At 54.9% G+C, this 68495-nt stretch overlaps 4 protein-coding genes across 10 annotated transcripts; 2 read left to right on the top strand and 2 right to left on the bottom strand.

The window, feature by feature from the left end:
* The first annotated feature begins 12261 nt into the window (after positions 1 to 12261).
* On the top strand, positions 12262 to 30351 carry TTYH1 (tweety family member 1). Of its 4 annotated transcripts, XM_066374360.1 has the most exons (14): positions 12262 to 12460; positions 15136 to 15314; positions 17172 to 17283; positions 18055 to 18275; positions 21959 to 22054; positions 23712 to 23784; positions 24484 to 24559; positions 25057 to 25112; positions 25281 to 25373; positions 25587 to 25679; positions 28809 to 28951; positions 29064 to 29109; positions 29812 to 29892; positions 30009 to 30122. In XM_066374360.1, the coding sequence occupies exons 1-13, from the start codon at positions 12335 to 12337 to the stop codon at positions 29848 to 29850; spliced, it is 1353 nt and encodes a 450-aa protein (XP_066230457.1). In that variant the 5' UTR covers positions 12262 to 12334; the 3' UTR covers positions 29851 to 29892; positions 30009 to 30122. The 4 variants fall into 4 exon arrangements, with proteins under 4 accessions (XP_066230457.1, XP_066230455.1, XP_066230458.1 ...); XM_066374358.1 differs by lacking the exon at positions 29812 to 29892 and having other exon boundaries at positions 30009 to 30351; XM_066374361.1 differs by lacking the exon at positions 29064 to 29109 and having other exon boundaries at positions 30009 to 30173.
* Positions 30352 to 35806: 5455 nt separating this feature from the next.
* On the top strand, positions 35807 to 46285 carry LENG8 (leukocyte receptor cluster member 8). Of its 4 annotated transcripts, XM_066374363.1 has the most exons (16): positions 35807 to 36264; positions 37803 to 37895; positions 38401 to 38575; positions 38896 to 38997; positions 39128 to 39238; positions 39937 to 40189; positions 40382 to 40523; positions 40729 to 40917; positions 41155 to 41430; positions 41515 to 41649; positions 41775 to 42060; positions 42372 to 42473; positions 42551 to 42619; positions 42723 to 42852; positions 42929 to 43136; positions 45045 to 46285. In XM_066374363.1, the coding sequence occupies exons 1-16, from the start codon at positions 35918 to 35920 to the stop codon at positions 45205 to 45207; spliced, it is 2781 nt and encodes a 926-aa protein (XP_066230460.1). In that variant the 5' UTR covers positions 35807 to 35917; the 3' UTR covers positions 45208 to 46285. The 4 variants fall into 4 exon arrangements, with proteins under 4 accessions (XP_066230460.1, XP_066230459.1, XP_066230461.1 ...); XM_066374362.1 differs by lacking the exon at positions 45045 to 46285 and having other exon boundaries at positions 42929 to 43541; XM_066374364.1 differs by lacking the exon at positions 45045 to 46285 and having other exon boundaries at positions 36164 to 36264; positions 37807 to 37895; positions 42929 to 43541.
* On the bottom strand, positions 46204 to 48510 carry LENG9 (leukocyte receptor cluster member 9). The gene has a single exon (XM_066374366.1). The coding sequence runs from the start codon at positions 47866 to 47868 to the stop codon at positions 46375 to 46377; it is 1494 nt and encodes a 497-aa protein (XP_066230463.1). The 5' UTR covers positions 47869 to 48510; the 3' UTR covers positions 46204 to 46374.
* Positions 48511 to 48580: 70 nt separating this feature from the next.
* CDC42EP5 (CDC42 effector protein 5) lies at positions 48581 to 54530 on the bottom strand. Its single transcript, XM_066374368.1, has 3 exons — positions 53984 to 54530; positions 53631 to 53769; positions 48581 to 49103 (listed from the first exon to the last, which is right to left on the bottom strand). The coding sequence occupies exon 3, from the start codon at positions 49101 to 49103 to the stop codon at positions 48648 to 48650; it is 456 nt and encodes a 151-aa protein (XP_066230465.1). The 5' UTR covers positions 53631 to 53769; positions 53984 to 54530; the 3' UTR covers positions 48581 to 48647.
* Between the last annotated feature and the right edge of the window lie 13965 nt (positions 54531 to 68495).

Genomic DNA, 68495 nt, shown 5'->3' on the forward strand with positions numbered 1-68495 from the left:
TATTAAGCAATTTCCAGGTCAGTGCTAGGTTCGTGACATGTTTAATTTTAAGTGTTCAGAATCACCTGGTATGACCAGAAATGGTTATTGTCCAGCTTGGAGGAAGAAATGGGGGCCCAGAGGGGAACTATCACCTGGACAAGGTCAAGGTCACACCTCCATTTATGAATCGCGATAAGAAGAGTAACGGAAACCCCAGAGACGTCCACTTCGTAAGTCCCAGGGCTTGTGAATAGGTCACATTAAAAGGAAAGGAGAATTAAGGTTGCAGATGGAATTCAAGCTGTTAACCAGGTGATCTGGAGATGCCGAGAGGACCGTGGATTAACCAGGTAGGTTCAATGTCATCACAAAGGTCCCTACAAGTGAAAGAGGGAGGAAGGAGGGTCAGACACCAATCCAAATGAAGAGGGAGGATGGGGTCACGAGCCAAGGAACACAGGCCACTCTAGACGCTGAAAAAAGCAAGGAATGGACCCTGCTCTAGGGCCTTCAAGAAGGAACGCAGCCCTGCCCACACCTTGATTTCAGCCGGGCGAGATCCATGTCAGACTTTTGGCCTCTAGCCCTGTCAGACAATAAATTTGTGCCATTTTACACCACTATGCCTGAGGTCATTTGTTACAGTAGACATAGGAAATTAACACAGGTCTTCAAAGTAATTTCATGGAGGTCACCAAAATTGACCGTGATTGGGACAGTCTGGGGCACAGAGGGCAGCAACATATTGATGATCTAAGCATGGTTCTTATGCCGGAAGGAGCTTGGTGACAGTGCATTAGAGCAGTGGTCCCCAACCCCCGGGCCGTGGACCGGTACCGGTCAGTGGGCCATTTGGTACTGGTCCGCAGAGAAAGAATAAATAACTTACATTATTTCCGTTTTATTTATATTTAAGTCTGAATGATGTTTTATTTTTTAAAAAATTACCAGATCCCCTCTGTTACATCTGTCTAAGACTCACTCTTGACTCTTGTCTCGTAAGTTTGACAATTATATTTAAAAATACCACAGTTTTTACACTGGTCGCATAATTTTATTTTGTGCATTTATCCGTCCCACCCTAAAAGCCAGTCCATGAAAATATTGTCTGACATTAAACCAGTCCATGGCCCATAAAAGGTTGGGGACCACTGCATTAGAGGAGAGGATAATCGGAGAGTCAGGGACAGTGATGTGAGCTCAGAGGCTCCCTCACGGGTCACAGCCCCGAAAAAGAAGCTGAAAACAGAGACAGTATCTGTGTTGGTTGACCTTTGATCTTTAGGATGTGCCAGATCACAGAGGTCCACAGACTAGGGTGGGGGAGGGGGCTTCAACCACAGACGTGTCTCCCAGTCCTGGAGGCTAGATGTCTGAGGTCAAGGTGTCGGCAGGGCTGGTTCCTCCTAAGACCTCTCTCCTTACCTCGCCGACAGCCTGTGTCTTTGCAGGGTCATCCCTCCCTGCCCATGCACAGAGACGGCTGCCGTCTCTCCCTCCTCCTGTAAGGACACCAGTCCTGTCAGATCAGGCTCCCTTCCTTGTGACCTTGTGGAACCCTTCTCCTCCTTATCTCTGGCTCTTCTTAATTTTAACAAAGCTCAGGTTACTCCTTCTACATTCATTGCTATCCAGACACAATTGAACGGCCACATGCTGACCTTTGTGAGCACGACTCCCTTTCTGGGAACAGGGAAGTCTATAGTCAGTCAGTTTTTCTAAAGCACATGACTGCATTGTGACAGCGTTCATATTTCTTATTTTTTTGCAGTGTACCAATGATGCATCATAGAATTGTGCACTTGAAACCTTATTTTATTAATCATTGTCATCCCAATATATAAAAAAATAGAATAAAGAAATGAAATTTTTTTCTTTTTTTTCTTCTTTTTTTTTTTATTCAGTGAAAGGAGGAGAGACAGAGAGACAGACTCCCGCATGTGCCTGGACCGGGATCCACCCAGCAAGTCCACTAGGCCATCTGGGGCATTGCTTTGTTGCTCAGCAACAGAGCTCTTCTTAGCACCTGAGGTGGAGACCATGGAGCCATCCTCAGCTCTGGTGTCCAACTTGCTCCAATCAAGCCATGACTGCAGGAGGGAAAGAGAAAGAGAGAGAAAGAAGGGAGAGGGGGAGGGGTGGAGAAGCAGAAGGGCACTTCTCCTGTGTGCCCCGATTGGCTATTGAACCCAGGACATCCACACACTGGGCCGATGCTCTACCACTGAGCCAACCGGCCAGGACTGAAAACTTTTTTCTTATTTTGTTATTATATTAGGGTGTCTGAGCTTCTTGTGCTAGCCTAATGGCTTTTAGTTTGTTTCGTGTAATTTTATATTTTATGTATTTTTAAAAGAGATTTCTTGAGGTATAATAACATTAGTTTTTTAAACCCTGAACATGTTTAATGTGAAAGATGTAATGAGTTTCGACCCTTTGTAAATCACCTTCGCGTGCGTGCATTGTCCACTTTCTTCTTCACCTCAGTCCATTTCAGGTATTGTCATCTCCACGCTACAGGTGGGGAGGTAGAGGATCACCGAGAAGAACGTTTGTGGTCACCCACGGTCACCTGACCTCTGTCCTGGACACTCACCTGGGGGCTACAAAATATTACCATGTATCCTGCACGCCCTCTAGTGGCCTCCATGGAGAGAGTCTCTCCTAAATTGAAGGGAAAAGAATGCTTTTTCACCTGACAAATTCATTTTAGCATTCCATAACTGTTTACTGACCTACTCTGGGCCAGACACGGCTCGAACCTCTTGAGATCCATCCGCAAACCAGACAGACAAGAAGATCTCTTCCCTCGAGGAGCTTATATTTTTGCAGAGATGAATAGGATGCTATCAACATAATCCATTTGTCTCCACTAGAAAGCCTAGAAAGCTGGGACCTTTTCCCCAGCAGGGGTGGCGTCATCCCGTCAGCTTTCGAACATCTCCGGCCATTCTCTCCCTTCTTTGAAAGAAGACTACCCCAGACCTGTACCTGCCTGACCCCTCGGTGCCTGGCCTGGAGGTCTCACAAGGCTCCCCACACTCAAAGTTTCCGGGGGGTTGGGGGAGCTCTGTTGGAAATGGAGCTTGCGGGAAGGTGACCCCAGCACTGCTTCGGTGCACAACCTCCACAGCTGGATGTGGAGACCCTGACGTGCTCCCTCTGGGCTCCCACCATGGTCTGCACTGGCTACGTCGTTTCTCTGGGTGATAAATGTCCTAACTTCTCTCCTCTTTACTCAACAGCTTGTGCGCTTTTTGAGTGCAAGATGGAATCAGGATTCCATCCCTGTCCCTGGTGCCCAGAAAAGGGTCTGAAATACTGGAGGCCCTCCTCCAGTATTTCAGTGGCGCCCTCCTTAATAAATAAAACAAACCAATCAGGTAATTATGAATGGATTTCTATCAAAGTCCAGATCATTATGTCGGGATGGCAGGAGTGGGGCTAGGAATTAGCCTGGGATTATGCAGTCACGGGAGGATGTGAAGTCCCTGGAACCAGCTAAGGGACCGTGGAATAGTGTTAGGAACCAGATGGAAAATTGCAGCAGGAGCTTGCAGAACAAGCTGGGTAATTACAGCAGAGTTCCTGGAATCTGAAGGCTAATTGCCGTGGAGTCACACAATCAGTGGGAATAATAGAGGGGTCCCAAATACGGCCATCAGGGAATGTCTGGAGGCCCTTCTGATTATCTCTCTCTCTCTCTCTCTCTCTCTCTCTCTCTCTCGTATATGTGGTCCACTGCCAGCCAAGAAGAGAGGGCACTCCCACCTGAATCATTTATGAGTATAACAAACCACTTCCTTCCTGACTGGTCGGCTTTGCTGTCCCTAGATAATAATAAAACCTATATTTTAAATCAGCTTGGTGCCTCCAGAGCGCTGAGCTGAAGCTATGAGAGAAAAAGAAGTGGGTCCCTAGACTTTGAGGGTACAGATCGGAAGGAGGGACAGAAAGCTGAGCACCTGTCACAGCAAGCACATGGCAGAAGCAGGTCTGACACTTCAGGAGCTACCTGGATATGAGAAACCCTGGAAGGCTGCCTGGAGGAGAGGGTCCCAGGGTATATCATGGGGCACGGGAGCAAGGAGGGTCACAGCAGGACAGCGACAGAGAGCATGTGAGGGACATGGTGGCCCTGAAATGGAAAACTCTCACTTCAAAGGTTTGTCACCAAGTTTCTATCCCTCATGTCAGGCCGGCTGCAGGGGCGCCTGGGCGAGTGGGTTGTCCACGGCCATTCAGGATGCTAATGCGATGGCCAGAGGGATGGGCCAAGCCTGGGAGCTGTGCCTATCACCTCTGCCAATGTCACAGCAGCCAGAAGCAGCAGTCAGGGGGGCCCGAGAGGGAAGGAGAAGAGGAAACACATGCTGTACCTGGTGGCCAGGTGGCTTCCAGCAGGAAAGAAGAAGAGGACAGCAGATGTGCAGAAAAGGCATGACACAACCATTCCAGGGTGTTCCTGGTGGACGTGAATCATCTCACGGAGCATCCCCGTCACTATGCGGGACACAGACAGCGAACGTCCCCCGTCTCGCTCTAGGGGGCCTGCTGCGTCCTTGCCTAGTACAGCGTTCAGTCTGCCCTCCGGAGGTAAGATTTCTCGAGCTACCCAGTCCCTGAATCATCTCTGTTTCCTGGTGACGCCCAAGTGCAGACAAGCTCTTTTCCTTGACCTTGTTCAAAAGGACCAAAGAAAATGCAAATCCTGTGCTGGCTTCTAACAAACACCCCACCCCCACCCCAATCAGCCTGCTTAGGCTTTTGTAACCAGGTATCGCCAAGTGGGCACACAAATGTATTTCTCACGATTCTGATCTGGAAGGTGAAAGTTTGAGGTGAAGGTGTAGGCAGGGCCAGTTTCATCCAAGGCCTCTCTCTCTCCTTGCCTTGGAGACAGCTGTCTCCCCACTGTGTCCTCACATGGTCTTCTCTCTGTGTGTGTCTGTGTCCTAACATCCTCTTCTATGGACACTAGTTGTATTAGACTACAGCCTACCTTAGTGACTTTATTTTAACTTAATTACATCTTTAAATCCCTTATTTCCAAGAATACAGTCACTTTTATGGTCCCAGGAGTTAGGACAGTGGTTCTCAAAGTGTGTGCCAGGGTATACTGGTGCGCCCTAGAAGATTTCCAGGTGCACCTTATGGTATTCCAGAGAAATATGTGCCTGTTGGGGATCAAAAAAACCAACAGGGTTTTTGGAGTTTAGATTTTGGGGGACAAAGGTGTGGGAAATTTCCTGTAAGCTGACAGTCTGCCCAACACCCCCCCTCCCCCCCGCCACCTCACTTGCCTGATTAGGTTGCAAAAGGCTGTTAAGCTGTGGTGCTGGATTGTTTACACTACCCTCCATGTTCCCTGGAGAGACTGGAGGTAAGTTTCTTCTATCCTTTGTTTAGTGTAAAGTTAAGATGATATGTATGGTGGGTGTGTTCTGCAGTCAAAACAATTAAGAGTAAAAAGAGAGGAATTCTTCAATGTATTGATGAGGAAATGAGAATTTGCCTTTCAAATATATGCCCAAACATTGAAGAAATCGCTAGGACACATCAGTCTCATGTATCTCATAAACACAAGAATGAAAAACTACATTTGCGCCGGGACCTGACAAATTTACTAAATCTTACTAAGAATGTATCTATATATATAAAAAGGTAACATTTTGTCATTTTTAACCCCTCTTTTTTACAAATTCTAAAAAGCATAACTCAAAAAATATAACATAAAAATGTTTTTTAATTTAATTTTGTCATATTTATTTCATTTAATTACCATAAAAGCATGCTTAGACTTTTTATTTTTTTCTTTAATATTTGACTTAATTATTATAACATATTTCTCAGAAATTTGTATAAATATATAGGATTTTATAAATGCACCCCGACTTCAAAAAATTTGAGAACCGGCCTGACCTGTGGTGGCGCAGTGGATAAAGCGTCGACCTGGAAATGCTGAGGTCGCCGGTTCAAAACCCTGGGCTTGCTTGGTCAAGGCACATATGGGAGTTGATGCTTCCAGCTCCTTCCCTCCTTCTCTTTCTCTGTCTCTCCTCTCTGTCTCTCTCTCTCTCTGTCTCTCTCTCTCTCTCTCTTTCTCTCCCTCTCCTCTCTAAAAATGAATAAATAAATAAAAATTTTTAAAAAATAGATGTTAGATTATGTTAAAAACAAATTTGAGAACCACTGAGTTAGGACTTCAGCATATAATGTAAGAGGAATACAGTGCAGCCCACAGCTCCCACTTACTTGACATATTACCTCTCTCCCCAGGAGATGCACTCTCTCTCTCTCTCTCTGTGATGAGTAATAAATCCAACTTGCACAACTACAGGTATGTTCCTGGGGCCTTTGGCTGAAGATCCAAAGAAGAAGAAGGAAAGCAGGAATTCTTGGCAGCCTGAGGGAGAGGGGAGGGGACGTCCAGGGATTCTCATGACTTAAAGAGATACCAGCAGCACACCTGGATGAGCGGTGCCCGCAATGCCACACAGTGCCAGGGACATGCGTCTCCATCTCCATTCCCTTTGCCCTCAGAGAAGGGGCAAAGTGGGCCTAGCAACTGTGTGCCGTGCTCTATTCTCTCCTGGTCTGTGGGGGTCTCAGCTCAAGCCCACCAACCCCCAGGAGGAAGGGAGTGACTTGGATCTGGAACTCCAGATGGATGCTTGGATATAAAGTCAGGCTGGACTCCGGGCCCTCTGAAATCAACACAGTTGGAAAACCTCCAAGTGGCGAGGGAATCTGGAAGCTCCGCTCCTAATATAGCCGAGGGGAGGGCAGAGGGGGTTCAGACAGATGGAGTGAGATGGAAGAGAGCGGCTTCCTGCTCCCACCAGTGAGCTCAGACCTTTTTTTATTCTATCATTTTAAAAAAATTATTTTTCTTAAGTTTCTTTTTTTAGGTCAAAATTTTTATTTTAGAATAGTTTCAAATTTATAGAAAAGTTGTAGGGATACGACAGCATCTCCCCTGCTGCCCACGTCTTACGTGACCATGGTGCATCGGCCGCAACTCATGAAGCGGTGTGTGGGTGCGTTTGTGTTAACTGAAGTCCACGTTTTATTTGAGTCTCCTTGTTTTTGTTTGTGTGTTTTTTGTGACAGAAACAGAGAGGGACAGATAGGGACAGACAGGAAGGGAGAGAGATGAGAAGCTTCAATTCTTCATTGTGGCACCTTAGTTGTTCACTGATTGCCTTCTTTTATGTGCCTTGCCCGGGGGGCTTTAGCAGAGCGAGTGACCCCCTGCTCAAGCCAGCGACCTTGGGCTTAAGCTGTTGAGCCTTGCTCAAACCAGACGAGCCCGCACTCAAGCCAATGACCTCGGGGTTTCAAACCTGGGTCCTCCGCCTCCCAGTCCGACGCCCCATCCCCTGCACCACCACCTGGTGAGGCTCCTTGGTTTTTTGCCTAATGTCCTTTTGTTCCAGGAGACCACGTTGTGTGAAAGTCGACTTGTCTGACCACTGTGCATGCTAACCTGGAGCCCCTGGCTGAGGAAGCCTTTTAGGTTTCTCAATTGTGCAGTCCCTCCCTGCTGACCCCACCCCCACTGTCATGCTGTCTCCTTTTAGAAGGACATCATTATACAGTGTGTCTGTAAAGTCATGGTGCACTTTTGACAGGCCATAGGAAAGCAACAAAAGATGACAGAAAAGTGAAATCTGCACCAAATAAAAAGAAAACCCTCCCACTTTCTGTAGGATGATGTGGCAGCATGTACGCAATGTGCAGATGATGACGTAGCACCATGTATACAGCAGAGCAGCCCACGGCCATGCCAGTCAAGATGTGGACGGTACAGAGGAAAGTTCAGTGTGTTCTGTGGCTCGCTAAATTCAAATCCGTGACCAATGTGCAATGTGAATATCGGCACGTTTATAACGAAGTGCCACCACATAGGAATAACATTACTCAGTGAGATAAGCAGTTGAAGGAAACCGGCAGTTTGGTGGAGAAACCCTGTTCTGGTAGGCCATCAGTCAGTGACAAGTCTGTAGAGGCTATACGGGATAGCTACCTAAGGAGCCCTAAAAAATCTGTGTGTGAGCCCACATCGTACTGCACTGAATAAGTATGAAACTGGGAGAGTTTTCCTTTTATTTGGTGCAGATTTCACATTTCTATCATCTTTTGTTGCTTTCCTGTGACCGGTCAAAAGTGCATCGTGACTTTACGGACACACTGTACTCAGCCCTAGCCTGAGGTAACAGGGAGTTGTTCTCCATGTCCTTGAGGACAGAAGAGCCACAAAAATTATTTGGAATTCTTCTGCAGGGGAGCTTTGTCTGTTCTCTTCCGTTGATCACTTCAGCCAATCAAGTCTTTGAGTCATTTTGGGCCCATGGATACGTCTTTCATATTTGGCTTCTACTCCAATGCTGCTTTATTGGACTACTCTACATATTTTGTCTCTCTAATTATACCCTGCCCCTTTTTCCTCAACATTTTATTGTGAAAAATTTTAAATATACAAAAACATTAAAAGACAATTACAGTGGAAAAAAAAACCCCAAATAATCTAATTATAAAATGAGCAGAGGACCTGAATAGACACTTCTCCAAAGACATACAGATGGCCAACAGACATACGAAAAGGTGTTCAGTGTTACTAATCATTAGAGAAATGCAAATTAGAACTACAGTGGGATGCTACCTCACACCTGTCAGAATGGCTCTCATCCATAAATCAACATTGACATGTTTTGCTGAGACTGTGGAGAAAATGGAACCCTCGTGCACTATTGGTGGGAATGCAGATTGGCGCAGTCACTGTGGAAAACAGTATGGAAGTTCATTAAAAAATTTAAAATGAAAAAAAAATTTTAATGAAATTTAGATATACCTGTATGTAACACTGTGGAACTGCCTAGGACCCAGCAATACCACCTCTAGGGATTTACCCAAATGAATTAAAATCATTATCCCAAAGAGATATCAACACCCCATGTTCATTGCAGCAGAATTTGCAATCGCCAAAGTATGAAAACAATCTAAGTGTCCATTGATGGGTGAATAGATAAAAAATGAGATGCGCACAATATGAAATATTACTCAGCTATAAAAAGAAGGAAATCTTGCTATTTGTGGCAATATGGATGGACCAGGAGGGTGCTACAGTAAGTGAAATGTTTGACAGAGAAAGACAAATATTGTATATGGTCTCATATGTGACATCTAAAACAGACAAACTTCTAGAAACAGAGGACAAATTGATGGTTACCAGGGGTGGGGGCGGGGAACTGAATGGGTGAAGGTGGTCGAAAGGGTACAAGCTCCCGGTTATTAAATGGATAAGTTCTGGGGGGCTGTTACATCAGCACGGTGACTAGTGTTACCAATACTGTGTTTCGTACTTGAAAGTTGCTAAGGGAATAGATTTTGATAGTTCTCACCACACACAAAAGGTAACCATGCGAGGTGAAGTACATGGTAACTAATCTTTTTTGTGACGATTATTTTTCAACTTATACACGTATCAGATCATCACATTGTACCCCTTAAACTGACACAGTGTTACATACAGATATATCTCAATAAAGCTGGGGGAAAATAAAGAACATTACAGTGAATACCTAGGGACCCAACACCTAGATTCTACCATTGATATTTTCCTTTATTACATAAGCATCCTTCTGTCAATCCATCTTCTTTTATTTGTTGGCTCATTGCCAAGGAAACCACAGACACCACTACACTTCCCGCCAATACTTAAGCATGAGTATCATTAACTAGGGTTCTTATTTTTCTTTTGAGATACAATTTGCCATGAAGTGCACAGACCTTAAGTGGACAATAAAGGCAGACCACTGTATGACCAAACACCTCATCAAGGTACAGAAAAGCCCCCTTAACCCGTAAGCACTATTCTGAATATTTTGCCACTACAGGTTACCTTTGTATGTCCTAGAATATGATCAAAATGTACTTATAACATATGCACTCATACCAGATTTTTTGTCATGATAATCCATGCTGAGCCCTTGAGCCAAGACCTGCCCCTGTCTTCCATCAAGAGAAACTGGTCAGGGTGCCTTCCTGAAGGAGGTGGGATTGCTGCCTCTCTGGCTCCCCTCCCACCTCCCTGGCTGCTCCTTCTCAGCCTCTTTGGGGGCTCCTCTTCCTCTGTTCACCCCTTCTGTGCAATGCTGCTCAGCGTCTGGCTGGACCAGAGCTTACAAACCAGCTAGCTCCAACCCACAGACAGGTTTTATTTGGCCCACACGATATTTTTTTTAATTTGAATTAATTTTAACATTTAAAAGCTGAGGGATTTTGCTTTTAAAAATATCCAGTTTTTGTCTTCTCTTGGAAACTTGGAACATCTGGCACTACTGTGTCCCTCTTCCCATATGGCAAGCATTGGCTGGAATTAAATAGCTCTGAGCCATCCTGCACTGAGGTTGGAGGGAGGTTGTCAGATACCCGAGTCTCAAATGACAATAGAATTTGAAATGCTATTGGAATGTTATTCAGCCAAAAATCCTAGAAATAAGGGCTTGGAGACCACCCTGGAATAACCACCTGTCTTCCCCAGGAGTAACAGGCCCGGGGAACTAGATCAGGAGAAGGCCAAGCCAGCAAATCTCTGCCGGACAGCATGTCAGGTCTCCTGTATATGAGGATGAATATCTTGGGCGATTCTCTGAAGATACCAGAACACAGGCATGGGATGCAAACCTTGTGTGAGAGACAGAGAGCTGGACATGAGAGAAGGAGCCAGAATGAAACAAGAAAAAGGGAGATTCATTTTCCTGAGAGAATTGAAGGTGTGTGTGTGTGTGTGTGTGTGTGTGCGCGCGCGCGTGCACGCAGCTATCCTCACTCTCCCTTATCTCCATCATCACCATCACCATCATCATCTCATCATCAGCATAATTACTATCATCACCATCACCATCATCCTCACCATCATCATCACCATCAACACCACCATCACCATCATAATCACCATCATCACCATCACCATCCTCATCACCATCATCACCATAATCTTCACCATAATAATCATCATCACCATAATCATCACCATAATCATCACCATCATCACCATAATCCTCACCATAATCCTTACCATATCATCACCATCATCATCATTACCATAATCCTCGCCATCATCACCATCACTATCATTATCATTATCATTACCACCATCACCATCACCATCATCATCCCCTCCCCATCACCATTCTCATTATCATCATTATCATGACCATAAACACCACCACCACCACCTCCACCACGATTTTTCTCTGTAGTAATGGCATAAGCAACGACCCCCAATCCTTCCTCATGCATCTAGAACAAAATATTGGGATGAGCTAGGTGGAGAACTAACCTCCCCTTCTTCCTGACGCCCATGTAGTCCGCCCCCACAAGAATCGCCTAGTGTGGAGACCCCAAGTGGCAAAACCTAGCCCTGCTCCACAGGGTGGGGGACCCCTGGGCCAGATTCTGGGGCACCTTAGTTTTAGCTCAAACTCTAAGTGCCTAGGTGGTGGCGTCAAAGTTGCAGAGTCCTCCCCTCAAGCGTCTCCACTTGCCGGTATGTCAGTGTGGCCTGGTGGGCTCCTGTGTGACTCAACGCAGGTGGAGGCTGTGAGCGGCCAAGGGAACAGGGAGGGGCAGGGGACCCTTAGGCACACAGAGGGGCTCCTCCGGGGCGGTTCTTCAGCACCTGGAGGAACGCGTGGGTTCTGCGGTGGGAGGGGTCGCACGCAGTTGTGAGGGGTCCTCATCCGGGAATGCTGGTATGAGTGGTCTATACACTCAGAGGAGAGTTGGCGTTTGGAAGCTGTGCCCTTATACAGGTTTCTGTAGTTGTTTTTAAGCGGGAGAGGAGGCTGTTATCCAGATGGAGGCGTCCTTTACAGGTAAGAGCGCGTTGACATAGGCAAGGGAGGATTTTTTACTGATGCAACTGCCATTATTTGTAAGAGGCTGTGCAGGTACTAGCCACCTCTGCCCGGACGTGAGGGTTCTTCCTCGAGATAAAGGGATCGTTGTGTTGTAAGGTGACATAGTACGAGCGGCCTCACAGGGACGAGGATGTCGCGGTACCTGCGCGGGTGGCAGGTAGGAGCCGTGACCGGCGCGGGAGGAACGCCCGGGGCCCTCCGAGGCGCCGCAGTGCCCCCCGCGGCCGCCAGGGGCAGCACCGCGCCCGTGCCCTCCCCGCTCGCGCCTCCTCCCTGCTCCCCCCAATCTCCGCCCCCGCCCCCGCCCCCCCCCCCCCGCGCTCCTCTCCCCTGAGCCCCGCCAGACCCCGCTCCGCCTGCGCCCCGCTTCGCCACTGAGGCTCCCGCAGGCCCGGCGCCGGCCCCGCACGCCCTCCCCGGGGGCCATGGGGGCGCCCCCGGGCTACCGACCCTCTGCCTGGGTGCATCTTCTCCACCAGCTGCCCCGCGCCGACTTCCAGCTCCGCCCGGTGCCCAGCGGGTTCGCGCCCCAGGAGCAGGAATACCAGCAGGTGGGACCCGGCGCGGGGTCTGGGGGCGGGAGCTGGGGGCCCACGGGAGACGGGGGGCTGGGTGAGAGACCCTGCGTTCTCCGGCGGGGGGCCGGATTCCGACTTCGGGGTGTCTGAGGGCAGAGCGCGCGGGGCTCCCATACTTGGAGGCTCCTCTGGGACGGGGGCTGGGGGACCGGACCCCTTGCTGCTTAAATAAAGGAGAGCTAGGAGCCTGGACCCCTGAGTCCCCGAGGAGGCTCGGGACCGGGGATCCTTGTACTCCGGGTCCCTGAGAGCTGCCTGGGAGGCCAGGGTCCAGGGTCACCAGGGGGCTAAATGTCCTAAGAGATGACCCGTCTCTGACGGGATAGACAGTCAGTGAAGGTGGGACCCAGGAGAGAGGAACTGGATATGGTGGAGAAGAGGGAGGCTGGGGCGCCCCGGTTCTGGTTCTGGGACAGGACTGAGACCTGAAATGGAGAAGCGGGTGAGGGGGCCAGGGCCAGGGCCGGGGACATCAGGTGGAGGTGTTGGAAGAGAAGGCTGGGAGCCCGTCTCAGGACTGAAGGGGCGGTCAGGGCGCTGGAGGGGAGGAGGAGGGAGAGGGTTCGGTTCCGTTTGGGGAATGGAGGACAGAAACGGTTCCGGGGGGTGGGAAGCTTACAGAACCCGGGTCCCTGGGGAAGGGGACCCATCCTGGGTCAGCTGCAATAGGGGCCAAAGAACTGTCCCCTGACCCAGTTTAATTCAAGTCCTTGACTTTGAGATTAATGAGCAAAGCCTGGCTGAGCTGCAGCGGGTTGGAGGGGGGGGGGGGGGGTCCTGGTGAGGCCCGGGCTGGGTCCTGGTGAGGCCCGGGCTGGGTCCTGGGCCTGCCTGTGCGGGTGGCAGGACCCCTCAGATCTGCCCTGGGGAGCTCCTGGAACGGGCTGGGAATTGGAGAGCTTAGAAGGAGGGGTCCCAGAAAAGCGGAGGGGGGGGGGATGTGCGCTGTATTCTGAGCTATTTGGGTCACCGCTGTGCCAGTCTGAGCAGCGCCTCCCTGCCTGCTGCAGGCTCCCCCTCTCCCCACCACAGGGGGACCGCCAGCCCCTCTCCCCCAGCCTTCCAGTTACACAATCACAGCCTCCAACGCGGGTCCCAGTGCCTGCTTACGGCCACGGAGACCTTCCCAAGCGGGTGCCCACACAGCCGCACAGTGGGTCCCGGAGCAGTCACCGCCAGAGGCACACGGGGAGGCTCACGCCCCGCATCTATAGCCACGGTGCCACACTGGGACCGGAGGGCAGAGTCACACGCCCCAGAAGGGGACATTGCCCCCAGGGAAATCACTGCAGTGGGCACAGCGGAGAAACAGGGACTGACTCCGGGCTGGGGACACACACACACAGATATGTCCACTCACACTCACTTTACACATACACATATACACACATAGACATACTCACATACACCCATACACGCACTCATGTATACAGATACACACTCACACATACTTATACACACACTCGTGCACTCCATCACACTCACAGATGCACATACATGCTCACACATTAACACATACACACATTCTCACACTCATGCTCACATTCAATACATCACACCTACACACACACTTTCTCTTTTTCTCTCTCTCACACATACCACTGAAGACCCCTTTACATGCAAGGAATCGTGCCAGAAACACAGATGCCCACAGGTCACTCTCTCACACCTGAAGGTACAGGTGCTCTCTCTCACAGGACACACAAACACTGTCCACACACACACACACACACACATACACACTAAGAACAAAGGCAGAGACACTGGTTTAGGGGAAACAGAGTTTATGAGTGCAGAAGTCTGATCTGTCCACGATGTTGTCCCTACCATGCTGTGTGGTCCCAGGTAAAGCCCTGCCCCACTCTGGGCATCTGTGAGGATGACAATATGACAGGGCATCCACTGTAAAACCCTGCCTCCAGGAGAACTTCACACCTCTGCAAGGCTCTGCCAGCCACAGACAGGTCTCCCCTCCACACCCCACCTTGGTCCTCCAAGCCTTGGGTTCTACCTCTGTCTCTGTCCCCATCTGTCTCTCCCATCTCTGAGTCTCTCCTTTCCCATCTCTCTCTGAGTCAGCCTCCCTCCACCTTCCAGCTCTGTCTTCATTCAGTCTCCCTGTCTCCATCTCTGAGCCCCCCCTCCCTGAGGCTGTCACTCTGAGGCCATCAGGCCCCCCTCCCCGTGAGTCCCTGGGTGGCAGACTCATACTGTAGTGGGTGTGCAGAGCTCAGCAGCAGGGGACAGAGAGGGAGCAGCAGTGTGAAGTACCAACCAGCAGAGAGGAGGGAAGAGAAGGCTGCCCCCACCCCAGCCTCACACAAACACACACATCTCCAAGAACAGCCCCCCACCCCCACCCCCTGCCCTCCCACCACCACCTGATCCCACAGCTCTGGTACTACCTGGTTAAGAAGAAACACACAGCTCAGGGAGGGGAGGGCCCCTGCCACACATCACACAGCCCCAGTTCACAGCCCCAGCTGCCAGACCAGGGGGACTAGGTACCCCCTCTCTTTCCACAAACCTGAATACCACAGTCTGGGCTTACTCCTCCACCGAGATCCAGGGTGCACACCCCTCCCCACCCCCGCTGAGCAAGGGTGGAGCCTAGGCCCCTCTGAGGACTGATGTCACCCCTTCTCTAGGCCCTGTTGCTGGTGGCAGCCCTGGCTGGCCTGGGCCTGGGCCTGAGCCTCATTCTCATTGCTGCCTACCTCATCCGTGTCTGCTGCTGCCGGCCCCCAGAGCCCCCTGGCACCAAAAGCCCCCCACTCGGAGGAGGCTGCGTGACCTGGAGCTGCATCGCTGCCCTTCTCGTCGGCTGGTAATGGGGCCCCAGGGCGGGTGGGGACAGGGTTCTCCAAGCTCTCTGCGAGGCTTTCTGTGGTGTCCTAGAATCCCACCTCCACAGCAGGCAGAATTGTCCCCATAGGATGGATGGAGACACTGAGATTCAAGAGACATGACTTTCCCCAGGCGGTTGACCTCACAGCCAGGGGTTGGGGTTAAGAGCTGGGAGGTCAGACTGCAGGGGTTTTATTGGCTCTGCCGCTGAACGGTTATATATAGTCCCTCCCGGCCTCAGTTTCCACATCTCTAAAATGAGTGTTATGATAACATCCACCTCCTCCTTATAAGATTGAATGAGAGAAGGTGCAGCCACTGGCTCACAGCTGGACTCGGTAAATGTTAACCAGTGACGTCATGTGTTAACTCATTCATTCAACAACCGGTCCTGGAGTCCCTCCTCAGTGCCAGTAGATACTGACCAAGCCTGGCAAGGTCGCAGCCCTCATGGTGCTGGTGTTCTGGTCCGGAAGACAGGCAACAACCTCCTCTGGGCCCTCTCTCTCTCCTGGCAGTAACCCTGCTGGACTCAGGGGTGTCACTACTAGTTTTGAAAGAGAATGGTCCAGAGAGAGAGAGAGAGACAACGCCACATTTCAAGGCCACGTGGCCCAGGTGACCGAGTGGAGTCTCGGACCCTCAACCCACCGGGACACCCGCAGGGGAAAAAGGAGAGGAGGGTTTGGTACACAGCCCTGGCGGTAGGGCCGCCCCCACCGGGAGAGGACAGCTGTCCTATCCCGCAGATTAGGGCCCGGACAGTCCTGCCCAGACCCGGGGGAGTGGCCCGGAAGCCGGTGCTCCCATTCCGGCCCAGGCCGGGCTTGCCCACTCCATGCTGCAAGGAGCAGTCTGTGTGTTTGGGGGTGGGGGGTGGGAGGCGGGTATGTGGGAGAGGCGACTGGGCGGCCTGTATCCAAGATGTTTCTTCTCAGGGCTCTCCTGAGCGTGGGGGTGGACAGGGGAGGCGGACAAAGGCCCGGTGGGGGAGAGACACGGCCGGCCCCCGCGGTCTGGGAACAAGAGCAGCTTTGTGGGTCTAAGAACAATGGGCGGGGGCGGGGGCGGGGGCGCGGGCGTCGGGCCTGGGGGTGGGGGCCTGCTCTGCTCGGCTGGGAACCCGGAGGGCGTCCGGCTCCCTCCGCCTCGGTCTGGCCTTGGCCACTCCGCGAAGGGACCCACAGGGGTAGGGGGGAGAGGGGAGGATAGGGCCGATTCAGGCCCCACAATGGAGCTTTGTGAGTTGGCCCGGGGAAGGGGGGGGGGGGGGCGCCGGCTCCTGGCCTGTCGACCCACATTCCCTTGCTTGGCTCCCAGCTGGCCAGAAGCTTGGGTCCCGGGGGTGGGGGGTGTCCGGGAGTTCCAGGCTCGGCTCTCATCCCTAGGAAACCCCAGGATGGGGGGGGGGGGACGGCTGCACCCTTCAGGGACAAGTACTGGGCACCCCGGATGTTTGGGAAAGGACGGAGGGGCTGGGCCTGGGGCCACCTGTCCTGGGATGGGAGGACAGGTCCTCCCAGGGCTGGGCGTTACAAGGGTTCCGCTCCGGTGAGGTGCGAGTTAAATCTGGGCCCCCGCCCCTCGCCACTCCACCTCCATTAGCATCACAATGACGTCCCTCGGGTCGGGGGAGTGAGGTTTTCCTGTTACCGTGGCAACTGGGGGTGGGGGGGGGGGCAGGCAGCAGACGATCTTTTCCCACGTTGGGCTCGGCCAATGGGGTAGGGGTGGGGGTGGGAGGCGGGATTGGGTGGGTGAGGAGGAGGAAGGGGCGGCGGCCCCCCTTCCACCCCGGGTCTCAAGACCCGTTGTGATTTCCCGTCCCTCCTCACAGTGCGGGCATCGGCATCGGTTTCTATGGCAACAGCGAGACCAGCGATGGGGTGGCCCAGCTGAGCTCCGCACTGTTGCACGCCAACCACACGCTGAGCGCCATTGACCACCTGGTGAGGGCTGAGCAGCGACCAGCCCCCAACACCCACACTAGGTCCCCATACAGTGACGAGGGCCCCATTCCCCCAGAATAAAATCCAAACCCAGAGGCGAGCCCCAAAACCTGCAATTCAGGCCCCGGGGCTCAGAATTTCAGCCTGTACAGCGGACCCCCACCCACCCTGACTACAAATCAGGGTTTCATACACGACTCCCTTCCACAAACCACAGCCCAGATCTGGGACTCTAAGAATCAAACCCGGACCCGTGCTCACACTCAGCCTCAGCCCTGGACTTCAACTCCTAGCCCAAACCAGACAGAGACCAAACACCAGTGACCCCCACCCTTGCCCCCAGGTCAGATCCAGACCTGATTCTTGGCCCAAATGCCAACTTGGGGACAGCTGTGCTGAGACTCAGGAACCAGACCCAGGGCTCACACCCATCCTCCGTCCTAGGACAAGACCCAGCCTGGCTCAGGCCTCAGATTTCATGTCCCATACAGAGCCTGGACCGTGGAACCCAGGCGAAACCCCAGACTTGGGAAGGCAGATGTGAACCTCAGACCTGGGACCCCTGAATCTCTGCCTGGGGCTCAAGCCACTGACCACCCAGAAGTTCTGATGGAGACCGGGCAGCCCCCTCCGTCCCTTCCTCAATCACAGACTCCCTAGCCTCAGATCTCAGACTCTTCCCATTGCTCATCTAACTTCACAACCCCGCCCCCCACCCTTGGGCACCCTGGGAACGCCCTGCCCTGACCACAGACCCACCCCTGCATCCAGGTGTTGGAGACGGTGGAAAGGCTGAGCGAGGCGGTGAAGACAGAGCTGACCACGCTGGAGGAGGTGCTCACACAGCGCACAGAGCTGGTGGCTGCTGCCCGTGGGGCCCGGCGGCAGGCAGAGGCGGTGGCCCAGCAGCTCCAGGGCCTGGCCTTCTGGCAGGGGGTGTCCCTGAGCCCCCTGCAGGTGGCCGAAGATGTGTCCTTTGTGGAGGAATACAGGTGGGCAGGGGTTTTCAATCTGGGGGAGATTGTGCTCCCGGGGGGCATCTGGCAATGTCTGGAGACAAAAGTTGGTTGTCATGCCTAACCAGGCAGTGGTGCAGTGAATGGAGCATCGGACTGGGACACGGAGGACCCTGGTTCAAAACCTCGAGGTCACCAGCTTGAGCGTGGGCTCATCTGGTTTGAGCAAGGCTCACCAGCTTGAGCCCAAGGTAGCTGACTTGAGCAAGGGACCACTCGGTCTACTGCAGCCCCACGGTCAAGGCACATATGAGAAAGCAATCAATGAACAACTAGGGTGCCACGACAAGGAATTGATGCTTCCCATCTCTCTCTCTTCCTGTCTGTCTGTCCCTATCTATGACTTTCTATCTCTGTCAAAAAAAAAAAAAAGGTAGTTTTCACAACTAGGTGTCTGGGAGGTCGAGGATGCTGCTCACCATCTTACAGTGAGTGCATTAGATGGTCCCCATGAGGGTGGTCCATGCCCATTGTTAGTAGTGACGAGGCTGAGGAGCCCTGCTGCTGAGAGACAGACCAAGAGATGTCTACCTCCACCCCCCCCCAACCCCCCCAAGTACTCATCGTTTGCCCAGTCCCTTCATGTACCCACTCACCCACTCTTTCCCTGACTTCCCCATTTATTAATTCACTCTTGCTCTCACTCACTTCTGGACTGCCCTGCTCACTAGTTCACCCCCTGGGTCATCCACCTGACACCTGTATCCACTCAACAGATAGCACCTTTTGGGTGAGAGAGATAGCAGCCCACGTGGTTAGGAACTTGTGTTCTGAAGTTAGCCAGGGCCTAATCTTGTGACCTTAAACCAGTCTTCTCCAGCTCTGTGCCTCAGTGCCCCCATCTGTGAAGTAGGAATAATGGGTGGCACCCCTTCCCCCTCAACAGGTTCTTGAGGATCCAATGAGCTGACATCAGTCAGGTCCTTATAATAACAACGAGCACGCACTATACAGGTGTTTGTAAAATGTCAGGTTTTATAAGGCAGAGCAATGATCAAAGCAGAGAGGGATTCCTGCCATCTTCCAGTCTTCCGAGGGGAGGGGGACCAGTCATTGAATTGAATGTCTTACGTAGTAGGGTGGAAAGAGCTTTGGAGAAAGTTAAGCAAGAGAGGGAGGGGGTGGGCTTCACACACAAGCTGCCAGTTTGAATGAGGAGTCCTGGGAGGCCAGGCTGAGGAGGGGACATTGGAAGGAGAGGAGGGATTGGTAGGCAGACATCTGGGACAGCCACCCTTCCCAGCGCCACCATGATGAAGTCCTCGTTCCTTTATCCATTAAGAGTTATTTCTTTCATTCATCCAAAAAGACACCTTCAGAGGGCCCAGCCCAGGTGTAGGGGGAGAAAGGACAGACTCAGTCCTGCCTGGGTTCTGTGCTTCAGATGGAGGGGGGCACACGGGGCTGAGGCAGGTCAGGAGGAGGATGCCCCGTGGGGCATCAACCAGAACCTGGCTGCCTGAGAGTCCAGGTTCTGCGTGGTGGCCATGCCCAGGGGCCGCACAAGCTGGCCTCCACCCCTCTTACAGGTGGACGTGAGGTTGCCGTGCAGACCACGCCAGTATGAAGGGAACCAACAGCAACAGTAAATACCTTCTAGAGGAACCAACACCAGCGTATATGGCACTTTCTAGTCCCTCAGACAAACAATGTGGCCTGTTTCCTGGAAAGAAATCAGCCCCCAGGAGGGAGGGAGAGCTTTGCTGGCTGGCAGGGCAGAGTTCACAGAGGCTTACAGCAGGTGTTCACAGCAGCTTAGAGCAGGACTGGCCGCCTGCCCATGAAGGAGTGGGCATAAAGCTGGTGGCATGAACTGGCAACGGGGACGGGGGAGCCAAGACCTGTAGGTCACCTGAGGACACTCAGGTACCCCAGCTCCTGCACATGCTATGGACTCACACACTCTCTTCTCACCAGTCAGGGTGAATTACTATTCATTAATACTGCCTTTTTTTTTTTTTTTTTGCATTTTTCCGAAGCTGGAAATGGGGAGGCAGTCAGACAGACTCCCGCATGTGCCCCGATCGGGATCCACCCAGCATGCCCACCAGGGGGCGATGCTCTGCCCATCTGGGGCGTTGCTCTGTTGCCACCAGAGCCATTCTAGTGCCTGAGGCAGAGGCCATGGAGCCATCCTCAGTGCCCAGGCCATCTTTGCTCCAATGGAGCCTCAGCTGCGGGAGGGGAAGAGAGAGAAAGAGAGGAAGGAGAGGGAGAGGGGCGGAGAAGCAGATGGGCACTTCTCCTGTGTTCCCTGGCCGGGAATCGAACCCGGGACTCCTGCACGCCAGGCCGATGCTCTACCACTGAGCCAACTGGCCAGGGCCAATACTGAATTCTTAAGAAACATTTAAAGTCCCTTTATTCATGGTCGAGCTGATATGTACGCGTGTCCACATGCCTAGCCCTCTTCTAAGTGCTTTACCTGTTCTTACTCATTAGCCTCATGGCAACCGTTAGAAGTAGGTGCTGGCCTGACCAGGCAGTGGCGCAGTAGATAGAGCGTCAGAATGGGACGCGGAGAACCCAGGTTCAAAACCCCGAGGTCACCGGCTTGAGTGCGGGCTCATCTGGTTTGAGCAAGACTCATCAGCTTGAGCCCAGGGTCACTGGCTTGAGCAAGGGATACTCACTGTGCTGTAGCCCCCCAGTCAAGGCACACATGAGAAAGCAATCAATGCACAACTAAGGAACTGCAGTGAAGAATTGATGCTTCTCATCTCTCTCCTTTCCTGTCTGTCTGTCCCTATCTGTCCCTCTCTCTGTCTCTGTCACACACACACACACACACACACACACACACACACAAATGTTTAAAAAAAAAATCAAGAAGCCTGACCAGGCAGTGGTGCAGTGGATAGAGCGTTGGACTGGGATGTGGAGGACCCAGGTTCGAGACCCTGAGGTCCCCAGCTTGAGCGCAGGCTCATCTGGTTTGAACAAAGCTCACCAGCTTGGACTCAAGGTCACTGCTTGAGCAAGGGTTTACTCAGTCTGCTGAAGGCCCACAGTCAAGGCACATATGAGAAAGCAATCAATGAACAACTAAGGTGTCTCAGTGAAGTGACAAACTGATGATTGATGCTTCTCATCTCTTTCCGTTCCTGTCTGTCTGTCCCTATCTATCTCTGTCTCTGTAAAAAAAAAAAGAAAAAGAAAAAGAAAAAGAAAGAAAGAAATTAATAAGAAAAAATAAATAAAGAAGTAGGTGCTGTTCTCCCCCCACCACCACCCACCCCCATTACAGGCAGGGAAACTGAGGCACAGGAGGCAGGAGACATGACACACAGCTAAGTGAGGACCCATCTGCAGACATGGCACCCTTAGGTGTTCCACTCTGCAGGAGTGGGGGGCTGGGGTCCAAGGCCATATCACATGTGCAGGGTCACGAGTCACAGAGGTCGTGGGTGGTCCAGTCAGGGTGTGACCCCAGGTGCTCCGACCCTGAGACCTGTGCTTTTTAGAGAAGGCGAGGTGGCCCGCCCCTCCAGTGTACCTGTTTCACAAGTGAGCTGGGCTGTGGCCTGGAGACCTGGGGACAGGCAGAGATGAGCGTCACCATGGGGGTGCCATCACCTTGTGCTGAGTCTGGGAGCCTGGGTGGTGGCCGGAAGGCTGGATTTGCTTCTTCAGCTGCACCCTTGTGTCCCCCCCCCCAGGTGGCTGGCCTACGTGCTCCTGCTCCTCCTGGAGCTCCTGGTCTGCCTCTTCACCCTCCTGGGCCTGGCAAAGCAGAGCAAGTGGCTGGTGATCGTGTAAGTCTGAGTGCCCTCGGCACACACGGGCCACAGCCCAGGGGGGCTGAGTGCCATCCCACAGCGCTCTTGAGAGAGGGACCATGGGCCTCCTGGGCTCGCTCTGGTTTGTTCCTTTGTCTTACAAACCTCCACGACCTCCATGGAGTTCCCAGGCTGGGCTGGCCGGCACATAGAGAGAGATCAGACCTGGAGCCTCCCAGAAGGGGCGGGCAGACCTGCAAACAGGCCCCATGTAGTGGGAAGCGCAGGAAATCCCAATACAGTGCATATAGGCAGTGAGGCTTGTGCTGAGGATGTGGCGGTGAGCTGATATCCACGGAGGGCCATGAACGACGATTCCTTCAATTGTCACAATAACCTGTGGAGGAGGGCCCTGTCAGGAGCCCATCGTGCAGATGAGGGACCAGAGGTTGGAGACGACAAAGTCTGAGGCTGCGTGGCCATGATGTGGCGTTGGGGTTCATTCGCATGCCCCACACTCCTCTGGAACCCTCACACTGACCCCATCAGGATGGGAAGATCAGGGCTCAGAATGGTTGGGCCACTTGCCCAGGGATGCCCAGCCAGGAAGTGCTGGAGCTACAGTCAACTCAGGCCAGCCTGCCCCATTTGGAGGAGCCCTTGCTTCCTCCCTGCCGCTGGGGTGGTGACGAATGGGGGATGGTTTATTATACTGGTGGCCACCATTGTCTCCACACTCACCCTAGGATAAGAGATTCTGCCAGTCCCATCTACGCCCCCCTGAGGCTCGAAGACAGTCAAAGATGGCCCTTGTTGGTCAGGGCCGTCGTTTGGACCCCCAGATTCCCTTTTCTTCCCTCTTTTTTTGTATTTTTCTAAAGTGAGAAGCAGGGAGGAAGAGAGACAGACTCTTGCATGTGCCCAACCGATATCCACCCGCAAGCCCACTACTGGGCGATGCCCTGCCCATCTGGGGCGTTGCTCTGCTGCAACTGGAGCCATTCCAGCACCCGAGGTGGAGGCCATGGAGACATCCTCAGCACCCGGGTCAACTTTGCTCCAATGGAGCCTTGGCTACGGGAGGGGAAGAGAGAGAAAGGAGAGGGGAAAGGGTGGAGAAGCGGATAGGCGCTTCACCTGTGTGTCCTTAACAGGAATCGAACCCGGGACTTCCACATGCCAGGCCGACGTTCTATTGCTGAGCCAACAGGCCAGGGCCCCAGGTTCCCTTCTTGCTTGCTACCCACCATCCAGTGCTAATTTCAGGCCTGGAGCTGTCCCCACCCCTGGGAGGGGTGGTCTTGGCAAGCAGGTGGCTGACCAAGGGAGAAGTTGGGAGTGTGCTTGGGAAAAGTGGGGTTTTGCAGAATTGAAAGCCAGGAAATGGGGTCCAGCGCTGGACAGGTGCCCCTTCAGAGTCTCAGAGGACATGGGGCAGAGCTAAGCTGAACCCTGCCACCCCAGGGCCCTTCTCACTGCCCCCCACCTCTCTGGGCAGGGAGCAGATGTTCAGTTTGACATCAGCAACCACAGGTCCATCTCCCCTCCTCCAACTTCTCTGCCCCTAATTCTGACCCTCCAGGCTGCAGAGGTTGAAGTAGAGCTGTGATGAGATTTGGGGTGGGGGAAGGGAAGAGGCAAAGTGGAGAGATTCAGAACTCTAGAACCCCAAGTCCAATCCTTCCCCGCACAGGATGACAGTGATGAGTCTCGTGGTTCTTGTCCTGAGCTGGGGCTCCCTGGGCCTGGAGGCAGCTACAGCTGTGGTGAGTGCAGAGACCAGGTGGGGTTCAGTGCCTTAGGTCCTGAGAGGAAGGACTTGGTGGCCAGGGTCACAGGTTCTGAGGTGTGAGGCTGGTTTTATAAATCCCGAAAGGCTGGGATCTGGACACTTGGGTCTGAAGGAAGAGGGGCTGAAGGCCTGGGTTCTTTTCTTTCTTTCTTTCTTTATTTATTTATTTATTTATTTATTTATTTATTTTTGTATTTTTTTGTATTTTTCTGAAGCTGGAAACGGGGAGGCAGTCAGACAGACTCCCGCATGCACCCGACTGGGATCCACCTGGCACGCCCACCAGGGGGCGATGCTCTACCCATCTGGGGCGATGCTCTGTTGTGACCAGAGCCATTCTAGCACCTGAGGCAAAGGCCATAGAGCCATCCTCAGCACCTGGGCCAACTTTGCTCCAATGGAGCCTCAGCTGCGGGAGGGAAAGAGAGAGACAGAGAGGAAGGAGAGGGGGAGGGATGGAGAAGCATATGGGCACCTCTCCTGTGTGCCCTGGCCGGGAGTCGAACCCAGGACTTCTGCACGCCAGGCTGACGCTCTACCACTGAGCCAACCGGCCAGGGCGAGGCCTGGGTTCTTGATGGGAGGGAGGGAGCTGGGGGCACTGAGTCCGCAGGAGAATGGCATTGGGGCAGTTTCTGGTCTGACCTCCCCCCCTTCCTGCTGCCTCTCTCAGGGTCTCAGTGACTTCTGCTCCAGTCCGGACACCTACATCCTGAACCTGACCCAGGAGGAGACTGGGCTAGACTCAGGTGACCGCATTGATCTGGTGCACACCCGGGATGCTCAGGCCTCTGTGCCCAGTCCTGCCTGGGGTAGGGAAGAGGGTGCCCAGTGTAAGCCAGTCTTGCCCTACCCTGAAGCTCACAGCACCTACTGGGTGGGCTGGAAGAGACTGGGGGCGGAAGACGCTGGGCTCGGGAGAGGGCGGGGCCTGAGGGATGGAGGCTTGGTCTCCTCTGAGACACTAGCGGGGAGTACAGTATAATCACGCAGAGGACCTCAGAAGCAGGAGCTCCCACGGAGTGTGGAGACCTGCGTGTTTTGGGTTATGGCCCGAGCAGAAGCTTTTAGGGACTGGGCGAGTGGCCAGTCTCAGAACGCCAGGCCACTGGAACCGCAGGAGGGTCCTGAGCAGGGTACAGGGCCCCTGGTCCTGAGAGTGGAAAGACAGGGTCGGTCCCCAACGCCTTCCCTCAGGGAGGCCCCGCCCAACTCACGGCCTACCCCTCTCCCCCTCCCGCCTCAGACATCCTGAACTATTATTTCCTCTGCAACCAAGCCGTCTCCAACCCCTTTCAACAGGTTAGGGCCGCGGCCAGGGATCCGGGGTGAGGAGGGCAGGGCTGGGGCCTGGACTTAGGGGCTCTGCGGGAGGATGAAGGCGCCAGGGGCCCCAGTCCCGTGTCCCGAGAGAGGAGTGGGCCGGCGGCGTGGACCACTGGGTCTTCCTCTCTCCCTGTGTTCCCGCAGAGGCTGACTCTGTCCCAGCGAGCTCTGGCCAACATCCACTCCCAGCTGCAGGGCCTGGAGCGGGAAGCCGTGCCCCAGTTCCCTTCCGCGCAGGTCCCCACACCCCATCCACCCGGGCTCCCAGGGCGACCGCCCGAACCGCACATGAGGGGGTGGGCGGGGCCCGAGGGTGGGCGGGGCCCTGAACGGGAGGACCGGCCCTTGAGGGAGGGGTTTTCAAACGACGGGGCGTGGTTTGTCTGTGGGGGCGGGGCCCGGCGACAGTCCTAAGGAGTAGATGGGATAACAGCCCTCCCTCCACCGCAGAAACCTCTGCTGTCCTTGGAGGAGACTCTGAATGTGACTGAGGGAAACTTCCACCAGTTGGTGGCACTACTGCACTGTCGAGGCTTGCACAAGGTGACTCCTGACCCCTCCCCACATTCTCTCGGGGAGCCTTGGCCTGGGCCCTGAAGGGCCTCCCTCTCCCCCTTCTTCTTCCGCTTCTGCCCTCCCTTTCTCCTCTCCTCTTTCCTTTCCCCCTAAAGGTGGTGCAGCTTAGCGAACTCTGGAGCAAGACTGCCTGGGGGTTCAGTCCCAGCTCTTTATCTCAGGCAAGTCACTGACTGCTCTGTGCCTCAGTTTCCTCACTTATAAAACTGGGATTCAGGGGTGAATCCCTGTACATCTCACGTGCAGTGCATGCTGTCATCGGGCTGAGGCAGGGGTGGGCAGGACACCCTGGAGAAAGAGTGCTTGGTGTCCTGCAATCTCCTTCTAGGCTGGACTCTGATATGGGCTGTGTGGCCACCACCGGCTTGTGCACGTCGGTCCCCTGCATCTAGGTTTCCTCGCCTGTGGAATGAGGAAGCCGGTACCTGCTTTACTGGGTGGTGGTGAGGATCCAGGAGAAAATGAGTCTTCCCTTTGCGTGCACATAGGCTTGACTGAGTGCAGGCTCTAGTCTATGGTATTTTCGCGGTGGTGACTCACCTAGCCCTCATCAGTGATGCTATCTATCAGGACAGAACTGCTGTTATTGTCTGTTTTACAGACTTGGATTATAAGGTACATAGGGCTGGGTCACCCAAGGTTGCACGGCTGGCCCATGCACACCACAGAGATGAGGACCTGGCACAGGGTTCTTGTGTGCGCACGCGCGGTCTCTCTCTCTCTCTCTCTCTCTCTCTCTCTCTCTCTCTCTCTCTCAATCTCTCTTGTTGCCCTAAGTCACCCACTCCTGACCTCTCTGCTTCCTGACTCTCTTTATTCACTGTCTGACGCCCCAGCCCCCAACCCCAAGGGCCTGCTGCAGCTCCGGCCTGTGTCTGCTGAACACACACCCCTCCTCTTCCTGTCTGTGGCCTTGGGCCCTGGACTGGGGCTGCCAGATTCAGCTAACAAAAATACATCTTTACTCTGAAGCATGTGCCAACCATACTGGGGAGACACTTGCACTAAGTGTCTGTTGTTGCTGGGCATCTGGAAATTAAATCTAACAGGGTGTCCTGTGTCTGATCTGGCAACCTGCCCCATGGGGGTGGGGTGGGGGAAGAAGACCCATCTCTCCCATAGGACGGTTCTGAGTGGCTCCAGAAGCCAGCACTCTGACAATGGGTTGTGGGGGAAGGGAGCACTGAGTCAGCAGTCAAAGCTGCTGAATACCCGAGCTGAGCAAGGTGGGGTGTCCTCCAAGGCTACACTGCTCTGTATTCAAATGGCCCACACATTTCTCTATGGTACAGTTGGACACTGGGCTGAATTACAGCCCAGGGTTCCTCGTGAAGAAGAGAAGGGGCCCTGGCTGGTTAGCTCAGCAGTTGAACGTCAGCCCGGTGTGTGGAAGTCCCAGGTTTGATCCCTGGCCAGGGCACACAGGAGAAGCACCCATCTGCTTCTCCACCCCTCCCCCTCTCCTTTCACTCGGTCTCTCTCTTCCCCTCCCGCAGCCAAGGCTCCATTGGAGCAGTTGGCCCAGGCACTGAGGATGGCTCCATGGCCTCCGCCTCAGGTGCTAGAATGACTCCAGTTGCAACAGGTCAATGCCCCAGATGGGCAGAGCATCGCCCCCTAGTGGGCATGCCGGGTGGATCCCGGTCAGGCACATGCGGCAGTCTGTCTCTCTGCCTCCCTGCTTGTCACTTCAGAAAAATACAAAAGAAAAAAAGGAAGGGAAGGGAAGAAGGAGGGGAGCAGGTTAGATTCTCTGCCCTGCACTCAGGCACCATGGGACCCTATACCTCCCCCATCTGGCCCTCACTCTCGGGTTTCCCTATATGAAAATCAGGATGAGGGACCTCAAGGATGACGTGGCAGTAGGCTGGGCTCTGACACCTGACACACGTGGTTCCAATGCCAGCTCTGCTCCTTCCAGGCTGTGTCCCTGACAGCCCCTCCCTCGGTTTCTGTACCCCCCTCCCCACCGCACCCTCCTCACATGCCACACAGCAGCTCAAGCCAGGAACCTTGGAGATCCCTTTTGCTTTTTGTCCTCACCTCCATCAGCCATTCTGCCAGCAAGCTCTGCTAGCCCTTGTTCTGAAACCACTCCGGGGTCTGAGCACTGCTCACACCAGCACCCATCATAGCTGCCCTGGCCCTCACCCTGCTCACCTCCGGCCCTGTGGCCAGAGCCTTTTCCCTGCACCCACCCCATCCCCACCTCCATCTGCCCTCTCAGCAACAGCCAACAGCTGGGTGAGCCTTTTAAACACAGTCCACAATCCGATCAAGTTCTTCTGCCGCCTGAACCCCTCCAGTGATTCCACGGCACGGGGATTAATGTCTCCGCTCCTCGGTGGTGCGTGTGGTTGGCCCCGTCTGGTCTTGTCTCATCTCAGCCCCTTGCACCCCCTCATCCAGGAGGTCACAGCAGCCTGCAGGCATGTCTCAGTGCTCCCAGACCACACCTGGGCCCAGCTCCGTTCCCTTGGTGCCAGCGGGGCTGTAAGGCCCCAGGACTGCCTTCGTCACCAGCGGGCTCAGGAGAGGCCCTTGGCCCATCCTCTGTTGATGTGTGGGGTCTGGGCAGTCCATCAAAGGGGATCCTGATTATTCCCAGGGATGACAGCTGGCATTTATCAAATGCACACTATGTGCAAGGTGCCTTTTCAACCCAGGGAAGTGTTTCACTGGGTGTTGTTCCAGGCCAGAGATTTTGCCCAGGGGACACTGGACAATGTGTGGGGACATGTTTGCTTGTCACAGCTGGGCAGGTGCTACTGGCATCTAGTGGGTGTGGGTGGGGTGGAGGGTTCTCAGTGATGGACTGGACGGACAAGAGGCCAAGATTTGAGGTCCTACCTGTGGGTGTGATAATGACAGTGACCACAGCACCTACTGTGTGCTGAGTACTTTCTGTGTGCCAGCTCTCTGCTAAGCAAGTATGATGGGGTTGGGGGGAAACTGAGGCACAGAGAGGTTGAGTGACTTGTCCAGCATGGCACAGCTTGGGGGAAGGGGCAGCCTCAGTGTTGCACAGTGTGTGTGGGGAGAGAGAGGACACTGCTTGCCGATTGCTGATGCCCGCCCCTGCCCCCCCCCCCCCAGGATTACAGCACAGCCCTGCGGGGCCTGTGCGAAGACACCCTGGAAGGCCTGCTGTTCCTGCTGCTCTTCTCCCTCCTGTCCGCGGGGGCCCTGGCCACCACCCTGTGCAGCCTGCCTCGTGCCTGGGCCCTGTTCCCATCCAGGTCAGGAGGGGAGACGACACATGGCAGGGCGGGGTGTTGGTCTTGTTGGAGGGTCAGCCTCCTGATGGATTTCCCATCCTCCTTCTCTGTCACTCCTTCCATCGCACCCCAGTGACGACTACGATGATACAGATGATGATGATCCTTTTAACCCTCAGGTATGGGACTCCCCGGTCTGAGGGAGGAGGCGGCTGGGGGCCCAGACTCCCGGGTCTGAGGGAGGAGGCGGCTGGGGGCCCGGACTCCCGGGTCTGAGGGAGGAGGAGGTCAGGGGGCCCAGACTCCCGGGTCTGAGGGAGGAGGCAGCTGGGGGCCCAGACTCCCGGGTCTGAGGGAGGAGGCGGCTGGGGGCCCAGACTCCCGGGTCTGAGGGAGGAGGCGGCTGGGGGCCCGGACTCCCGGGTCTGAGGGAGGAGGCGGCTGGGGGCCCAGACTCCCGGGTCTGAGGGAGGAGGCGGCTGGGGGCCCGGACTCCCGGGTCTGAGGGAGGAGGAGGTCAGGGGGCCCAGACTCCCGGGTCTGAGGGAGGAGGCGGCTGGGGGCCCGCACTCCCGGGTCTGAGGGAGGAGGCGGCTGGGGGCCCAGACTCCCGGGACTGAGGGAGGCGGTGGCGGGGGGGCCCGGACTCCCGGGTCTGAGGGAGGAGGAGGTCAGGGGGCCCGGACTCCCGGGTCTGAGGGAGGAGGCGGCTGGGGGCCCAGACTCCCGGGTCTGAGGGAGGAGGCGGCTGGAGGCCCGGACCCCCAAACCTGAAGGAGGCTGGGGGCCTGGACCCCTGGGTCTGAGGGAGGAGGCTGGGGGCCCACGCTACAAAGCAGGTCCCCGTGTCCTGCCGTCCTCTGACCCCGAATGCCCGACAGGAATCCAAGCGCTTCGTGCAGTGGCAGTCATCTATCTGAGCCCCTCCTCCATGCCCGACAGGAGCCTGCCCCCCCTCCCTGGTGAGCGGCCAGAGGGACACCCGTTTTCAAAGCTGGCCTCCGCCCTCCTCTCCCACTCTGGGCACAGCGGTGGCTGCAGTGCCAGCATCTGGTGCCCCGTCTGTCTCTCTCTGCAGCTCCTTCCCTGGCTGCCGCAGAGGACCCCACTAACCCAGCCTGACTGGGCACCCACCACTAACACGGCCTATGGCCACGGACACCCCAGACAGGCCTGCCTCCCTGCCCTGCCCCCTCTACGCGCCCTCAGCCCTGGAAGAAGGCTGACAGGCCATGCCAGGGGAAGGGGCTGGCCAGAGAGAAGGCCCCTCCTCCTTGGTCTCCAGGTCCATCCTTGAAGGGACTGGAGCGCCCCCTGCCCCCACTCCCGCGTGCACCAGTGGGCTTAGGGCCCCTGATCTCAACGTGTGGCACTAACTTGGGAATGGGTTGATTTGAAATAAAAGGGAAGACTTTATTTTACAAGCAGCTGGGTCCTTTCTATTTCTTCCCTCCCAGTCTTGGCCTCCTATTGGGAACAGGAAAACCCACTGCTTCAGGTCGGCTTCCTGGCTGCCAGGCGTTCAGCAGCACTTCCAAAGGGATTGCTATTTTTAAAAAATTACTTTCCCCCCCCAGATTCTAAAAGCAGTACACGCGTCCCAACACAGGAAGACAGCCATCCCTGGAACAGACTAGACAGCCTAGAAATAGACCTCGGTGTGTATACAGATGACAGAAGACAGAGTCCCAGTAGGGGGCAGAAAGGACTGGTTGGTGTCACAGAACGGCTAATGTGATTGGCTCTCCATCTGGAAGAAAGCGCTCTCCATACAAGATGGGTTAAAAATCTAAATGTAGGCAAGGGACAGCAGTGTTTCAAGAGAAAAAGAGAATTCTATATAATCTAGGTCCTGCTTAGATGGGGTGGATTTTAAACAAGACAGCCTAAAGTTAGAAAGAAAAAGGTAATCTACTTGACAAATGGTGGACTGACAAAAACACGATAAAAGAGCAAATGGATAGTCTGGGGGAAACTATGTTGTTCTTCTAAAAAATACATATAGCAAAGAAACAGAGGCCATTTTTTACCATCCAGTTCTCATAAAATTAAAGAAGTGCTAACATTCCCTGTTGAGGAGGGGGTGGGAACCCCGGGGTGCTCAAGCATGCGCCCCCAAAGCTGTGCATTGCAACCCTACGAAAACTATGGGGGATAAAATCAAAACTGTACTGGATTTGTTCTCCTTCCTGAAATAACCCAAAAGCCAGAGGAGATACATGAAACAAGAACAGGGCTCAAGACTCCAGACACCGGGCAAGGAAGAAGAGACATCCTGGAGAGAGAGAAAACCTCTTGCTGGGTCCTGAAATCGCCACAGCCCCAGGTCATCAGTTTCCCACCACCGGACAGGGGAGGAAAACTGAGGCACAGCGCCTCCCAGAGGCCCCACCTGAAACTTGAAACTGCTCTAAAAAACAAAGTCTAGTTTTCAAAAATGCTCAAACAGAAAGAAGGCAGAAACAGAGGAAAAGGGGAGCAAATCAAGGTGGGCAGTTGCTCTGCCTGTGGAATATCCCACTCTCTGCCTCAGCGCTTCACTAATAAACTCATTTTAAACTCTAAAAAAAAAGGAAAGAAAAGATGGACAAATAAACCAATAGCAAGTTGATGTTTTTAAATGTAAGCACATTTAATAATCACATTAGCCTGACTAGGCAGTGGTGCAGTGGATAGTGTTGGACTGGGACGCGGAGGACCCAGGTTCAAAACCCCGAGGTCGTCGGCTTGATCGTAGGCTCACCAGTTTGAGTGCAGGATCATAGACATGACCCCATGGTCGCAGGCTTGAAGCCCAGGGTCGCGGGCTTGAGCCCAAGGTCACCAGCTTGAGCGCAGGCTCATCTAGTTTGAGCAAGGTTCACCAGCTTGAGCCCAAGGTCGCTGGCTTGAGCAAGGGGTCACTCACTCTGCTGTAGCCCCTGGTCAAGGCACATATGAAAAAGCAATCAATGAACAACTAAGATGCCGCAACAAAGAATTGATGTTTCTCATCTCTCTCCCTTCCTGTCTGTCTGTCCCTATCTGTCCCTCTCTCTGACTCTCTTTCTGACTCTGTCAAAAATAATCATCATCATCATCATCATCACATTAAAGAAGTTACAGCCCTGGCTGTGTAGTTCAGTTGGTTAGAGTATCATCCTGATACACAAAGGTTGCAGGTTCCATCCCTGGTCAGGACAAATACAAAAATCAATCAATGAATGCGTAAATTAGTGGAACAACACATTGATTTCTCTCTCTCTCTCTCTCTCTTTTAAAATAGACAGTACGAACACTGCTTTTTAAAAAGCAAAGTTTGGGCCCTGGCCGGTTGGCTCAGTGGTAGAGCGTCGGCCTGGCGTGCAGAAGTCCCGGGTTCGATTCCCGGCCAGGGCACACAGGAGAAGTGCCCATTTGCTTCTCCACCCCTCCCCCTCTCCTTCCTCTCTGTCTCTCTCTTCCCCTCCCGCAGCTGAGGCTCCATTGGAGCAAAGATGGCCCAGGCGCTGGGGATGGCTCCTTGGCCTCTGCCCCAGGCGCTAGATTGGCTCTGGTCGCGGCAGAGCGACGCCCCCTGGTGGACAGAGCGTCACCCCCTGGTGGGCGTGCTGGGTGGATCCCGGTCGGGCGCATGCGGGAGTCTCTCTGACTCTCTCTCCCGGTTTCTAGCTTCAGAAAAATACAAAAAATAAAAAAATAAAAAATAAAAAGCAAAGTTTGCACACTTGGGTAAAAAGATCCAGCCAGATGCTATCTACATGAACCCACCTTAAATACAGGGGTAATAAACTAGAAAACTAAAGAAATACTAAATACCCCGTGGATACCCTGGATTGGACTCAAACATTAGTGGGAAAAATGGTGACATTCAAATAAAGCCGGTCGTTCAGTTAGTAGTAATGTGCCAACGTTGGTTTCTTAGCTTTAACAAACGTGTTACAGTAAGGTGAGGTGATAGCATTAGGGGAAAGTGGGTGGAGGATATGCAGGAGCCTACATTCTCTGCAGCATTTTCGTCAGTCTGAAATTATTCTCCTTCCCTGGCCTGATAGCTTGGCTGGTTAGAGCATCGACCTGGAGTGCAGAGGTTGCTGGTTCGATTCCAGGTCAGGGCAGATCCAGGAACAGATGTTTCTGTCTCCCTCTCCTGCTCTTCTCCCTTCCTCTCTAAAAAAAAAAAAAACCAATAAAACATTAAAAAATTTTTTTAATTAATTTTTTTTTTTTTTTTTTTTTTTTTTTTTGGTATTTTTCTGAAGCTGGAAACGGGGAGGCAGTCAGACAGACTCCCGCATGCGCCCGACTGGGATCCACCCGGCACGCCCACCAGGGGGCGATGCTCTGTCCCGACCAGAGCCACTCTAGCGCCCGGAGGGGAAGAGAGACAGAGAGGAAGGAGAGGGGGAGGGGTGGAGAAGCAGATGGGCGCTTCTCCTGTGTGCCCTGGCCGGGAATCGAACTCGGGACTTACGCACGCCAGGCCGATGCTCTACCACTGAGCAAACCGGCCAGGGCAAAATTTTTTTTAATTATTCTCGAACACAAAGTTTAATTCAATAAAGTAAAAAGGTGGGAAAAGGTGACGCACGCTAACAGGAACATGATATGTAGGTATCAATAGGAAAGTTTATAATAGCAGAAAATGGGGAGGAAGCCGCCCATTTTTAAAAATACTGCGCCGCCACCAGCTATTATTATCACCAGCACCGGGCTAGGTAATTTTATCGGAGTCCTGGCAACAGCACACTCGGAAGTTTCGTTACAAGTTTTGTTTTTTTTTAATTTAGTTATTGATTTTAGAGAGTATGGGAGAGAGACAGAAACATCCATCTGTTCCTCTAAGTGCCCTGACCCGGGAGAGAACTTGTAACCTTCGCGTACTGAGCCCACACGCTAACCAACTGAGCAACTCCGCCAGGGCTGTTAACAGGAATTTCTTTAACAAAACGTCTGTTTACAGAGTTGGCCCAAATTGCTCCGCCTGATGTTACATCCCAGCGAGATAGGCCGCAGCAGACACAAAGTGAATTTTATACGTTTTATTGCAGACCTGCACAGGGACTGCAGGCAACCCATGCAAGGGAGCACTGCAGCCCCCCAAACCTGCGCAGGGATGCAGGTAACCCACGCCTCCGAAGAGACTGGAGCACTGCAGCCAACCAAACCTGCGCAGCCAACAAACTGCGCAGGGACTGCAGCCCCCCAAACCTGCACAGGGACTGCAGTCCCCCAATCCTGCACAGGGACTGCAGCCCCCCAAACCTGCACAGGGACTGCAGCCCCCCAAACCTGCACAGGGACTGCAGGCAACCCACGCCTCCAAAGAGACTGGAGCACTGCAGCCCCCCAAACCTGCGCAGGGACTGCAGCCCCCCAAACCTGCACAGGGACTGCAGCTCCGAGCTTCTAAAATGGCTCCTTTTTATAGGGTGGCTGTCTAGGATGAGCAAGCATCATACAGAAGCTGATGTGGCTGTTAGTCATTGGCTAGGGAGGTCGTGCGCAGTTACGGGGGGGGGGGGTATTGCTCAGTGGAGAGTTTCAAACATAAACTTCTGATAAGGGTCTCTGACTCAATGCAGGATGTTGCTGAACTCTTTGTTCTCAGCGTCACAGGGACCTTGTACACTCTTGGCAGCCCCAGCATGTCAGTACTCCTTGAATCTAACATTCCCCCATCTCTTTTGGGCATAAATCAAATCCTTGATTCTTCATCAGTGGGGAGAATGGTATAAGGCTGGGGCTCATGAGAATTTTCTACTTTAGCTGTAGCTATAAGCTAATTAGGTCAGGGGTCCTCCCTAGTATGTGCTGGCACGCTGATAGTGTGCCCTTAGTACTACAAGCTTTACGGACTAATTTCTTTCTGCCTTGCATTTTTCTTCTCTGTACTAACTTCTTACAACTTGCACAAACCTTCTGCAACTTACACAAACCTTCTGCAACTTACATAAACCTTCAACTTTTATGCACTTTCTTATCCAGGAATAACTGGCCTTCATAACAACTTACTTTTTAGTACCTCTACACCTTATACCTTCTATTATCAAAACCATACAATTCCTTTCTAGTCAAAACTCTTGATTTTTAAAAACCTTAACCTTCAGCAAAGACTAAGTTAGTACTAAGTAATCCTCTTTTAAAGATTGCTTTTTGGAGGTGTCCTTTTCCTAAGCAGCCTATTGGACACATGACCAATATTCACAGGTTATTCTATAGTGGTAGCTATGAGCACATACATAACTTTCATTTACCTTAGTTTCCCTCCCTCCCCAAAGTCTCCATGCGTGGACCAGTTAACTTCTGGTTTGTGGCTGAAGCAGGGCATGCTGTCCTTCTCAGGGTCAGCTTACAAGGGTTGGCGGGGTCAGTCTTCGCTGTCCACAAAGGTGTCTCTGCTGGGAACGCAAGCTTCAGCCGGCTGCGGTGGACTTGAGCTGTATGCCTTCTATCTTGGCAGTAGTGAGAGTTGTCAGGATCATGGTGTCTGGACCTGTCTACGTGGGAGTCAGTCCTTGGGTGGTGTACTGCTAGAAGTGCCTCTTGGACAGTCTTTGAACAGTTTGCTGAGTAACCAAACAGTCTCAAGACTCCAAATGTTTCAAATCAGCCAAATTCCGTTTCCAAATGGCAACTGCCAGAGGCTGGCCAGCTACCAACGTCTGCTGCAGCCCACTCCGTGAGGAGGGGTCTTACACGGCCAATCTCACTGGGGGCCTCCACCTGACAGGACCTGCGTCTTAACGCCAGGACCCCACACGTGCATTCTGTCGGAACACCACCCTTCCCTCCATCCCCCCAGCGGGGCCCGTTCCCCGTCTCCGAGCGTTTGCACGCGCCGTTCCCGTTTTATTTACTAGGGAAGCTTCTATTTCCGGTGGGGCGAATTTTTACCTCATTTCTTTGAGTCCGTCATTCTCTTCCCCTGGCTTCCACCTTACACGTCCCATCATCCTCGTTTATGTGTAAACGAGCTAAGATGATTTAGTTTAAACCATAACAACGATGGCTACCGGTAACGCAGCCAAAACGCGGCTGCGTAGACGGACACAACATCCAACTCTGCGGCGCATGTCCCCTCGGGGACACCGTCCCCGCCCCGTCTCCGGGATTGCCCTGCGCCCACCAGGTCACTGCGTAGGCGGGAGGGCGGGCTCAAACCCAGATCGCGGCGCCCATTGGCTGTGCGGGGCGACGCAGGCGGAGCCAGTCCTCCGTGTGACGCCAGGACGCAGCGGTCGGTACGTCCAAACCCAAGGAAGACTAGAGTCAGCCGGCTTGCGAGCAATCCCGCGGCCAGGTTGTTATCGCCGTGGTCCGCTGCTGCCGAGTCCCCGAGGCGGACGGCCGAGGTGGGTGTGAGGAGCAGAGGGCGGGCGGGCGGGCGGATAGGCATGGCGTCTCCTTTCGGCCCTACATCCCTGCGGGCCCAAGGCCTTGGGTGTCTGTCAACCCCAACAGACGGGACGCGCGCGCGAGCGTCGACAGGGTGTGGCGGACGCGCGCGGCACTGCGCCTGCGCACGCGGGGTGGGGCGCGCGGCCGCTCACCCTCGGGCCTGTGTTGTTGGTCCTAGCTCCCTGTCGGTTTCTTGGAACGTCTAGTCCCCCTCCCCCCCGCCCTTTTAGCTCCCACTGACAAGGGATTCCACAGGGACGCCAGCGTTGTCCCAGGCGACGGGTGGTGCTAGCGCCTTCTTCCTGGGAACGTGGTACGCATGCGCGGCCCGGGCCAGGCCCGGGGACCCCAGCTGGCTCTTACTTCACACGGGCTCTTTCCGCCTCGTGCTTGCCGTTTGGTCAGGTGCTTCCCTCCTTTACACCTTTTACACCTCACCCCTCCCGTTGCTCCCTCCCCTCGCCAGGCCTTCGCCAGTCGTCTTCCGGTGCCGCCATCGCCCCAGTGTTCCTCGCATGACCTGATCCCCCCACCGCCGCCCTTCTCCCGCGGCCACTTCTCTTTTCTCATGAAGAACTTGTCCAGGGCTTTCCCCAGCTCCAGGCCCCTGTTCTTAGGCCCTCGCTTCTTGGAAGGGCTGTCGGATCTTCCGGCGGGACTCGGTTTGCGTCCCAGCTTGTCATTATTCTTTTAATTTTAGCCCCCAAGATACCCACTCATTTTCTTGTGCTCCTCTCTACCCTACTCATCTTTCGAAAGAGTTCAGGCATCTGGCCGCTGTCTCCCCGGATGGACCCACACACACAGGCGTGCGCGCGCGCGCGCGCCCCGGGCTGGCCTCCTCCCCCTGCCCGCCCTCTGGGAACTTCCCACGCGGGCTCTTTCTCTCCTTGGGGAACTTTTTCTGACCTTGTTCTCTAAAGAACTTTCTAAAAAACGTTTCTTCCCTCTGACTTCTTGGCACCCTCACCTTCACCCTGTTTCTGGGAGAAACTTCATAAATGCCGTTTGCCTCGTTTTTTTTCCTTCTCTTTCCCGCTGTTCTTTGCTCCAGGCTCCCTCAGACTATGATCTCTCTGCAGAGGTCTCCCAGCCTGGGGGGGGGGGGGGGGACTGGCTTTGGCTTGTCTCCTGCTTTCTCAGGAACCTGTGGACTCCTCACCGTGACTGACGGGTTCTCACCCTGCTCCCTGGCCTTCTGCTGTGTCAGGGTTTCCCTGGGTCTTTCCCTTTCGTGAGTTTTGGGTCCTTCTTATCTCTCCCCCCCCCCCCCCCCGTTGAAAGTGAAAGCTCAGAAGACTTCCCCTGGAAGGGTGGCCCTTCACCCCTCAGCATTTTGCTTTAGATGGTTTCCCTCAAGGTCTTCTCCTCCTCCTCAGACCCCCTTTTCTGCCTGGCTCTTGAGTTCATCTGCTTCTCCCGCGCCCCCCCCCCCCCTTTGTGTCATGTTTATTGCTGCTTCCCAAGTCTCCCAACTCATTGTTTTTCTCAGACAGCGAGAAAGCAGTCTGGCTCCCGAGGTCCGCCCCTTACACCCCAAGGTCCAGATGGCGGCCAACGTGGGTGATCAGCGTGGCACAGACTGGTTAGTGGGCTGGAGGACGCAAGTCCCAGGTCCTCCTCTGGGATGGGACTGCATACACTGTGGGGGAAGGGAGGCAGAGTCCCTGGGGGTGGGGCCCACTGGCTGTTAAGTCCTTCCTTTTTTCCAGAACAGTGTGATTATAATCTGCTGAGTGGGGTGGTGTCAGACAGAATGCTTTAGTTGATAGAATACTTAGACTCACTTGGCACCAGGTCCCACGCACGATAAGTTCTGCAGAAACTGGTATTTACCCTGACTGCCTGATTTTTAACAAGTGCTTGTGTGCCAGGCACCTGCAAAAGTCCTTTAGATCGATCATCTCATTCATTCCACACGGAAAACTGCAACAGATTGGGTATTAGTGCATCATAGATTGGGAAATGCAGGCTGCACTGGACAGAGCAGGACCTGGGACCCTTCCCCAGGGGCGACCCCGGGGGCTTTTCCACCTCACCCAGTGGGCGCAATGGGGACAGCAGGCTGATAAGATGTGTGCTCTCCGCAGGTCCTCTCAGTACAGCATGGTGGCCGGGGCGGGCCGGGAGAACGGCATGGAGACGCCCATGCACGAGAACCCAGAGTGGGAGAAGGCCCGGCAGGCCCTGGCCAGCATCAGCAAGGCAGGCGCTGCAGGCAGCTCCTCCAAGGCCAGCAGCAATGGTCCTGTGGCCAATGCGCAGGTGAGGAGGCCCCGTGGGCCTGGGCACCCTGCTGGGGTGGCACACTTGGAGTCCTCTAGTGTCACCAGGTCAGAGTGTTCTGAAGACACTCAAGGAGCCCCAGAGTGGGGGATGCAAGGACTGTTTCCTTGGTGTCCAGGGCGCCCCTTGTCCTCATCCCTGAGGTGCTGGAATCTGAGGGTCTGATAGCAGGGGCGGTGGCTCTCAGTAGAGAAGTGGCCCCAGTTCTGTTTTTGGCAGTTAACCGGGAAACAGGCCTGATCTTGGTGGGGTGTGGGCCCCCACTGCTCATGCTGACGGTGTGTGGCCTCTCCCCACAGTATGTGTCACAGGCAGAGGCCTCAGCCCTGCAGCAGCAGCAGTACTACCAGTGGTACCAGCAGTACAGCTACGCCTACCCCTACAGCTACTACTACCCCGTGGTGAGTACCCCCCAACCCCTGCACATGCGCTCACTGCAGTCTCACGGAGGTCTCAGAGGAAAGGAGCAGGGGGAGCGGTGGGGGTGTCCGGGCTGCTCTGGCCACCGCTGACCCTCCTTCTGCCCTACAGAGCATGTACCAGAGCTACGGCTCCCCCTCGCAGTACGGGATGGCTGGCTCATACGGCTCCGCCACAGCCCAGCAGCCAGCAGCCGCTCAGCACCAGAGCAGTCTGAACCAGGTAACCACCCAGCTGTCTCCGTGCCGGGACGGGGCCACCAGCAGGGTTGCTGTGTTTTGTTGTCCCGCCAGCCTTGTCCCTTCTGCCAAACAAGTCCTGCTCTGGGCAGGGGGAGGGCTGAGCAGAGGTGGAGAGAGCGGACTGGGTTTAGTCCCTCACCCTTGGCGAGGCCAGGGCCTGGGTTCTTGGTATGTCGGGGGGAGCAGCAGCCTGTGGGAGGCAGCGTTGTCTTCTGACTACCCACCATGTGTGCCCTCTTGCACATACCTTGGCCTTACACAGAGTGTGCCCCTGGGCAGCGAGGTGTGACCAGTATAGGGAGGCGGAGCTGCATTTGAATCCTAGCACCCTCTCTAGTGGTGCGAGTGCAGGTCACGTGTAGTGCAGCCAGCTCAGAGGGGGTGGCTGGGTTATGACAGGGCTGCTGTGCTTGTGTGTAATCACCTTTGCGCCTTGCCTGGCATGGGACGTGGATCAGACCATCCGCATGGGGCTGCGGGGGCTGCCACTCAACAGCCGGGGCCACAGGAGGGTAGCCCCTGTCTGGGCCTGGGTCCTCTTCGCTGTGGAAGGGCAGTTAGAAACGTCCAGGCTGCACGTGACAGTCATGGCAGAGTTGAGAGCATGCGATGTGACTGATACCGAGTGTGAGAGCAGCCCAGAGACTGCCCTGCCCTCAGCACCACTTCCTCCGACAGCCCCCCGTCCCTGGCATGGACGATAGCATGTCCTACCAGGCCCCTCCGCAGCAGCTGCCGGCAGCCCAGCCCCCTCAGCCCTCCAACACCCCGCATGGGGCTCACTCTCTGAGCAGTGGCCCCCAGCCTGGGACAGCCCCAGCCACGCAGCACAGCCAGGCGGGGCCCGGCGCGGGCCAGGCCTACGGGCCACACACCTACAGTGAGCCCACCAAGCCAAAGAAGGGCCAGCAGCTGTGGAGCCGCATGAAGCGTGAGTGGGCAGCCTGGAGAGGCCAGGCTGTGGCTCGGAGCTCCCGGGCAGGGGGCACGGGGTGCTGGGTGTCACTTCTGGGCGCTGGGCTCATCCCGAGGCCTTGCGGTGGTCCCCTGCAGCTGGGCTTCCTATTCCCGGCAGCCTGGGGCGAGCCTAACCCCAGCTTTTGCTGTCCCCTCTCCTTTGTAGCAGCCCCTGGGACTGGTGGTCTCAAATTCAACATTCAGAAGCGGCCCTTCGCTGTCACCAGCCAGAACTTCAGCTCCACCTCAGAGGGCCAGCACAGCGGCTTCAGCCCCCAGCCCAACCCCGAGAAGGCCCAGAACCACAGGTGTGGCTCTCTGCACCCTGAGCTCCCTCTGCTCCCCTGGGTGGGGGAGGGGCTCGCTCCCAGGAGATTGCTGTGAGCGTTAAATGGGAGGGGGGACAAATGCTGCAGTCACATCTGTGTGAGCATCAGCCTGTGGCGCAGTGGTGGTGACAGGCTCAGCGGGCTGGGTGCTGTCCCGCTGAGTCCCCACGTGGCCCTCGTCCAGGGGTAGCCTGTCTGGGAAGCCCGACGACTGGCCGCAGGACATGAAGGAGTACGTGGAGCGCTGCTTCACGGCCTGTGAGTCGGAGGAGGACAAGGACCGCACGGAGAAGCTGCTCAAGGAGGTGCTGCAGGCCCGGCTCCAGGACGGCTCGGCCTACACGATTGACTGGAGCCGGGAGCCTCTGCCTGGGTGAGTCCCGCCTGCAGACGGGCTGGGTCTGCCTGGGTGCTGGGGCGGCTGTGGGGGCTCAGGGGTGGGGAACAGGGGGGCTCAGCAGCAGAGACCACTGCAGACAAGGGAGACGGTCTACCTCCTGTTCCAGTTCTTGCAGGGAGTCACCTGAGCGCCCGCCTTCCCAGTGGGTTGTGGTTGTCCCCGGGCAGGCGGGGCGGGGCACAGGTTGGTGATGTCCTGGTCTGTCCTCAGGCTATCTCGGGAGTCTGTGGTGGAGAGCCCCAAGAAGAAGCGATGGGAGGCCCCCAGCAGCCTGCACCCTCCCCGGGGGGCAGGCACCACAACCAGGGGCGGGGGTGCCCAGTCACAACGAGGGACCCCGGGGGCTGGGGGCTCCAGCCGAGCACGGGGCAGCTTTGCCAAGTTCGGCAACCGCAACGTCTTTATGAAGGACCACAGCTCCTCCTCCAGCACAGACTCGCGGTCCCGCTCCTCCTCCCGGTCCCCAACCCGCCACTTCCGCCGCAGGTAGTTGTGGGGGGCCTCCGGGCCGGGGCAGGGTGGGCCCGCTGGGAGCCGGCCTAGCCTCACCTTCCTGCCTCTCCCACACAGTGACTCGGACTCAGACAGCTCCTACTCTGGCAATGAGTGCCAGCCTGTGGGTCGCAGGAACCCTCCCCCCAAGGGCCGGGGCGGTCGGGGGGCCCACATGGACCGGGGCCGTGGCCGAGCGCAGCGTGGGAAGAGGTGAGCCCTGGAACAGTAGGTAGGGACTTGGAAGGGGTGATGGCAAGGGCACCGTGCCCTCAGCAGTGCTGGGAGCCGGGCACTGCCCACCGCTGACCCCCTTCACTGGCCCTCCCCCATCCCAGGCATGACCTGGCCTCCACCAAGCGCAACCGCAAAAGGATGGCGGTGCTAGAGTGCGAGGACCCTGAGCGTGAGCTGAAGAAGCAGAAGCGGGCGGCGCGCTTCCAGCACGGACACTCGCGCCGCCTGCGCCTTGAGCCCCTGGTGCTGCAGGTGGGCAACCTGGACAGCAGCGGCACTGATCCTGACTGGCAGGAGCTGCAGATAGTAGGCACCTGCTCCGACATCACCAAGCACTACCTGCGGCTCACCTGTGCCCCGGACCCGTCCACCGTGCGCCCTGTGGCGGTGAGCACTGGCCTGGGGGCATCTTGCGGGCACAGACTGCTCATGCCTCGGAGCCCTGGGCTTCCAGGTCCGACTCAAGACAGGGCTGAAGGACCCCAGCGTCCTCATGGAGGCCCGGGGATTGGGGCGCATGGGCCGGGTGCTTGTGCTCATTGTCCCTGTCCTGGGAGCTCTTGTTCACATCAGGGGCCCCTCAGTGGGTGTGCTGTTGTAGCTCTGATTGCAAACATCTCATTAGCGGGACTTCCCAGGGCTCCGTGTGTCCCTTCTCTGCTGGCCTGGCCCACTGAGCCCGCGGGATTGCCTTCCAGGTGTTGAAGAAGTCACTGTGCATGGTCAAGTCCCAGTGGAAAGAGAAGCAGGACTACGCCTTTGCCTGCGAGCAGATGAAGTCCATTCGGCAGGACCTGACGGTGAGGGGCTGGGCCAGGACCTGGGTGGGGGCTGCCCTTGGCCTGCTCTGGCCTGACTCCCCTGCCCTCTGCCCCAGGTACAAGGTGTGCGCACCGAGTTCACGGTGGAGGTCTACGAGACGCATGCCCGCATCGCCTTGGAGAAGGTGAGCGGGCTGCCGCTGCTGGGCTGCTCCCGGGCGCACCCTGGGCTCTTTCCTCAGCCTCATTGTCTTCTTCCTCTCCCTCCATGCCCCAACGGCCTGCCAGGGTGACCACGAGGAGTTCAACCAGTGCCAGGCTCAGCTCAAGTCCCTGTACACAGAGAGCCTGCCGGGCAACGTGGGCGAGTTCACCGCCTACCGCATCCTCTACTACATCTTCACCAAGAACTCTGGCGGTAAGAGGTGTGGCGGGAGGACCTGGCCACCCACCCTGAGGGTTTGGGCCCCACTGACCACCTGTCCCCACCGCAGACATCACCACGGAGCTGGCTTACCTGACGCGGGAGCTGAAGACGGACCCGTGCGTGGCCCATGCCTTGGCGCTGCGGGCAGCCTGGGCGCTGGGCAACTACCACCGCTTCTTCCGGCTGTACAGCCACGCACCCTGTATGTCTGGCTACCTCATAGACAAGTTCGCGGACCGGGAGCGCAGGGCCGCCCTCAAGGCCATGATCAAAACGTATGTGCAGCCGAGCTCTCCTCCCTTTCTGCACACCTGGAGTTGGGCCTCCAGCTCCCATCCTTCATCCGTCCCATCTCTGCTCTCCCGCCTGGTCCCATCACTTCTTGTCCTCCCCTCCTGTCCCCTGCACCCTCACACAGCCCTCCTCTGTCCTGGCCCTGCTGTGTCTCCCGCCCCCCTTCTCCATCTCTCATCTTAGGGCTCCCCCTACTTCTTGCTGCTCCTCCCACTCACATCACCCAGGCCAGGGCCAGGCTTCTTCGGGCTCCCTCCCTGGGAGGCCTCCACCCTGCGTCTGTGGCTCTCCTCACTGAGCTCCTGCTCTAGAGACAAACCAGAGTACACGGCCCCACTCTTGGCTGCTTCTGGTCTGATGGGACAGGGCCTCATTCATACTTGAGTCCTTTGAGGATGCAAAAAAGTGTTAGGGAAACGGCAGGGGGCAGGGCATGATCTCTGTTCCCCAGATGTGTGTGCCCACGGGTGCTCACAAGTTTGGGGTTTATGGTTTTCTGCAGGGAGTTTCTACCAGGGACATAGGGCAGTGTCAGGGGGACTATTCCATGGTCACAACTTGGGGTGCTCCTGGCCTGTGATGGGAAGAGACCAGGGATGCTGCAGACCAGCCCATAATGGGCACGGAGCCCCACAACACACAGTTGGGCCTCAGTTTGTTTTCCCAAGGATGAGAAACCCTGGTCGGGGTCAGTGCGGACTGCGGCCTCGAATGCCGTGTCTGTTAGCTTAGCAGCCATGGGGCTGGTTTGGGCTGGGGAGGGACCAGGTTAGGGACACGTTCTGGGGCTACAGACAAAGAAGAGGACCTGGGGCAGAAACTTGGGAGGACAAGGATACATAGGACCTTCTCACTAAACAGCAATGAGGAGGGGGAGGTGGCTTTGAAGGACCCTCTACATCCACTCCCGGTGGCCTGGCAGGTCCCTGCAGGGTGGTTCTGGTTGCCGAGCCTCAGGCAGTCAGAGGGTATAGCTGGGCCAGCAACTGTTTCCTTGTTTGTTCGTGTGTGCTTGGACTTGAGTGGGGACACAGACAGCCCCGTGCGTTGTGGGAGGGGTCCTGGCCTGTCACTGGCCTCAAGCCCACATTCCCCACCTCTGAGGTTGGCGCTGTCTTTCCTTGGCAGATATGTCTGTCCATCCTAGAGTCAGGTCCCTGCAGGGTGGCCATGGGGCCAGCTCAGACATGGGGGCAACAGGCTCTCCTGTGCTGCCACAGACAGCCAGGTACTTCCTGCCACCTGCTTCCTAGACAACACTGGCCAGTGGCGGTGCCTCTGGGCCTGCAGTTTCCTGTTTGTTGTGAGGGCAGGGTGACTCAGCTTACAGGCAGGACTCCCTGAGTCAGTGGGGCAGCCCTCAGCGGCTAATCCAGGGCCGGCCCAGTGCTCAGTGAGGGATGTCTTCTTGGTAACCCGACATTCCTGCTTGAGGGGTAGGAAGTGCTAGCCATGCCTGGGCCTGAGATGCTCCTGGGGCGCTGGGACCCAGGATTGGGGTCCCGCAAGGGTCAGGCCCCCAGAGTAGCAGCTCTGCCACCCCTTCTGTCCCAGTGGGTCACTCCCTTTGCCGGGCCCCGCCCCTCGGCCACAGTGGCCCTCTTCGGAGGGACTGCTCAGGCCCTGGAGCAGCGGAAGAGCTGGCTGGGCCCTCCCCCCCTCCTTCCTGGCCCCCTGCACAGGTAAGTGGGGGTAAGGAGGGCACAACGGGCTGGGGTCATCAGCCCATTAGGGCTCTGCAAGCCCCAGAGGCGGGGAGGCGGTTGGGTGCCAGAGGTCAGCAGGTCATGTGCTAAGGAAACTGGGTGTCCGAAGGTGGGGTGCCCACGCCCCGCTCGTGGGGCCCCGCCTGCTGCCGGCCTCATCACCTTCTCCTCTTGTTTCCGTAGCTTCCGCCCTGCGCTGCCTGTCTCCTACCTGCAGGCCGAGCTGGCCTTCGAGGGCGAGGCTGCCTGCCGGGCCTTCCTAGAGCCCCTGGGCCTGGCCTACATGGGCCCGGACAACGCCAGCATCGACTGCCGCCTCAGCCTGGCGCAGCTGTCTGCCTTCTGAGCACCGAGCGGAGGGGCGGGCGGGTTGGGGTTGCAGCCCCCACTGCAGCCTCTGCAGATTTTTTTGAGCCATGGACTTGGGTTGTAAATTAATTGTGGGTAGTGGGCTCCAGGAAGAGCCACCATCCCGGCCCCCGTTTTCCTACTGGGGAGCGTGTACAGAGATTTTTTTCTACATTTTTATTTTTTGCCTCAGAGGGATGGGATGGGGAGGATGGGTGGGCAGCGGAGGGTTGGGGGCTTGGCCTGTCCACCCTGCACCTCTACTAATGCTGTCTCAGTGTTTTCTCTCTCTCTCTCTCGAGCTTGTACTCCGGTACCAACCCGGCACCCTGGCCCGTCCCATGCCGGGGGGCCAGGGCAAGAAGACAGGCTGCTCCGCCCGTGCCCGCCGCGGTGGGGGCACCAGCTCGCCGCCCGCCGCTTGTCGCCCGTCTGCCTACCTCACCACAGACTCTTGTTGCCCAGCCCTCCGGGGCCTAAGTGTTCGGGGTGAGGGAAGCCGTAGAGACTGTGTCCTGCCCACGGCTCCCGCCCCAGAAACGCCGATGCCACACCACGCCACCAGCAGATCCACACCGCCACCTCGCACTGAGGACTCCGGAGGCCATCGCGGGACCTCACCGGCCGGGCCGCCTCGTCTGCAGTTGTACTAAGTTGTCTCGTGTCCCCTCCTCCCTCCATCCCAATGTTTCTATTTTTTCCCCCCTTCCCTCCCTCTTCCTACTCCTGCTCCCTCCTCCCTTGGTTCAACACAGGTAAACGGTTCCCTCTCCCCACCTTCATGGATCACCAGCTCACACGTCATGTTTCCTCCTTTTCTTTTTGTGTCTGTTTATTTAAGTTATTTCTCCCTCCCCTTTTCTTTTCGCCCTCCCTTCCTCTTCTGCCATGTAACTGGAGGATGTGCAATGAGTTTGCAAACAGCTGGACTGTCAGGCTGCTTTTTTTCCAGATATTCCTCCTCTGCCTCCCCCCCCCTTCCTCTCCCCTCCCCTTTCTTTCCTTCATTCTTTTCTTGGAGCACTGAGTCCGTTTGGAAGCTTGAGAGAAACCAAAATTAAAGAGAGAGAGAGAGAGCGTGTGTCCTGACTCTCCTGCTTAGACTAGATCTCCTCCAGTGTTTGGGGTTGAGATCTGACTTGTCTGCCCCAGAGATCCGGGACTGTCAGCACAGGGGGATCTCAGCCAGGGGCTGGTAGGTGCCCCCTGCCCTCCCTATGCGGCACAGCCAGAGTTGTGTCAGGAGCTGGCTTCCCAGCTCCTGGCCTAGGCTGACCCCTGGCTTGGGGAGCTGGCCTGGGCAGCCCCTGGGCACCTTGGCTAGGGTGAGGTGGGGGCACAGCCCCCCTAGGGGCCACAGCACTCTCAGCCCCTCAGCCTCCAGCTTCTGGCTCAGCACATGGGCCATGCTCTCCAGGGAGGGGGAGGGTGGTGCACAGAGTACATGGGAGCCCAGGAGTACCAGCTGCCTAAACCTCAGCTGCAGGGGTGCCTTAAGTTCTGGGGCCGAGAGGGCGCGTCTTAACGCACGGACAGCGGCCGCCATGTCCCGAGGTCCCCCCAGCCTCAACAGGGCCAGTGTCAGGTGCAGGTCCTGCGGAGGTACCATAAAAGCAGCACACGAAGGCATGGCTCGGACCAGCTCTTCCTGGGCCCTGGCCACCCCAGCCTGCAGCCCAGGCTCGGATACCATGAGGGCCACAAAGTGTGTAGGGCGAGGCTGGCGAGGAGCCGAGGCTTTCGTCACAATGTCCTCTCCAAGGTCTTCGGGCCACGTCCCAGGACCCCACTCTTTTGTCTGAAGGAAGCCCTCTCCAGGGAAAAGCCCCAGGTCTGCCACAGTCTGCGCTTCTCTGATCTTGGCCGATTTCAAAACACTTTGCGGCTCCACCCATGGTGAAGGCTTGCCAGCGGCCCTGCCCAGCTCCTGGTCCTCCATAGAGTCCCCTGCCAGCACCAGGCTCTGGTCTGTGGCATCCGTCCAGACTGGCTCTCCGTGCCCTACTTGGGCGCCACTGAGAGCCACAGCTAGGTAGTCCTGTGCCACCCCTGCCCCATCGGTGTCCCCGTTGTCCTGCGCATCTGCGGCCCCGCGCGCGTTCTCATCAGACGCATCTTCGACCTCGGGCGCAGCTCCGGCCCCGAGCGCGTCCTCGTGGTCTAGGACGTCCAGGATGGTGGGCCCGCGGCCCTCCGCCAAGCCGGAGCCGAAGACTCGGTCAGTGCGCGAGGCGCGGTCCCACACAACGCGGCCGCGGAAGCGGAAGTAGCGCACGCGGTGCTGCGGGACGGCTAGCAGGCCCGGCCCGAGCGCCGCTAGCGGCTCGTCCCAGCAGAAGGCGCTGAAGGGTTCCTCCAGGACGCCCAGGAAGCGGTCGGTGTAGCCCACCGAGAAGTCGGCCGGGTCCAGGCGCGGGTCCCAGCGGATTCGCTGGATGACGGCCGCCGCAGTGCGCAGCGGCGGCTTTTTGGTCCTGGCCCCGGTTCCGGTCCCAGTCTCGCACCTAGGCCGAGCCGGCGCTGGGGCCCCGGGGTGGGGCTGGCGGCAGCGGGCGCCGAAGCGGCAGCGGCCCTCCAAGAAGAAGCGGCAGGCCGGCGGAGGAAGGGGCTCCGCGGCGGGAGCTGCCGGGGGTGACTCGGCCTCTCCGGCCGCCGCCATGGGAACTAGGGGGATGACCCAACTGTGAAGTCACCGCCCCGGGAAGTACACCCGCTTGCTCGCAGGGCCTTGGACTCCGACCCAAGTGGATTGCCCTCCGCGGTATCCTGGGGAACCTGTCCCAGCCCACTCCCCGGACTGGCGGGTCACAGGTGTGGCCCCGCCCCCTGTCCAAATGATTTATCTGTGCGGCCCCGCCCCGTCTTATTTGCATTGGAAGCCCCGCCTCCCATGGGCGGACTTGGTGAGCTTGTCTGGCACCCGCCACACTATTTGCATGTTCAGCCACGCCCCTCTGGGTCAACCAGACCGCTGCAAAAGCAAACTGAGTTTCTTAGCTCAGATTGACGACGTTGCTGTCTCCCTCATGTTCGGGCCAACACACCTCTGGGGAACAAGGGGCCCTTCTCCAGGGAACCACGCTTCTTCCCGGCCACTTTACTGAGGCTCGCCCGGGTAGTGTCCACTGTCCTCAACCCAGCCGCTGGAGCAAGTCAGGCCGTGCCCGGCGAGCTGCGGCGCTCAGTCCAGAGTGAGCGACCCAGGCTGTGTGGAGCGAACACCCTGGGCCCCGCCTGACCACGCCCCTGGGCTCTCCTAACGGGTCTCCACCGGGACTAGAACTCCAGGTGACACACCCGACTCTTAAAGGCTCCGGGACCCCATTAACACCCCCTTCCCACGTGCGCAGTGACCAGACAGAACCGCGACACAGACCTTAGCCGTTTATGTATAAAGAAATGGGGTGCGGGACAGCAAGGGCGCGGGGGACCGGGAGCCTACAGGCCGATAACGTCGTCCAGCTCGAGGTCCGCGTCGGGGCTGCAGCTGGCCCTGGAGCGCTGCGCCCCGGAGCCGGGGTCCGCGGCGGGCTTAGCAGCCGCGGTCCCCGGGCGCTCCGCATCCATGACGCCCAGCACCGCGTCCAGCATCGAGGGGCCCAGGTCCAGGTGGAAGGACAGCAGCGGATCGGCGGGCGCGCGGAGGGCGGGCGGCGGGGGCTGCGGCACAGCGGGCGGCGGTGCGGAGCGCGGGGCCCCAGCCGGCGGCGCCCGGGGCTCGGGGGGCGGCCCTCCGCCATGGCGGCTCAGGAACGAAGTGTCCCCAAAGGCGTCGCCGCTGCGCCCCACGTGCAGCGTGTGGCGAAAGTCGCCGAGCGGTGCGGAGATGGAGAGGGCACCGCGCTCAGGCCGCTTCTTGGGCTGCACTGGGCCCAACTGCTTCAGCACCGGCATCTGCGGGGGAGGGGCGGGTCAGCGCAGCCTCCATCCACGGGGCAGCCCTGTGCGCGCCACACCCTGAGCCCTGGAACTCACGGCCCTTCCCGGGACGTCCCCCATTGGGAGAGGATGATAGGGGCTTAGGGGGAGATTATTCCCATTTTTTTTTTTTTTAATTTTTTCTTAAGCTGGAAACGGGGAGAGACAGACAGACTCCCGCATGCGCCCGACCGGGATCCACCCGGCACGCCCACCAGGGGCGATGCTCTGCCCACCAGGGGGCGATGCTCTGCCCCTCCGGGGCATCGCTCTGCCGCGACCAGAGCCACTCTAGCGCCTGGGGCAGAGGCCAAGGAGCCATCCCCAGCGCCCGGGACATCTTTGCTCCAATGGAGCCTTGGCTGTGGGAGGGGAAGAGAGAGACAGAGAGGAAGGAGGGGGTGAGAGTGGAGAAGCAAATGGGCACTTCTCCTATGTGCCCTGGCCGGGAATCGAACCCCGGTCCCCCGCACGCCAGGCCGACGCTCTACCGCCGAGCCAACCGGCCAGGGCCGGATTACTCCCATTTTACGTGCAGGCAAACTGAGGCTCCCAGAGGCCTCGAGGCCGCAGCTGGTTTGATTCACAGCTCAGATTCAACGTTAGCTCTGCCCACGCCCAGCGCTCTGTGCTGATTCCACGAGGTGCCTAGAGGCCAGGCCACGAGCGACCCTCTGGAGCGCTTCCCGAACTTGACCGAAACCCCAGCGCACACAAGCGGATTCCTGAACTCAGGGCTGGCTGTGCCCAGGAAGGGCAGCGGGCACAGTGCCTAGGGCCCACCCACCTCCGGAGGCTGGGGAAAATACTGAAATGTTTGATTTTCCAATGTCTGGATTCTATCTGTCTTTATACCAACGTGATGGTAAAATACAAGTTTCGTATATACAGAGGGTCCTGCCTGAAGTTTCTGAGTGGGGAGGTTCAGGGTGGTCCTGGGAATCGGCATACAGCCACCGTCTGTCCTCATTAGACTTATTTGATTTTGAAAGAGACGATATCTCACTTCCTGAAGGATAAGGACAATAAGGCGCATGTCACTGGGTGAAAAAATTGGCAACGTGGCCTGCCTACACTGGAAGCTGGCAGCGTGTGAACTGTTAGCCAGGTATCCTCTGGCCATGTGGCCGCACAGGATTCATGTTACATGCAAATCCTGCCAACCTTTGCCCACATCCTAGATCTGGGCTGTTTTTATGAAACTTTTGGGAGGGCCTCTGATGACCTTTGCCTTTGTATTAACAGTCACCACTGTTCTAACCAACGATCCTCTATCTAGTTGAATTGAGGCCCCACCCTCTGCAGGCTGTATGACTTTGCTAGCTGTATGCACTGGGACACATGACATGCTCTCTGTCTGTTTCCTCTCTGTAAAATGGACAAAACATCACTAGTTCCCTTGCAGAACACATGGAAAAGCTCAAAGAAAAACTACATTGAAAACTATATGTAAAGGGTGCAGGCCTGCCCCGGCTGGTTAGCTCAGTGATTACAGCGTCGTCAGCCCAGTATATGGATGTCCTGGGTTCCATCCCTGGTCAGGGCACACATGAGAAGCAACCATCTACTTCTCTCCTCCATGCCACCCTCTTCCCCTTCTCTCTCTCTTCTCTTCTCGCAGCCAGTGGCTTGATTGATATCCCCAGTGCTGAGGATAGCTGGGTTGATTCCTGCATCAGCCCTAGATGAGGGTTGTCGGTGGATCCGGGTCTGGGCCCATGTGGGAGTCTGTCTCTCCCTCCTCCTCTCATTTAAAAAAAAAAAAACAACAACAACAGGCCCTGGCCGGTTGGCTCAGCGGTAGAGCGTCGGCCTGGCTTGCGGGGGACCCGGGTTCGATTCCCGGCCAGGGCACAAGGGAGAGGTGCCCATTTGCTTCTCCACCCCCACCCCCTCCTTCCTCTCTGTCTCTCTCTTCCCCTCCCGCAGCCAAGGCTCCATTGGAGCAAAGATGGCCCGGGCGCTGGGGATGGCTCCTTGGCCTCTGTCCCAGGCGCTAGAGTGGCTCTGGTCACGGCAGAGCGATGCCCCGGAGGGGAAGAGCATCGCCCCCTGGTGGGCAGAGCATCGCCCCTGGTGGGCGTGCCGGGTGGATCACGGTTGGGCGCATGCGGGAGTATGTCTGACTGTCTCTCCCCGTTTCCAGCTTCAGGAAAATAAATAAATAAATAAATAAATAAATAAATAATAAAATAAAAAAATAATAATAATAAAAAACAAAACAAAAAACAGGTGCTGGCCCATTGGTCGTGCTAGTGTTGAGGGGCCGGATATGTGTGTCTCCAAACAATCACCGTGCAACAAGATTTAAATCTGGTCAGATCCTAGGCGGAAAGCGAAGGAGCCAGCATGGCTCTTAGTCATGAGCACCCTGGGAAATATCAGTGATAAAGTGGAAAAAAAGGTAAAGCCAAAAGCACTTAAAATCGTTGTATATGGTCGTGCTGGGAGAACTGCCCTCTGCCCTACCCCCCCCCCCACACACACACACACACACACATGCACATGCACTACATTTATTCTCTGGGAAAACCAGTCTTGGTTCACCACTTCTGCAGTGTTTCTCAGACTTCTCTGACCTCAAACCTAGATGAATAAATGTATTTTTATAGCGACCTGGGCAAACAGTCACCACGCCTTCCCCCTCTGCCCTCGTGGAAGGGGGGAAAAAGTGTGCGGAAACAAGACTTAACTGTTATTGCATGCCGGGCACTTGGATATTTTCAAATTCTAATCAATTTTATTATTTTAAATGCTGACCTCTGCTCATTAATGAATCTCAACTCACAGTTTAAAATAATGATTAAAAAAAAATTAAATGTTCAGTCAGTGCCCATTTAATCCTCTGCTGTGAGCTATAGGTGAAAAGAGCCGAACTCAGACAGCCCGCTGCCCAGGTTTGGATCTGCCTGTGCCCATTGCTGTGTGGCTTTGGGCAAGTTACTTAACATTTCTGACTTCATTTCCTCATCCTGAAAAAGGAATGATACTCACATGATACTTTGTAGTCTCTTTTCAAGGGGAGGGGAGATGTTGGCCATGAAAGCCTTAGCCTGGTACCCAGCACACAGTAAACGCTCGCTCAACATGTGCTCAGTCGAGTCCCACCTTAGGTTACTGTCTCGTGTCCCACACAAGGAAACAGACCTCAGAGAGAGTATGTGACTTGCCCAAGGTTACAAAGCCAGCTCGGTGAGACTCCAGAGACCAGAGTCACTGCTTCCATTACCTCTTGGCCCTTTGCACAAACGTGAACCTGGGAAGCTCTTGGCCACATCCCACTTTCCTGTTGCCCTATCAGGAGATGACACTGCCATTTTCCGGCACCTGGAAGCACCTCAAAGCTTTGGTTTCTGACATCAAACACACCTAGGCTGCTGTCTCCTTTCTATAGGACCCTGAACCAACTTCTGCAACCTGAAATCTCAGTTTACTTGGCTGGGTCAAAATGCCTGCGTGGAAGGGGTGGTCACAAAGTGATCTCGGGATGCTGACCTTTCCTTCCCCAAGCACTTCTTCTGAGCCAGGCGGATGCCTGTGTGCTTCCCTCAGATGAACGCACCTGTGATCCTCAGAGAAGCAGGGGGAGACCGACCACTGCTATAACGGCCATTTTACAGATGTGGCGGCTGAGGCACAGAGAGGAGGGGTAACTTGCCCTGGGTCACACAGCAGCAAGGCTGAGGGCCCGATTTGGATGCCAGCAGATGAACTGCAAGTCTAAGGCCGGCTTTCCATCCCCCACATAGCCCCACAGGATAGGGCGGGGGCGGGGGACATGCCTCCCATGGAAAAGATGATGTTTTGATTTTAAATCAAGGCCAGGGATGTCCTACACCCTCAACCATATTTGTTTGGTTCTCTCTCTCTCTTTTTCCATTCCCGATGAGGATAGTGACAGAAATGGCTTTTTGTTTTGCTTCGCTTTCCTTTGTTTTTTAATGCAAGTCGCCCCACTTCTCGGAGCCTCCTGATCTCTCAAATAAGGGCTCTAAGCACCCTCCAGCCAAGTTGTGTGCTGCGTGCAATGAGGTCACAATCAGAAAAAGCCCGTCACTCGGCCAAGACTGCCACAGAGGGGCCGTTGTCTGTGACAAATGTGAAGCGGGCAGAGTGGCAGGAGCCAGTATGGGACCTGACCTCCTGTCCCAGCGTCCTGGGCTGCGGCCCTCCTCCGCCTCCTCCCTTCCCTGCGCGCTCCAGCTGCTGAGGCGGAGGACACAGCTGGTTCTCCTCCGTCCCCTCCAGGCCCCAGCCATGCCAGGACGGAAGTCACAACCCGCTCCAGATCTGGCCCAACTGGTTCCCAGCCCGTGGGAGAGGCGGTGAGGCGCAGCGGGGGGACCCTGGAGGAAAAGACCCCGGCCCCTCGGGGCTGCAGGGCGCACTTCCTGAGGCCACGTGGCTGCGGCCCGGACTCCAGTGGCGGCGGGCTCCCCGGCGTCGGTCCCGTTTCCCGCCGGGCCTGACCGGGGCCCCGGCCCACCACGGCGCCCCACTTACCTCGCGGTCCTCCCTGAGCGGGTCCCGCGCGCTCAGACTTGGCTCAAGCTGGGACGCCCCGTCCTGGGTTCGGAGCCCGCCTCGGCCTGCCAGTCCCAGGCCCGTGCCTTCTTCCTCCTTCCTCCCCGCCGGATCTCACCTGCCAAGGGAAGTGTCATGACGGGACCTGGCAGGGGTCAGGACCCAGGCGTCCGGGCCCCCGGTGCCACCTCCTCAGGCCCTTCTCTCTCGGGTCCTAGGGGTCCTGGCTCTCGGCGCTTCCTCCTCAGCCCTGGAGGCAGGGGGTCCCAGCCCCTCCCCAGCTCAGACTCTGGAGTCTGGGCCCCACCCTTGGCGTCGCGGCCCGTCTTTACCTGCACCCGGACTCAAGCGTCAGCCCCTCTCGGGGGCCATGGTAGGAGCCCAAACGGGCGCCGCGTCACCGCGCAGTCCAGCTCGGTCCGTCTGGGGCGGACAGGGTTAAGGCGCAGGCCCCGCCCAGCCTTCCTGATCCCCCGAAAGTTTGCCTCTAGGACTGAAAGGACCAGAAGGCTGCAGTGGAAAGGCTGAGGCCCCTCCGGGTTGAGCGTGGAGGGGGGAGGAGGCCCGGGCGGGGTGTGCGGCGAGGACGCGCGCGGGGGTGCGGGCTGCGCGGGGCGCGCCCCCCGCCCGGCCCCTCCCCCTGCCCGGCTTGGAATTTCCTGAAACTTGGGAAGTCTGGTTGTTTAGGGAGAGTAATTTCTTCCAGATTGCAGCTGTTGGGCGAATGTGCGTGGGGAATGAGAGAGGGAGAGTGGAGAGAGGAAAGAGAGAGAGGGGAAGAGAGAGAGAAAGAGACAAGGAAGAGGAGAGAAGAGAAGAGAAAGAAGAGAAAAGAGGATCAGACCGGTCAGGCAGTGAGACCGCGGGACCAGGGAAGTGGCCTTCCGAGGGCACCTCCGAGACTTTCGCGGCTGAATGTCCCCGCCTGACGCTGCTCACTAGTCGAGAGGTCACTGCATCGCTCCGCGCGCCTGTGCCTGGAGGTGACAGGAAGAGGCTCAGACCTGGGTGTTTAGACGATCCCTCAGGGCCCAGTGTGAGGGAGGGCCTGCATGGAGGACGAGAGGGAGGACAGGCTGGAAGGCCGAGGGACAGGGGCCCGGGGGGAGGCCGGCTCCGGGGGAGAGGGAGGCGGGCCCCGGAGGAGGCCGTCTCGGTTGTGAGCTGGGTGGGGGTGTGGGGCTTGACAAGAGTGTCGGTTTGACCGGTAGCAGGAAGGTGTGGCTTGAACACACTCTCCAAGGAGGAGCGGGAGCTTCTAAAGGTGAGGAGGAGGAAGAACCTCCAGAGCGGCCTGGGAGGCCGGGAAGAACAGAGGAGTGGGTGGAGTTCCATTTGCTCAAAAGCCACGGCGTTGAGGCGCTGTGTCCCGGAGGCTGCGGGGACCGGGACGAGCAGGGTAGGTAAGGAGAATAACGCGGGTCCAGGTGGTTGTAAGTCCCCTCCGGGTTCCACGTGGAAAATGGGCTGGAGCAAGCTGAGGGCTTGCAGGGCAGAATTTAAGGTGGGGGGTTACTACCGCAAAACTCAGGAACCAAGGTAAATAATACATTTAAGGGGCAGATTTGTATTAACTATTTGTATGGATGTTAAATTCACATGAAATAATATTAACCATTTATAAAATTGTCATTTGGCACATTCCCAGTTTACCGCCTCTATCCAGCTCCAAAACATTTCCCTCCCCGGCCCAAGGAAATCCCATACTCAATAGCAGTCACTGCGCATGCGCCACAACACCCCCCTCACCCCACCCCCCACCCCGGGGCTGTTAACCTGTTTTTTTTTTTCTCTATGGGTTTGCTTCTTCCGGTCATTTCATATACATGGACTCATCAGCTACCCGGTCTTTTGTAAATGGCTTCTCTCACGGAGCCTCACGTCATCAACAATAATCCACATGGTGGTAGCACGTGTCAGAGCTTTATTCTTTTTACAGCTCAGTGATATTCCACTGCATGGATAAGCTACATTTCTTTTTTAAATTTAGAAAAGTAAATTTAATGTGTGACATGGATCAATGAGAGTACATAGGTTTCAGGTGAACATCTCTGTAGCATTTGAACTGTTGATTTGTGTTGTGTGCCCATCACCAAAGTCAAATCAATTTCCGTCACCATCACGGTATATTTGGATAGACCACATTTGAAGATGAATAATATTTTAATGCAACATTTTTTTAAATGCAAAAGGATCCATAATGAACAACATATCTAAACTTCAACTTGAAACCTACATGATCCTATTAACCACTGTCACCCTCCAATACACTAAATAAAAGGGAAAAAATAAATTTCAATGAAGACAGGATCATGGTTGTGATGAACTGTATTGGAGACTGCGGCAAAAAGAAAAAAAATTGGTCACACTGATACCTTGTTGCTATTTTGTTTGATCCTATTAAAATGTTGATACTTTGTTTCCACAGAGGTGCTGTTTATGCTTTTTGTTGTATTGATTCACTTGCTGTGTTACAGTGTTGTGGATCATGGTGGTTGAGTCTTTGGTGCTCCCTTGATGGTTTTTTTATTTTATTTTGTTTGTTTTCTGTTTTTGTTTTGCTGTTGTTGTTTGTTTGTTTGGCTCACCCTAGAGCCCTAGGCCTGAGTTGGAGCAGGGGCGCAAAAAATATGAACTTACCGACAACGGGACAATTCAGGAGGCAGGCTCACTTGGACTTGGGAGCTGACAGGGATCCAGGTTGCAAGACAGAGGAGCTGAGGAGGCGCCATTCATTTTCTGTGGCTGCTGGGGCAGATTGCCACAATGTGCACAGTTTCTAACCACCCACATGTGCGATCTCACTTTTTTTTTTTAATTTTTTTTTAAATTTATTCATTTTAGAGAGGAGAGAGAGAGAGACAGAGAGAGAGAGAGAAGGGGGGAGGAGCTGGAAGCATCAACTCCCATATGTGCCTTGACCAGGCAAGCCCAGGTTTAGAACCGGCGACCTCAGCATTTCCAGGTCGACACTTTATCCACTGCGCCACCACAGGTCAGGCCAGCGATCTCACTTTCTGTAGAGCAGACTTGTAATGGGTCCCTAGGGTCTCTGCAAGCTGGGATCAAAATGCCAGTGCCCTTACTTGGGACAGTCTCTTTCCAGCTGGGTCAGGTGCTGGCTGAGTCCGGTTAGGGTAGTGCGGGGACCTAACGACTCTGGCTTGTTGCTAGGCGTCAGCTGGGGCTGGTCTGCTCCAGGGACTGCCTGTGTGTCTTTTGTGTGTTCCATGTGGCTCTCTTCCAGCAACAGTGGGCTGAGTCCCTCTTACACTTGACAGACATTTCCCTAATTTGCTGATCAGCTCCCTGTCTCTCCTGCCTCCAGCCAAAGAAGGAGAGGGCTTTTAAGGTTCATGAGATTAGATTGGGTCCACCTGGATCGCAGGTGTACCAGTCAGGGTTCTCCAGGAAAACAGAGTCAGTAGGAAAACCCAAGGTCACTCGTTTAAGCAAGGGGTTACTGGTTGGGCTTGGGCCCCTGGACTCCAATCAAGACGCAATTGAGAAACAATAAAAAAATAAAAGCCCTAAAGCGAGGCAACTATAAGTGGATGCTTCTCATCTCTCTCCCTTCCTCTCTCTCTCTCAAAAATAAAAAAGCTATAGTATTTTCTTTTTAGAAAGCGAGGGAAAGGGACAGACAGGAACAGACAGTCACAAAGGGAGAGAGATGAGAAGCATCACTCATAGTTGTGGTGCCTTAGTTGTTCCTTGATTGCTTTCTCATACATGCCTTGACTGGGGGGTCCATCTGAGCCAGTGGCCCCTGGCTCAAGCCAGAGACCTTGGGCTCAACTCAGTGACCATGGGGTCATGTCTATGCTCCCACACTCAAGCTGGCAACTTCGCACTCAATCCAGTGAGCCCCTGCTCAAGCCAGCAACCTTGGGTTTCCAACCTGGGTCCTCAGCATCCCAGGCCGGTGCTCTATCCACTGCACCACCACCTGGTCAGAAAAAAGATATAGTATTAAGAAATCTATCTAGCCTGACCAGGCGGTGGCGCAGTGGATAGAGCATCAGACTGGGATGCAGAGGACCCAGGTTCGAGATCCCGAGGTCACCAGCTTGAGCCCAAGGTCGCTGGCTCGAGCAACGGGTTACTTGGTCTGCTGAAGGCCCGCGGTCAAGGCACATATGAGAAAGCAATCAATGAACAACTAAGGTGTTGCAACGCGCAATGAAAAACTAATGATTGATTCTTCTCATCTCTCCGTTCCTATCTGTCTGTCCCTGTCTAACCCTCTCTCTGACTCACTCTCTGTCTCTGTAAAAAAAGAAGAAGAAGAAAAAAAAAAGAAATCTATGTAGTGGCCCTGGCCAGTTGGCTCAGCAGTAGAGCATTAGCCCAGCATGTGGAAGTCCCAGGTTCGATCCCTGGTCAGGGCACACAGGAGAAGCACCCATCTGCTTCTCCACCTTTCCCCTTTTCCTTCCTCTCTATCTCTCTCTTCCCCTCCCGCAGCCAAGGCTCCACGGCCTCTGCCTCAGCTGAATGGCTCCAGCTGCAACAGAGCAACAGCCCAGATGGGCACCCCCTGGTGGGCATGCCCGGTGGATCCTGGTCAGGCGCATGCAGGAGGGAGTCTGTCAGACTACCTGCCCATTTCAAACTTCAGAAAAAGAAAAACAAAAAGAAAAGAGATATCTATCTAGTTAAGATATATCTTTATTTATATTGTATACAAAATATTAACTTTAACCAATCATCAAGTAATGATAATATCCACATAGCTTTGGTAGTGGATATGTATTGATGAATCAAGTAGCAATGAGTAAAAATATCTATGTCTGTGTAATATACACACACACATGCGTATGGTTTATATCAAGGAACTGAATTTTGCGGTGCTGGGTGTTGGCAAGCCCCAAATCTGCAGGGCACACCGGGAGCTGTCAGCCAGGCAGGAGCAGACCCTGCTGTCCCCAGGCAGACCGTCTTCTTCTCAGGGAAACTTTTCTTTTGCTCTTCGGGCCTTTCAGCAGATTAGATCGTGCCCACCACCATCTGGAGGGTAACTTCCTTTATGCAGAGTGGCAGGTATTAACCACATCTCCATGGCAACAGCTGGACAAGTGTTTGGTTGAAGGATGGGAGATGACAGTCCAGCAAAGTGGACACATCATATTAACCACCAAGCCGGAATAACCGCCCCATCTTGAGGTCCATAACTTTCATCACAACAACAAAGTTCCTTTTTCAGGGGATGCAGTGTACTTGCAGCTCCCAGAGACTCATGCCTGAACATCCTTAGAGATGCATTCTGTCCACCTCATGACCCTCCACAGGCAGGCCCTGGGGGTGTGGGGCCAACACCCAGGTGAAGACCAGGTGTTACAGAGATGCTGACCCACAGAGAGGTGGGTCTCTGACCCATGTCTGTGGTGGGGTGGACACCTGGGAGCAGGGAAGAAGGAATTTGTTCAACAGAACTTTCTGGAATTGTGGAAATAACCTGTTATCTGCACTGTTCAGTATGGTAACCCCACATGTCTCTTGAGCACTTGAAATGTGGCTGGTAGGGCAGAGAAACTGAAATTTGAATTTTATAAAACTTTAATGGATTTAAAATGGAAATAGGCACCAGCGATCCAGTGTTGGGCAGCCGCCATCCAGTGCACTTGAGGTGGGGTTAGCCCCGGGCTTGGGGTGGGGGACGCTGCCTCCTGAAAGGGCAGGAGGAAGGGGGAGAGAGTGGGGAACAGCAGCCTGGGCTCATGTACGTGGTTGGTTGGGCTGCTCTGGGATGGAAGGGGGGCTGAGCCCAGCGGAACTCCAGAGCAACATCCACTGGGCACTTGCTGTGAACCAAACCCTGCTGCAAGTACTTCTAACACATTATCTCATTTAATCTTCACATCAGCCTGTAAGGTAGGTGTTGCTCTAATGTCCCCTGAGCAGATGAGAAAACTGAGTCTGCGTGGCAGAGCCTCTCCCAGAGGTGACAAAGAGTCAGAGACCGTGAGCATGTGGAGACCAGCGCACAGGGCTGTGGCCATTTCTCCCACAGCTCGGGGTCGCGTGTGGAGAAGGCCCATGGGCTGGGGGCGGCTCAGGGTGGTGGCTTTGCCATCAGAAAGCATTTGCAAAGCCAAAGGGACTTTGAAAAGGGCCCCTCTAGGTTCAGAAGGAGAGGGGAGAGACACAGAGGGAGTAGAGATGGAGAGAGAGCGACAGAGAGAGAGAGAGCTACACTTAGAGAGGAGAGCAGAGACCCCAGAATGATGGAGATACACCCACACAACACAAACAATGTGAGAGAAATACTAAAGAAAAAAAAAAGACATGCACAGCACAAGGCACAGGGTAGAAGATGGTGTAATGTAGAGATGGGAGACACAGAAACACAAACACCCACACAGAGAAACAGAGAATGTAGGGCAGTTCCAGAGATGGAGAAACTGACATACCCAGTCCCTGAACAGTGAGAGGGGCAGAAAATGAGGGAGGGGGCAGGAAAGACCGAGAGATTGAGCATCACACAGAGGAATGGAGAATTACAGACAGACAGGGACAGAAGAAACCAGGGAGGCAGACAGAGCCAAAGATAAAAGCTGCAGCAATATGGGGGGAGGGGAGAGACAGAGAGAGGGTGGGGAAGGGGAGGGAAAAAAGGAGAGAAGGAGAGAGACAGATATACAGACACAGAGAGGCAGAGGAAAGCAGAAGAGAGGAAGGAGGGACCGTGCCAACAGAGGGAGCCCCAGGAGAAGCCGTCGCACTAGGGAGTGGGATGCAGCCAGTCTGCCTGATTCCAACAACAGGCAAGTTCTGTCTCTGGGTCTCCCTGTGATGAGTATCAGCTCCTTCCTCCTTCCTGGTGACTCCTCTGGCAGTGCCCCGTGCCCCCGGAGCTCAGCCAATCTGCAGTTGCCTCCTCCTCTGTCCACTCACCCTACAAGAAGTTCCTGGGAGACTATTGCAGGTTCTTTGAAGGAAAGGGGTATCTTACTACAATTAGAAAAGCTGGCCCTGGCTGGGTAGCTCAGTTGGTTAGAGCATCGTCCTGATACACCAAGGTTGTGGGTTCAATACCTGGTCAGAGCACATACGAGAATCAACCAATGAATGCACAAATAAATGGAACAACAAAATGATGTTTGTTTCTTTCTCTTCTTCTCTCTCTAAAAACAAACAAAAAACAAAAGAAAAAGCAAAACAACCACAAAAAACAACAACAAACAAAAAAAACCCGCTGAGGAAGTAGGGAATTCCAAGAGATATTTGCTGCAAACTCATGGCCAAAGTACCATGAGCCTCAGTCTTCCTTCTACTGGGGAGTGTAGCATGGGATTGCCAAGATTCTCCTTGCCTTGGCACTAAATGTAACCAGGAGAGATCCTGACAAGAGCCCCTGCATTGGTAACAGACAGGCTTGGCTTTGAGTCCCAGTCTCATCGACTTTTGCCTGTGTGGCCCCACGAGAGTCACTTTTCAACCCCTAGCATCAGTTTGCCAGGGCTCTCTCAGCGACCCTCACAGTAATCCACCCAAGCAGCTGCCATTCCTGCACATGGGCAGCTTATCAAGCCGTGTATAGCACGTGGTGATTAGGATAATAATGGCAGTAATGGTAACAATCGTAACAACACCTTATGCTCTTGCTTGAGAACTAACAGTTGTGTCAGGCACCTTATTCCATATATCACATGTATAAACAATTTGGTTTCTCACCAAAAACAATGAAGTAGGTCCTTACCATGATCCTCATTCTAGAGATGACAAAATAGAGACAGTACAGGTGACTTTCCCTAAGTCACATAGTTAACAAGAGGCAGAACTATAATGAGACCCAGGGTGCCTGGCTCCTCATCCCATGAGAGCCAGAGTATCCTATTCTCTGACCACTGATTCTCCAAGCATTCCTTCTAGGCAGACAGCACTATTATTGCCATTTTACAGAGAAACAGATGCTGGCTGGTTGGCTTAGTGGTAGAGTGTCAGCCAGGCATGTGGATATCCCAGGTTTGATTTCTGCTCAGGGCACACAGGAGAAGCACCCATCTGCTTCTCCACCCCTTGCCCTCTTGCTTCTCCCCCTCCCCCCACCCACAACCATGGCTTGATTAGAGTGAATTGGCCCCAGGCGCTGAGGATGGCTCTATGGCCTCACCTCAGGCGCTTAGAAGAACTCAGTTGCTGAGCAAAGGAGCAATGCCCACATGGGCAAAGCATCGCCCCCTAGTGGGCTTTCTGGGTGGATCCTGGTTGCCATGCATGCAAGAGTCTGTCTCTCTGCTTCCCCTCCTCTCACTGAATAAAAAAATGAAAAAGAAAAGTGAGTCTCAAGGTGGTGAAATGACATCCCCAATGACACAGAGCTAACCAGAGGCAGATGTTAGTATGAAACGAGTTTGGTGTGACCCCACTGTTATCTCTTAGTCACACTCAATAGCTGGCATCCTGAATCTGTTCCCGTAAGAGACATCCTGATATAAACAGGGGAGAACTAACATTGTGGGGCGCCCTGGGCTGTTCCGGTGATTTCGATGCTGGGTGTGGGGCCCACGCCCCAAGTTTCTGAATTCTAACCCTATTTAGGATTCAAGGATCGCAAGGGAAGGCTGGATTAATGTCAGCTATGGCCAACTCCTAGTATTTTTATCCAATCTATGCTCCTGCTCTGACTGAATATCTTTCATTTGACTCCCGCATGGGGACTATATACAATGTTCACAATATTTGGGGGATATTTTATCGTTCCATATTCATTTAAAAATATCTCCTAATTTTAGCAGTATAGACGATCAAAAACGGGGGCTCAGTCAATGCAGAATAGCCCATAGACTCTGACCATGGTGCTGAAACTAGACCCGCGCGGCAAACCCCAGTCAGCACCACGGACAGTAACAGCGGGCCCCACCCTCCTGGGGACCGATCCTGATGGTCGAATTAGGGAAGGTGTCTAGGTACAGGTCCAGAGGTGCTGGGGACACCCAGAAAAGGAGCCAGGATTTTGTAGGAGGCAAGGAACCTCAGCGCGTGGCTAAGAGTCAGCTTGACCACAGAACGCCGACCTCGGGAGAACACAATTTCTTTCCCATTCTACACTGGGGCAGGCAACAGGAAGCAAAAATGGAAGCAGGCTGGACTCGATTAGGCCACGACGTAAGCTTCTGTGCGTTCACCACGAGTGCACATTGCGAGTGCGGTTAGGGTGCCCTCACTCCTGGCCTGTGGTGGCGCGGTGGATAGAGTATCAGCCTGGATCGCTGAGGTCGCCTGTTCAAAACCCTGGGCTTGCCTGGTCAAGGAACATACAACAAGCCATCAGTGAGGCAACCCAATCAATGAACAACCCAAATGAGGTCACTACAAGTTGACACTTCTCACTCCTCTCCCTCTCTTCTCTCTGTAAAATCAATACATAAAATCTTTTAAAAAGAAAGAAAAGAAAAGAAAGGGTACCCTCATGAATGTCAGGGCAGTGCTACCTGCTTTACAAACATTGTATCATTACTTCCCCCACACACACATTGCAATAAAGTTTGTGAAATATAACATTTACCACTTAAGACTGTACCATTTGGTCCATTCACAATCCTGTGCAATGATTGCTTCTCTCTAGTTCCAAAATATTTTCATTGCCCCTGCCCAAAGGAAACCGTGCACCCATTCTACCAGTCAGGGTTTGTCAGAAAAACAGAGCCGACAGGATGTGTGGATGTAGAGAGATTTACTTTATGGAATTGGCTCACACAGTGGTGGAGCCTGGCGTGTCAGCAACCTGCAGGGTATGCTGGCAGGCTGGGACCTGTGGGGGCTGATGTAGCAGTCCACATCCAGTGGCAGTTGGCTGACAGAGTTCCAGAGGCTGGTTAGCAGAAACACACCCAGTTACAGCGGGGAAATGTGCTCTATGTCCATTTCTTAGAGGCTGTGGGTCAGCTGGGCTGGGGTCATGGATTCTGGGAGATTAGGGGGTTGAGGCCAAGGATCATAAAGCACATACGCCTTCATTCCCTCCTTGAACTACAGTGATCATGGAGCTGGTTCTCCCCTGGGCTTGAGTTAGAGGTCTGGGGAAAGTCGCAAGTCTGTGCCCCTGGGGAGGTTAAGTCCCACCAGGTCCAGGAGGAAGTGACAGCCACCATTGCAGACCCCTCCTCTGTCTCTATAGACCTCACCTGGCTTCCCTGGGACCCTGAGGAAGGCACTTCCTGATGACACAGTTCTGCAGGAGGCCTGCCTGGTGCTGCGGCCTCTCCTGGGTGGGGGCGGGGGGGGCTGTGACCCTGAGAAGTCTCAGGTTTCTCCCTCCAAGGCCTGATTCTCCTCTGTCAACTCCTCATGGGGCTGCTCTCCCCTGTGACATCATAAAGACGTGATTCGGTGTTGTGAGGAACAGAGGTTATGAGGCCACCTTCCCTAGTCACAGTGCCTGAACGCTGGGCCATGAATGGACCCAGGAGTCTTCATTGGTGTCCAGATGGAAATCCATTCACCAGCGTAGATTCATTCAGTCCTTTGAAAACTCAACCTTCCATGAAGGGCTCACACAAAAGTTGGGACAATATAACAGTTTCTTTAGAGCACTTGCCTCCATAGATGTAGGGGCTCTCAGTTTGGAAACCACAGAAACCAGCTGAGAGGCAGGAGAAGAGTGCAGAGTGCAGCCCGGGTCCCAGGACACAGAAGGGACGAGAGACAAGGGCATCGTGCCTGAGCAGGGAGTCACCTGCCCTGGAGAGCATGGGAGTAATGAACTGAGTGTCCTTACAATGGGCCACTCCCCTCTCTGTGCACCCCGCTAATAACTAATAACATGAAGGTGCAGAAGAGATTTATGGTTTCCGTTTTGCATGTGAGAAACCAAAACGTTTGCATAAGGAAATGTGTGGTTTGGGGACAGTCAGCCTGTGAGTACCAGATGACAAGCCAGTAAGTGTCCCCACCTCCACTTCTTCTTAAATGGCCTTTCTCTTTTCAACATCTCCCCTCAAATCCATTCTGTGCAGCGCCCATAGGAGAGGATCATTATGAACTTTACCTGTCTGAACTCCTTCAGAACTTTCACTTGTTCTTATGAAGTTCAAGCTTTGAAATGTGTCATAACTGATTAGATGCTTCATGGTCTTATTCTGTCTGGGTATATATATGTATCTATGTATTTATATAAATATCTGTGTACCTAAGTGTTTATGTATCTATCTCTGTAACTGTCTATCTATTAACTAATACGTGTGTGTATGTATGTAAGTAGCTATCTATCATATATCTCTATCTTTAATGAATTACTATTAGGTGAGTTTCATGTGCACATGTTTAAGCCTGGTTGTGAAATATCACACCAGGAATGACTTCCAGAAACCAAAAAAGCCTTTCTGAACCCAAATAGGGGAAGCTAGAGTTGGGCCTGGGAGCAGCCAGACTCACTTTCTGTGAGACCACAGAAATGAGGTCTATGACGTGGCAGTTGTGAACCCACCCCACTCACCTCCTGACCTGCAGGGTCCTGTCCTCACACCCCCAGCACAAGGACAGAGCAGACAGTGAGAAGTTAGCCATGTCCCCCAAAACCACGGCCCTCCTAAGCCTTGGTGAGTCGGAACTCAGAGGAAGACCCACAGGGACAGAAGCGTGGAGCTCTGGATGGGGTCCAGGTCCCACCCACCTCAGTCCAACCTCTAGGTCTGGACCCGCTGGGCCGCGAGGGGAGAGACAGCCATGCAGGTCCCGCCCACTCGGGGTCACGTGGGCCTAAGATTTCAGTGGAGGGTCCACAGCTCTAATCCATTCTAAGCACTGGGTAGGAACAGGTCAGATACAAAAAGGCCAGAGGGGGCTGTGGTTGGCTCTGGGAATGTGTCTGGAACCCACTAGAGGGGAAGGAGGCTACCCACTGGGAGCCATGTTGATGAGCGTGGTTTGGAGATTATGATGAAGATTAAATCTTTCTCTGCACCACACTGACCTTGACCTCCATTGAAGAAAATTAGGCAGTGGGCATTTTTTTTTCCTCACTGGGGCTTCCCTTGCAGGTCTCTGCCTGGGCCAGGTGAGTCACACATGGGACAGTGAGTCATTTCTACACAATTCCTAATCCCTCTCACCCCAAGGGCAGCTCAGACAGGAGTCCTGTGGATTCCAGGAGGGATCCAAACCTCAATTTACACCAGAAGAGCATCCCTCCTGAGTTTCTCCTGTTGGCAACAGATACCTGTCTATCCATGATTTCCACACTCCTCAGAGCCAATAAACACAAACCGGCCCCCTGATTCTCACTCACTCTGACCTGACTCCTCATTGCTCTCCCTCCTGCTTTCTCAGTGAAGGTCCTCAGTCCAGGACCAGATAACACCATCACCCTGCATCCTCATATCTCACCCCCCACGTCACTCCATCCCAGAATCCTGTTCATGTCACCCCATGTGTCTCACTGGTCCTCACGTGTGTCCATATCCCTGCTAGATGCTGTCCCCCAATCTGAGCTCCATCAGCTCTCACCCCCACAGCAGGTATGGGGCCTCCGGGGGCCTCTCCCTGCCGGCCCCGCCCCATTCTCTCCTGCAGGTGAATTTAGAAAAAAACAAATTAGATGACTTTATGTCCCAGCTGAAATCCTCAGCTGGTTGACTTGAGGTTGCATCAGAACCCTGGTCAAAGTATTTCCTCGGGGCCGTGTCTGCCTCTGGCCACACCCTGCCCTGCTCTGTCTGACACATTTGGCTCTTTCAGTTTCTCAGACTCTCTGCACTCACCCTGCACTCAGACTTTCTCACATGCTGACCTCCCCCCTCCGACACTCCAGCCTCCCCTGATCTGCTCAATTGAGCAACGTCCTACATGCCCCTTAGCTCAGACATCTGTCCCTCAGGAGAAGTATTCCCAACACCTTAGGTCTCCTTATTCCGTGCTGTCCTTCTACCTGCTGGTGCTCATCCCAGGGCTGCCTCTCATCAAGGTTTTTAACCTCACTCCATGTTACCCTGACATCATTACTGATAATAGAGATGGTCTTGACAGTTTATTTCTCTCTCTTGCAAAGATGAAGTCTCTGTGGCATTTGGCCACCAGCCTCAGAATGTCACCAGGGATGCAGTCTTCCTCGTTGTGCTCCACCACTCTAGTCCATGGCCACCAGCACTAAAGTTACCTCTTGTTGCAAGAAGGCTGCCAGGGCTCCAGCCATTGCATAGGTTTACAGACTGGTGGCAAAAAAAAAAGGCAGAAGTGGGAAAGGAATTTCCAGGCTTAATCTCCACCCTTGAAGCTGTCTTCCTGGGACTGTCGCCAGCAGGATTCCTTCCATCTCATTGTCACAGACATGGTCACAGGGCTACACAGATCTGATCCTGTGGGCACAGGGGCTGTTTTTTTTTTCCTTTTATGTGAGGCTCTTAGCCTGGCTAAGAAGTGAGGCTCTGATTCAAATGAGGATGTAGAGTGCAGATGTAGTGGAGGTGACCTCAGTCTCAGCCCTATGGTCCTCCTGTTGTCACAGGGAAGGGAACGCTATTTCCTCATAATGGACCCTGATATCCTGCTCTGCTTCCTCCCAGGGGTCCTGTTTTAATAATCCACCAGCGCCAAGCCAGGTTCTGTGATCTCCCAGGGACAGCGTGTGACCATCGTGTGCTAGGCCAGCTTCGGCAGAGTCATCCACCAGGTAAAGGAGGATGGAGGACCTGCTATAGGGATCTGAGAATCATGTCTCAACATGGGCCACAGGGGACAGAGGCCAGATTCCTCATCCCACAGTGAGTGTGATCACTGTCGGGAGTTATCGCTGCTGCTGCTGTCACAAAGGGTCCCGCTGGTCTGAGTGCAGTGAGCCCCTGGAGCTGAGGTGACAGGTGAGAACGTCTCTACTCAGCCCTCAGGTTTGCCCCAGGTCCCTGCACCCTGTCCCCAGCTGTGTCCTCAGTCCTCAGGCTCCCTGGTCTCCTGATGAACCACAGCCTTGGGGCTCCCTGCCCCTTTGCACACACATCCTTCAGCCTTCACAGGATGCTGGTCCAATAGACATGATGGTGAAAAGTCTCGTCATGAAGACATGGTCTTCCACAATGCAGGGTGCAGGTGGGAGCCCATGGAAAGTGGAGCTCACCCACCCCTAGGTCCAGGCCACGCTGCCCAGGCTCACAGCCCAGACCACACAAACTTTCCAGAGACTGGGTGTCAGGTTAAGGGGCAGCAGTGGTCATGAGGTCTCCCTTCCAGGTCCCATCATGGCCAGAGGATCTGGACACAGGCGGGTGAGTCCACCCCCTCCCCAGGTGGTTTCTGGGCTGGACACCATGGTTGTCCCAGCAGCAGGACTCACACGCAGGGGAGAGGGCTGGTTTGGATGACATGGGAGGGGCTCTGCATTTGAGTCTCCTGGAAACACCAGGAAGCAGAGACCCCGGGGCATTCTGGGACCAGACTCTGTCTTGGGGACCCACTGTGGACACTCCCATTTGGCGGAGCCAGGGTGTGTCTTTCAGGAACAGGGGTGTTTGAAGGTCTGAGCAGCTACTCTGTGTATGAGGCCTGACCCAGGGCTGCGATATGTAGACAGGACCAGAATCCAGCCCGAGAACCCTGTTCTTTCCATGGGGATCTTTACCCACTGCAGTCCTGGGAGAAGGACTGGTCAGCACGAGTGCCCATGCGGGAATATTCTTGGAACATTCCAAGTATTCTGATGCAAACTCGTCTTTCTAAAAAAAAATTTTTTTGAAATATCATTGACATAGAACATGAGTTTAAAATGTATAAGATGCTCATGTGATGCATTTATATAGCATCAAATTACCTTTGTAGCTGTGAAATGTGCAACCACCTTCCCCACCCTTGATTGGCCCTTCCTCCTAGCACCCAGCTGGGAACGGCTCTAAGCCCTGGGCCATCTCTCCT

The sequence above is a fragment of the Saccopteryx leptura genome, chromosome 3, assembly GCF_036850995.1.
Source record: "Saccopteryx leptura isolate mSacLep1 chromosome 3, mSacLep1_pri_phased_curated, whole genome shotgun sequence".
NCBI classification, from domain to species: domain Eukaryota; kingdom Metazoa; phylum Chordata; class Mammalia; order Chiroptera; family Emballonuridae; genus Saccopteryx; species Saccopteryx leptura.

What these genes read in the sequence shown, in the direction of transcription:
- TTYH1 (XM_066374358.1), top strand. Translation starts at nt 12,335, where the DNA reads ATGGGGGCGCCCCCGGGCTACCGACCCTCTGCCTGGGTGCATCTTCTC. An exon ending in AGCAAGTGGCTGGTGATCGT is followed by an intron (nt 22,055 to 23,711) that starts GTAAGTCTGAGT and finishes TTCCCCGCACAG; the next exon opens with GATGACAGTGATGAGTCTCG. An exon ending in ATGATCCTTTTAACCCTCAG is followed by an intron (nt 29,110 to 30,008) that starts GTATGGGACTCC and finishes CTCTCTCTGCAG; the next exon opens with CTCCTTCCCTGGCTGCCGCA.
- LENG8 (XM_066374362.1), top strand. Translation starts at nt 35,918, where the DNA reads ATGGCTACCGGTAACGCAGCCAAAACGCGGCTGCGTAGACGGACACAA. An exon ending in GCTGTGGAGCCGCATGAAGC is followed by an intron (nt 40,190 to 40,381) that starts GTGAGTGGGCAG and finishes TCTCCTTTGTAG; the next exon opens with CAGCCCCTGGGACTGGTGGT. An exon ending in AGCCGGGAGCCTCTGCCTGG is followed by an intron (nt 40,918 to 41,154) that starts GTGAGTCCCGCC and finishes GTCTGTCCTCAG; the next exon opens with GCTATCTCGGGAGTCTGTGG.
- LENG9 (XM_066374366.1), bottom strand. Translation starts at nt 47,868, where the DNA reads ATGGCGGCGGCCGGAGAGGCCGAGTCACCCCCGGCAGCTCCCGCCGCG.
- CDC42EP5 (XM_066374368.1), bottom strand. Translation starts at nt 49,103, where the DNA reads ATGCCGGTGCTGAAGCAGTTGGGCCCAGTGCAGCCCAAGAAGCGGCCT.